Below are 71,148 nucleotides of genomic sequence, written 5' to 3' on the forward strand. Positions count from 1 at the left end.
GTACTCAGCCAGGCTGGGGATGGTGGGAGGGGAGGGCTTCAGCTTCATTCAGCAGCTTTGCGCTGTGCATGTGGATCCGGGCAACAGAGGGGGTGCTCGGTGGGACACAGGCAAAGGAGACAACTGAGCATTTCTGCTTGGGGACCACCCTGTTAGGAACGACTTCATGCTACAAAATTGCCTTTGCAGCTCTGTGGGAGTTATTGGCAGCGAAGAAACCACTAACCTGCCTCACGGTCCTGCCTGGTGTCTGCTCTTACAGGGAGGGTGTTATAGTTCAAAGAAAACTTGCCTGCACCCTGTCTACAACTGAGACTTTCAGCGTAGAAGTTCAGGGAAGGTTTCCTGGTGCCCCAGTTTTCTATGTTTCTCCTTCCTTCTCATGTCTCTTCTTTCCTTTGAAGCTGGACATCAAAATACATTTGAATAAGCTTGTGCTGGAATTCTGAATTTCCCAGCCTGGTATTCCCTATCCAGCACTAACCTATCTGGTTAGTTGGGGGTGCTCAGGGGGCTGCTAATTGTTTTGGAAAGCACGAGGAGTTCCCCAGGTCCGGTTAAAGGGAATGGGTATGTCACTGTTGCTAAGCAGGCTCAGTCAAAACGACAAGACAAATTGGCCTTAAATACGCCAAATTCTATAGAGTAGTATTTGTGGAGAACAGCCATTATCTTTGTGTATTTGACAAAAGTTAATTGTCTCTTTGACAAAATCAGTGTAGCAGTCAGCCTGTCCCTGTATGGGGGGGGGGGGAAATCCTTCATTTATAAGTAAGTGATTCATTAAGTAGCATTAAAGCTGTCTCTGAAGACAAAATAATCTTTCTAAAGAGGACTCAAGGTACCGAGAAGGAAGATTAATGCCTCAGCTATTTTTCAATTATGCAAGCTTTCATTTATTATAGTATACCTGGATTAACTCTTACTAAGCTGCGTGCTTTGGTAGGTAGGGTCGGGAACGAGGGCCTTTCGTGCCACTGGACGAGTCCCGCGCTCAGCGAGGGGTGAGCGATTCTCTGCATGTGGCTGCTGCGATGGGCGAGAGCGGCACGACAGGAGGGTGCCAGGCGCTGCCCCTCTAAGCTTCACTGTTAGCAAAGCTATTACGTTTTTGCAAAAGGAGTGTTTGAAAAGCATTTATGGTGCTTGAATATTTTGCACTGATTGCATTCTGCTTGGTCTCCCCGTTTGTGTACATCTACATACGCTCCCCGGTGTGGTTTGGGTACTGAAGGGCTCTGGTTCCTGACCCTAATTCAGTTGCATTCTCCTGTGATCACGTTCATGGTCCTTGCACAATCAAATGAGCCTAAATACTTCTAACACACTGGGCGAATTTTTATTTCAGTATGATTTACGTCAGAGGTTCCAGTAAAGCATAATTAAAACGGTCTTATTGATACCTCTACCTTCATTTTTTTTTTCTTTGCCACTGCTTCCTAGAGTGCTAGCCTTTTCTTAATTGAAGCAGTGAAGAGTCCATTTAGCAGGAAGGTGGGAGGAAACAGTCTGAAAATCGTTCACCTAAATCACTCCACCGATGAAAACAGTTGCTCGCTACATCTATCATAATTTCTTCTAAGTGTCTTACGAGAGATTAGTTGCTATAACTATGCAGATGCACACATGCCTGGTAGAGCTATGCAGACCTTCCCATCTAGGGCAGTCGTACTGGGCCATGGAATAAGGCTGCTTTTTGCAAGTATAAATTATGCACCAAAAGAAGTTACCAGACGAAAAGCCCTTTTTGTGTTTTTCCTGTTGCAGCAGTTCCATAAAATGCGATACCCCCACTTCACATTGCTGTGCTAGAAAAGTTTTTTTTTTTTTTAAGTATAAGGGAGGCCAAAATCTTCATTGGGCAGCTTCGGTGCTCTTGTCCCGGACAGCACCAGCACAACCGCCCCTGCCCTGCAGCTGGTGTAGGATCAGTGGGGTTCAGCACAGTTTGCATTAATACTTTTCCCACTATTCAGCAGTCAACTACCATTCACTACCACTAGGCAAAACCAGTTCCCTGTGCGACATCCCAGCTTGGCGGCCTTCACGATGGAAGGGGCTGGAAGACAGCACTAGCAGGTTTGGTGCTAGCAGAAGATATTTTTTCTGGATGCAGGTTTGCTGGGGGTCTTGAAAGCCTCCAGAGCTGGGGGAGAAGCGATAGCACTGCACACATCTTTAAGCAAAGCACTCATTAAGGCAGCTTTTCCCTTGACTTCAAACATCACCTTCATTAACTTCAAACTGTGTTTCTACTAGCGAGTCCAAGCCACCTGCGTATGAAGTTCAGGTCCTCTGGAGCCACATCCCAGTTTTCCACATCTGAAATACATCTGAAAGCATCTTAAAAATGGTGCAAACAGGTGCCAGAGCAGAGCCGTGTGAAGGTGAAAGGTGCTGAAAGGATGCGTCCACGCGAGCTGCTCCTGTCCCTGCTCCTGTACCGCAGGTAGGTCCTGAACGTAGACCAGCCGAAAGTCCGTGGACAAAACTGTTTGGTTTACACAGAGAAAATATTTGCAAAACTATGCAGAATTCAGTGCAGGGTGTCAACCAAGAAGCCCAAGGAAACCAAACTTCAAGCCAAAACGCTCTCTTTGACAAATTGAAAATGCATGATTTTGATCATTGTTTTCAAAAGACCATTTTGTTTCAAAATTGAGTGCTCTCCAGTCACGGGGAAAGGGTAAAAAGCCGCTTAAAGCAGCTTGGCTCAGCCAAGGCCTGAGCGGAGATGTGGGGCTGGCTTTGACCCCGGGCCGGGGCAGCCCCTGCTTGCTGCTCTTTTCGGCTGTGCCTCGCTGCTGCAAAGCATTTGCTTTTTGCTTTGTTCTTGACTCGCTCAACCGGGCAGTTGTAAAACCCCCGGGGTCGGGTTGTGACACAGCCTTTACGTTCGCTCGGGCACTTCGACCCGCACACGGAGAAGTGGCTTTGGGCTGAAGGTGGCGGAGATGCCACGGGGAGGAGGGCAGCCTTGGTGCCCCTGCCCTCACCCAGGCCCTAGCACAGCACCACGGCTGGTCTCCCCAGCCCATAAAACCTATTTTCTGGGTTTGTTTTTTCTAAATAAAGCTAAGAATTCGTGTGGTTGCTGTATTGCGGCTGGGACCTGACCACAGGGGCTCGGTCTCTTCTTGCTCATGCCGGCGTGGGGTAAAGCAGACAGGGCGCCGGGCCGGGGGAGGTGGAAATCCCTGCCGAGCGCCGCTTTCCTGCGGCTGAGAAGCGTGCCAGCGGGCTGCCGGAGTTGAAATTATTGCGGGGGCTTCTGCGTCGCACCCGCCAGAACGGCTAAAGAGCCCCGCAACGAAAGCCGAGTGGTTTTGTTCTGACATAACTGGTTGAAAAAGTTCTGGTGAGGAGGGGTTTGGCTCGAGGGTGGGACCGCCAACGCGAAGGCGACGCAAACCCTCGAGCGACACGGCAAACGGGCAAAGCGTCGCCTCTCCGGTCCCCCGCTCCGAGGGGGTAGGATCCCAGTGACACCCCCCCCCCCCCCGCCCCGGGCCGCCGGCCGGCCGCGGGGAAGAGGACGGTCCGCGTGTCACGGCGTGGCCGTGGGTGCGAGCCCCTCGCCCACCTGCGGCCCGGGGCTGCCCCCCGCCGCCGCCGCGCGGTGGCGCCATCGCACCGGAGAGCGCCGCGCCGGTGCCCCGCGCCGCGCACCGGGCAACCCCCGCCCCTCTCCCCGCCCCGGGCGGCGTGTCCGTGTCCGTGTCCGTGTCCGTGTCCCCCCCCGGGACGGGTGCCGAGGAGCGCTCGTCCCCGCGGGGGTCTGCCGTCGGGGCGGGAGGAGGAGGAGGAGGAGGAGGAGGAGGAGGAGGAGGAGGGACCCCGGCGGCAGCGGGTAGAGGCGCGCATGGAGCGAGCGGGGAGTAACGGGAGCTGCCCGGGCTGCCGGCTGGAGGAAGGTCCGTCGGTGCGGGCCGCTACCGCCCTGGCGGCCGTGCTTATCTTCACCATCGTGGTGGACGTGCTGGGCAACGCGCTCGTCATCCTCTCGGTGCTGAGGAATAAGAAGCTCCGGAACGCCGGTGAGCCCGGGGCGGGAGCGGGGAGGCGGGGCGGCCGCGCTGCCAACTTGCCGCCGCCGGCGGGCGGAGCGGCCCCGCACCGCACCGCACCGTACGGTACGGTACGGTACGGTACCGCACCGCGCCCGGGGCTCCGCCGGCCCCGCACGGCAGCGCTCCCCGCCCGCGGCCGGGCGGGAGCCTGCGGGGAGCCAGCGGCGGACGGGCCCGCAGCCCCTCCGCTTGGCACCGGAGCGGTAAAAGGGCGTCTCGGGAGCCCCGGGGGCCGCGCTGGCCCGGGTGGAGGGGCGGTGAGGCGCTCGTCTTTTCCCTCCGGTGACCCGAGTCACGGCGGGGGTTCCCGGCTCGCCGTCTGTCCGTCCCGTCCCGCTGCTTCTGTCCTCCAACTTCTCGGAACTTGTGTCTCCCAGAGGCAGCCGCAAATGGAGGAGCCCCGACTCACGTCGCGACTCAGGTAAAACCCGCATTCCTTCCACCAGCAGCGTGCGGGGAGAGAGCGGGGAGAGCAGGCGCTGGCGAGGAGGACTCCGAGTGCCGGGGGCAGGTGCAGAGGAAGACCGCTCCTGGGTCGAGACGAGCCCGTTACAACGCCGAGCGCTTGCTTTTACGTCCCAGCCTTGCGTGTGGTTTAGCGTTTTCGTCTCAAAGGTGCTGTGCTTTAGGTGACCAACTGGAAGCAGAGTGAAGATTTTCCGTGGTTTTTCCGTGGGTAATTTGAAAGTCTGCTTTGGCACCTTGCGTATTGACCTCCCTAGTAAATTAATCTAGGAAAATTCTTGATATTAACCATTTTTAAGAAGGTTGTGGGTTTTGAGCGTGTAGTTTGTTTCTTTTGGGTTTTTTTTTTTTTTTTTGCCTTTGCCGTTAGCAAAGAAATAGCACTGGATATAAATTTTAGTAAAGAAATAGCACTGGCTATAAATCGCTCTGGAAGGACTTTCAAGTAGTCTGTGTAGTGCTGCTTAAAACACACCGTAGAGTATGTTTTGCTAAGGACTACACCACTGTCCGCTTTTATAGTGAAAGACGTAAAATGACCTTTAGTTTTATAGCTTGTAAAATGGTTTTAATTAAATATCTTCCGTGTTTATAATGTGTAAGACAAAGTCGTAAGGATTTTGGAGATGCTGATCTCTCTCTGTCTCTCTCAACTTTCTGTAAATGTAGAGTAACTCAACAGAGTTCAGTAAAAGCAGCTGATGGCTAAGACTGATGGGACAATTTCACCCCAGTGCCTTTAACATTCGACTGATTTATTAATGATAGTACAAAAATGGCTGCTGGCTTAGGCAGGTGCTGGATGCAGTGACCTCGACCGGTGAGTTGCTCTCTAACCGGTACACGAAACGCAGCCCACAGTATCCACAATACATGAACATGCTGTACTGGGTTTATGAGAACTTTAATATAGTTGGGAAAGGTATTTTCCATTCTCTTCAGCTTTGCTTTAAAATGTGAGCGCTGTGAGCTTGTGATCGGTGGTTCTGGGAAAGAAAAATAGAGACACCCTCCCCTTCTACCCAAGATAATTAGTGGTTTATGTTATCTGGCTGGTGGGGCAGCAAGCAGATTTGAAACTATTTAGCTGCTTTTATCACCTTTCAAATTGTTAATGGCTTGAATGCATTTCATGTCTTAAGACTGCCTCTGTTATGAGTTGAGTTAAAGTTCCTGCAAAAGTGAAAAAGAACAGCTTTCCCTTGAAGTGACCACGGAGGTGTTTTCCAAATCTTAATCCTTGTCAGTAACCCGTTGTCTGCTCTGCATGCAAGCTATCGGGATGTACGAGTAAAACCAACGCAAGTGAAATCGTTGTTAACCTCCTTGACTTGCGGGGAGGTGCCTTTCATTGCACACAGAACTTGAGGGTGACTAGTGGGGAATTCAGTGTTACACGCTTCGAAGCGGTGGTAGGTATCGAGAGACCCGTCCTGCTTTGTTGACCTGAGCATCGTTCCTCCTTCAGTCAGCAGCCTAAACTGGGAATGCCTTTGCCAAGTCACTAGAGGGGTTCAGCAGCAGGAAAGCGAGGTTGTCAGACTGATGGTGATGGTCCAAAGTTCAGTAAGGTAAAACATCTAACCAGCATTTAACTGTTGTCATCTTGTTTGGCTGGAAAGATCATGTGTGTTTAGGATGTTCAGACAATGTTCTGCATCTGTCCATGTCGGGAAGCGAGCGGGCTGTCTGCCTCCCTGGATGCAGAATGAGAAGTCAGGGGTCTCAGCTCAGTTCATGGTCCTCCTGACATGTGAGCAACACCACGAATGAGAGGGGCTCAGCTGGAGCGCAGCTGAAGGCCTTTGGACAAAGTTTTTCTGCTCATGTTCAAACCTACCCTAAGTCAGTCCAGTAAATGAAAAGGACACCCGTTATGGATGTGTCAGCTCTTGCCAAATCCTGGAAGCCCCAAGCCCTCCATTTCTGGAGCAAGCTTACAGGGAAGCTAGCAAGAGCCCAGCTACAAGGTCGTCCAGCTGGAGCTAAAACTGCATCGCCGGGGTAGGCTGGATTCAGGCTGGGATGTGAAACTGGCACTGCTTCAGTAGCTGCGGTGGGTGATCACTCTCGTGGGGATGGGGTTTTTGGTCCATCCCCCTGGCCCTCTCTGCAGCACTTGGCACACTTCAGCGCCTCTGCGCAGCCTGTAGCTGCAACGGGCAGAGAGGAGGAGTGTGGCTGTCAAGCGGGGTCTCACGAGGGGTACCCTCACCGGTGTGGTCAGCTGCCTGGAGGACATCAGCAGCTGCCCGGAGCTGAACGAGCAGAAGGAGGTGAGTGGTGCCTGTGAGCAGAGGAAATCCAGATTCACTGAAAGCCCCAGGCTTCCTCCGTGGTGGACAGTTCACGTCCACGGTTGGTTGTTCGATCAGTCACGCTGGAGAACTGCTGGCATTAAGCTTTCCTACAGTAACGTCCAGCTACCCCGACACTCGGAGCTGCTTGTATGGTCTGAGGGGTCCAAACAAACCTCCAGGCTTTGGTCCATATGTCCGCAGCGCAGGACATTTAGATGGTTGAGGGCGTGGGGAATAACTCTGCTCCTCTGGCAGGAGAGATGTCTGTATGTCTCTATGGGAGGCAGGTGAGAAGGGGTGAACTTTTTTGGCAGCTGAAAGCCTTCAAAAACCTGGCCACCCTGCTATCCCTGCACTGGTGGAGTTTAAACGCAAAATACCTGACCTCTAAAACTTTCCAAGAGAAATCACTCCACTCCTTTTTCCCTCTGGGAAGGTGTAAGATATGTCGGGTCGGTGTTGGTGTGTCCTGTGTCGTTACTGGAAGGTGCTCAGAGTGCTGAGCACAGATTAGGACCCGTGTAGGAAATAATAGGAGGGAGCCGTGTGTTACGTGGCACGTGCAGGATCGTGTCTGGCCGAAGGCTGCTGGCATGGCTGAGTCTACAGCTTTTCGTTTGTGGGTCCCGCTAGCTTTACAAGGGTGAAAATCTGCACTAAAAACAGCCAATATTTTTCAATGAGCTGGCCCGCTTTTTGGGCAGAGGCTCTGGAAATACCCTTCTCTAGATCTCCTGCACTTGCTGCAGACTTAGGCACACAGCCAAAACGTGCATTCCCTGAAAACTCATGTCTCCCACCGGTGCTGCCGGGAGCTTCGTGTGCAGAGAGCCATTTCTGCCACCTCGTGGGCCCTTTTCCCTCGTGGAAACATCACCTCTCTGGGGAGCCGAAACCTCCGTGGGGGCAGGCGGCACAGGTATAACTCTAATGAGGTCACCGGGCTCAACCGGCTTTTAATCCTCTGATATACACTGTACACTGATGTTTGCATAGCACTGGGGATTTTGTTCTTACACTGTCACACCGGCCAAAGTCAAGCGTCACACACAAGTCTGCATGTATTATGTCAACACAGTTCCCTTTGTCAGCCAAATGTGTACTCTTAGAGGAAAGACTAGATCAGTTTGACAAGCCCTCCGACCAGAAAACTCTGTTGACTAGCACTAACGGTGTTTCCATCTCCGAATACTGGCCGTTCCCTGGCTCTGCCGGGGACTGCAGGCAGGGTAACCAGCCTGCGGTTCCCGGGTCAGGCCATTTGCCCTCTGAAAATATTGGCACGACGCTAAGTTTTTGTTTGCTTGAGTGGAGTTTTTTATTTATTGTTCCAAGACCTCTGGAACTTCCTGGCTGGCCTGGGACATGTTTCTGTTTGGCTTTTTTGGGTTTTTTTTTAAGTCAATGTTAGGGATTTGGTGAGCTCCTTCATACACTTTGATGTGCAGGTTTTCTAGTTACAGATATGAAAAATGGTTGGCAGACGGTGTTGGGTATCTTCCCAACTTGCTTCTCAGAGAATTTTGTTATAGCTGAGATATACGTCATCCTTATCTGCAAAGATAAAAAGTAATGCTTATACTTTCTACATCTTCTGTATCAGGATAATTTCACTGTACTTTTTTAGCGTCAAGCCTGTTGTATTGATAGGTTGTTGCTTTTTTTCCTGATATACCTATTGCCATTAGTTTTTTTGTTGTCTTTTAGCTTTCTTTATAAAATGTGTTGATTTCCAGCTACTAATTTTATAGTGAATTTTCTGTTTGTTACATATTTTATTTATTTTTTAATTTGTCTCTTGTTTTAAAAAGAATTCTTATTTTAAACCAAATAAACTTTTTTTGAATATAGTATTGATTTTTTGGGGGGAAAGGAGAGCTCTACTAAGGCATCTTTAAACGTTTCCCAATAAGCATTGTGTTTTCTCTCAGTTATTTTTGTGTCTGATTGTTTCTAGTTTTGGGAAACTGACCTTTTAGAGATGTGTTGGACCATGTTCTGCTTCCTTATCTCAGATGCAACTGAGAGCTGTGATTGGTTTTCTTCCAGCTACTGCAGGATTTCCTTGTCCTAGAAAGCTATCTATTATATGTAACTGTGTTGAGATTACTTCTTTTTAAAATTTTTTTAATTTCTTTTTTTAGCACCACAAACCCTCCAGCACCTGCCACAAGCCTGAAATTACATCTTTTCTTTCTGTACATTGTGGGTAGATGCTTCAGGAGCTGCTCATCTGTTCTGCTGATTCATTTGTCTATAGCAAACTCCCACCAGTGCTTCTGCAGCAGGCGTCTTCGCTTTCTGGTGGGCTCTGTTGAGGGCAACGTGCTGTTTGTCGATGAAACAGTGGGAAGGTTGCCGGGACTCTAGGGGACCCTGGAGTTGCACCCGCTTCCCCGCTCCCTGGGTCCTCTGATGTGGAAGGGTGACACCCGGCACCCTCTTGCTCTTCGACAGGGATGGGTGCCCGTGACATCGAACGGGTGAGCTGCTGACAAACGGTCTCGCTGTTGCTTCTCCGCTGTTGGCGGGGAGTAATCCACGACAGCGTTTGCTTTTAGCTTCATTACTGGACGGTGACGAATTTGCCGTATCACGCTGACTGCCAGTGATGCTTCCCGTGCCGTCCACCACGGGAACGTTAACTGCGGCGATAGGGCTGCTCCAGAGAAGCCCGGCTGGGGCCGGGGCTGGGGCTCGGCGCGGGGATCGCCTGGGCTATACGGTTGGTGCAGAGAAGTTGCTGGAAGCGGTCTGTGGGGTGAGCAGCGCGTACCCAGTGCACCCAGTGGGCTGTGGGAGCGGCGGAGCGGGCGTGCTGGTGGGCATGCATCGGTCCCTCCCCGCGCCCCGCCGCCGCGGCCCCCTGCCCTGCGGGTCTGCCGGTGGGCGCTGGAGCGGGGCCACCGAGGTGCTGCAGGAGGTGGGAGAAGGGGGAGAGACAGCGGGATAAAACCTGGGGGAAACTTACTGCGGATTAAGGTAGAGCCTGAGCTTTAAGCGTAATAGGAGCGTGAAGTGAAGAACAGTCTTAACCTGTTTTTTCCTAGAAGGTGATTTGCATAGCGAGACACGGAGGAACGGGACTTTGCTTGGTCTGTGTCGCAGGCGCAGGGCACAGCCCCGTGGCCGAGCTGATTTGGAGATGTCTCTGACAGCATCACCTTCATGCGCTCCAGCTTTGGTGGGGTTTCACGTCGCGTTCCCACCCCGACCCTTGCCCATCTCTCCTCCCAGCGGGGCTGCGCTGGGCTCCCCCCGGGCTGTGGGAGCAGCGGGGTGCCCAGAGCGTGGAGGAGGAGGCTCGGAGCCGCCGTCCTGCTCGGAGCAGCGTTCGCGGCCCCGTGCTGTGCCGCTCCCATGCTGTACTCTGGGAGCTCCGGAGGAAGCGGCAGCTCGCTCGGGTGTGAGCAGCTCCTAAGTTTTTTTGGAGTGCAGTAGCTTCAGAAGTATTTCTAAATTGGTCCTTCATACAGCTCCATAGGGGATCCCAAGGGGATTCCATCCCATCAAGTGTGAGAGGTCAAAGCCACCAATTTTTGGTTTTGCTTTTTTTAAAATTTTTTTTTCTAATTTTTTCTGGGAAAAAAACCCTCCTTACAATTCATGTAAATGGGAGTATTTTTAGGAGTGCTGGATCTCAGGAGCCCTTTGTGAAACTTTGCAGAACTACCAGCAGAAATATCTACTTCCCTGTCGTGGTTTAACCCCAGCCAGCAACTAAGTCCCACGCAGCCGCTCGCTCACTCCCCCCTGGTGGGACGGGGGAGAGAATCAGCAGGGTAAAAGTGAGAAAACTTGTGGGTTGAGATAAAGACAGTTTAACAGGTAAAGCAAAAGCCACACACCAAAGCAAAGCAAACCAAGGAATTCATTCACTGCTTCCCATGGGCAGGCAGGTGTTCAGCCATCCCCAGGAAAGCAGGGCTCCATCGCGCCTAACGGTTACTTGGGAAGACAAAATGCCATCACTCCAAACATCCCCCCCTTCCTTTTTCTCCCCCCAGGTTTTTATTGCTGAGCATGACGTCCTATGGTCTGGAATATCCCTCTGGTCAGTCGGGGTCAGCTGTCCTGGCTGTGTCCCCCCCCAAGGTGGGGTGAGGAGCAGAAAAGCCCTTGGCTCTGTGTAAGCGCTGCTCAGCAATAACGAAAACATCCCTGTATTATCAACACTGTTTTCAGCACAAATCCAAAACATAGCCACATACAAGCTAATATGGAAAAAATTAACTCTATCCCAGCCAAAACCAGCACATGCCCCCACTCCAACATGTTGGTTTTTCAGGAAAACCCCTGTTTGGACGAGGACTTGAACACAGCCCCCTCAGTTGTGGATGTGCAGCTGGGGAACAGAGTTAAAATACTGTCAGTCACTCAGTAAGTCAGCAGTGCTCAGCATGCACTTCAGGTGTTCTGGTGGTTTGATAGCCAGGTGATATGTGGTCAAGCAAGTGATTATATTATAAATACACGATTTGAGAGAAATTAAGCAGGTTTCCACTAGAAACAGTAATTCTAGCATTTCTGAACTGGGGAATATTTCTCTTTGCCAAGCGTTCGACAAAGGTTTTGTTACATGTTGGGGCAGGTCTCTATGCACTTACCCTCAAATTAGTTGAAACAAAAATCCTCTGATTAGGAAGATCTGCGTCTTGTATCACGGAAAATAAGACCCTGCCTCCCTGGGAGGGCCACCCTATGGGCCTTGCAACAAGAGTTAGCAAGCCAGGTTGAGCCAAGTGCTGAGCTCCCTTTCTCCCTCTCTGAATCCTTCCAACCCCTTTGCCCTTCCTTGCCTCTAGCAAAGGCTTTTCTTTTATTCCTTTCAGCCCCAAAGAGCATTACTGCCCCAGGACTTGGTGTTCCTGAAAGATCTGGAGAGCCGAGTACTGGCTTAGATAATAGCAAATAATTAATTACCTTGCAGACGGCCCTTCAACACAAGCTGGAATATGTTTTGGGAAGAGGGAAGGTGGGCATACGTGCTCAAAGTAGCTGCTCTCTGTGTGACTTCTGGAGTGATTAATTAAAAGGCTTAAAAAGACAACTGTCACGTGATGGCCTATAAATAAAATGGAAATTAATTCAGAGATGGTCTTTGTTTGCTTTTTTTTTCCTTTTTTGCATTTTCATTGCATTTTGTTTGCTTTTCTTTCTCTGTGCAGAATGTTTAATCCCTTCCAAGTCCGTCCCACAGCAGAGAGCAGGGGCAGAGGAGGACAGGACCGTCCTTTGGGCTGGTTGGCAAGGAGAAGGCTGTGCCACAGTCCCAGGACACTCCAGTCCCTGACAGCCCCGGTCTGATGGGACTGCTCTTTGTGGAAGATGTAGAAGGAAAGCCGTGGCGTAGCTTTCTCATGTTTAACTACTCCCATTCCCAAAAGTTGGAGGGAGGACCAGTGAATCCCTGTGTTCTGAGACCGTTCACTTGATGTCTTCTGTTGAGAGACCTCAGATCTTGCTTTGTTGAACAATCCCCAGCATCACCTTCAGATGTGGTCTTGACAAACGCTGCGATGGCTGCGGGGGACTGAGGTCCAGCAGCCCGGGGTCCGACCTGCCCTGAATCCCTGCTTGTCCTTGGACTTAGATGCAACACTCGTGGGCCTGGGCTTGGTCCTGGATGAATTTCAGGCACAACTGAGCTGGATGCCGGAGCTGCTGGGGAATGAGTGTGTCACAGCCGTGGATCCCGAGCCAGCATAAAAGGATCCAGGTAGAGACGGGTTCGGCGAGGCCTGGGGCAGGAGGATGCGCAGAAGGTGGGGAAGGAGGGGGATAAGTGGGAATGCTGATGGAGTGGTGAGAATTCGGCCACAGCAGGATTTGGCAGGATGTGCCAAACGCAGCCAGAGCGAACGAGGGCGGGCAGTAGGATGCTTAGACTAACCGAGCATCTTCCCCATCCCGAGGGGAAAGGTGGGGAGAACTGGCAGCTCTGCCTGTTGCAGACATTTGTGTTTGATGGTAAGAGTAGGTGGGCTCAAGAGACCCTGATGTCTTCTGGGAGGGAACGTAGCTGGCCCCGTGGGTGCCGAGCAGGCGGTTCCCGTGGGCTCTACGAGCCATAAGTTAAATGGAGTCTAACTTATTTCATCTTACTCCTGGCCCTGTGTCTGGCCTTCAGGTCTGAGCTGTGAGTTTTATTTCTGTAGATATTGCAGTAGAAAGTAGAGCAAATTGAATCTTAATGGGGTGGGTGAAATCCACAGCGGAGTCACATTCGGATGCGTTAGGAACTGGAGCCCTGGCCCGTGCTGCCAGAGGGAAGCACTGCCTGACAGCCAGGCGGGAGGGAGCAGCCCACAGCACGGATCCTGCAAGGCGCGGGCCAAAATGGGCGACACGGGGCTCTCCTGTGGCTTTAGCTCTGTCCTACTTGTGGGGAGATTCACAAGGAGGGATTTAGGAAAAGGAGATGTTCTGCAGGTGGTCCAGGATTTTCCAAGGACTCGTGCAGGGTGACTAATTTGTTTTCCTGCACGCTGCGGGGTGAGGAGACCCTATTGACTGAGGTCACCACGGCAGCTTAAGCCAGCCCTGGGACCTGCATACGAACATGGCGTAGGAGGGTTTGTGGAGTGGGCAGCAGGCAGAGAAGGTAAGAGGGAGTGAAAGGCTGGGGTCCTGGTGCATGGGAATGGGTTTGGGCTCTGCTTTTAGGGTGGAACTGCTGGAGACGGGGAGGAGATGATCTGTGCTCAGGACTGGTTCTTCTGTATCTACCCAGTCTACCTACTTATTCTCCTGCTTGCGTCTGCTGGCCAGTTTCAGTGGCAGGAGCCATCCCGCTCTCACTGTCTTCCCACTTTTTTGGTCCCAAGTCCCATCTGCAGGCTGCTGAAATACTCCTGCCTGGCCTTTTTAGTGTTGTACATTTGTCCTCCCAACACATCCGTCAGCACTCAGTTTTGGGGCTTCCTTGGGCCAACGGAGAGTCCCTGGCTCCGAGGAGAGCAGAGTCACACCTCCCATCAGAGGGATTGGGGCTCGCCCGTGTGGTGGGCAAGGGAAGAGGTGACGGGACCTGTGTTTCGAGGCATGCTGACAGAGACGGGAAGGGTTGGGGACGTCGGGGGAGGCGCGTGGGGCTCCCACTCATGTCCCCCGGGGAACAGGGAAGCAGGGATGGCAGCGCGGTGGCACTTCCCCCGTGCTGCTGTTGGTTTCCAAGCAAAACTCAGTGTTGTTCTTGGCTGGTTCCTAGGAAAATGGATTATACCATATTCAAAATATTCACTCCTGGATTTAATAATATCGCAAAAATAACTTAAACATATTTCTTTCAGAATCTTATGGTATTCCATGGAAATGCTGTCTGTTTTTCTGCCGGGGTTGCCAAGCATGTACTCCAAAGCCAACATTCATGCAAGTCATCGCTCTTTTAAATAGAAGGGGAGAACAATAGCCTGCGTTGGTAGCTTTGGCCCCGTGCTGTCTGAGGACAATGGCTGTACATTGTACCATTCACTACCTTCAGCTTTTCATCAAAGTTTCCTGGGTCATAGCTCTGCGTTGACATCGCTAGAGAGGTGCCTTGGGGAGCAGAGCCAGGGCTGAGCGGATGGGTAGCCTTCCTCTACGACTACACCTTTTCCAGGTTCAATTGTTCTTCAGTCTCTGCACCTATAGAGACTGTTCTTCAGTCTCTACACGTCAAGGTCCTCCCTCCTCATCTTTTACTTTGAGATGCTCTAGAACTTTTTGGCAGTTGCCTCAGTTGTGGAGGAGCTGGGAAGGCGGTGGAGGCCTCTCGACTCACTGGCCTGGTGTCTTATCCGCAGAGCTGGCATGAGCCAGCCCAAAGAAAAGCAAACCCCAGCCCCTGCGATTGATTGCCCAGCCAAGTGAAGTAGCCCAGCCTTACAGCACCTCCAGGCCAAGCCTGCGGCTTTTCTGTGTGGTCGGGGAGGAGGTCAGAGCTGAAATTCAGGAATAGTCTGGCCAACGGTGCCGTGAGGACATGGGCATAAGGTATGTTAACTTTATCTCGAGCATAGTAAGCACCCTTTCCAGTTCCTGGTACAGAGACTAAAAGCATGGCATGACGATGTAAAATGTCCCTGGAAGAGGCTTCCAGGAGCATTTGGAGTAGTCTGGAGTTGGCAAAATTCATATTCCTGCTTTTCTCTCACTCTCCATCATCCTCTCTCACGCTCCCCTCCCACCTCCACTCTTCTGACTCCTGGTGGAGGGCAGATCATGCTCACACTAACAGTACCTGTTAATATCTGACTGAAAATATATCTGTCTCTTCTGAGGTTTGCACCATTAGCTTATTTACAAATGGCCAGTATGATCTCAGCATCTCAATAAACAGTAGAAGCAAAGATGAAGATGAGTTAAAAAGTTAGCTCTTCTCTGCTTTCCATCACTAGTTCTGCCTGTTTTCTTTCTGGCCTTTCAAAAAATATTGGCACCGTCTCTGGACTTTTCAGTGCTCTCCTTTGCAGGGAGAAATTAAGCTAGAATAAAGTATGCTGGTCCCTTTTATGTGGAAGTAGATGTTGTCAAGTCAGAGATTATATCTTGGCTTTTCCAAGGGAAGACTAGAAATGAAAGAGACCTTTTCCACTATACCCAAGATGTGAGTGTTAAGTCAGCGGCAAGCTCTGCCTTTCTGTCTTAGGTCTTATGTCTCAAACGGTCTTTCTACGAATCAAAACTGATTAGGCAAAACTAATTGGACTAAGTAGAAAGCTTGCTGACAAAACCCTTGAAGAGTAGGTGTAGTTGACAGGCACTGAAATGATCAGATATTGCAGTATGGATTGCAAGCTCTGCCTCTCTTATGCTCGTCCTTGGGAGTTTCTGTAGGGAAGGCAGAAGTGCGGTGCGAGGGCTTGCAGAAAAAAGCACGTGCGGTGGGAGAAGGAAGGACTTGTTCAGTGGGAGGCTGTCAAGCTAATCTCTGCCTTCAAACAGGCAGTCCTGCCTGCCGAGAGCTCTCACGGCCAGCGGTTTGAGCAAAGAGGAGCAGCAGGAGTCGCGGCTCTGTGCTGTTCTAGACGAGACGCAAGCCGGCAGCTCCCGCAGGTGATCTCCTCGCATGTCTTGCCGTGATGCATCTGGGTGCCCGGGGCGCAGAGCGGTGCCTTTCTGCACGTGCCAGCTGTGCCCTTGCACGGCGCCCTGTGTTTTTAAGGGATCGACAAGGCCAGGCTGTTGCAAAGTGCCCTCTTTCAGGGCACTTCTCGCCCAGGTTAGGAGTGGACCGAACATCTAGGCGTATGCAGTAGTCTTCTGGTCCTTCAGAGATACACCAGCTTTATCCTCGTAGGAAAACAGAGAACTTTTTAGGCAATGTGCTCGTGTTGTTCCTCACAGATGCTGACCGGCCAATTCTTAATGACCCAAGACCTCACCGGGGACTTCAGAGGGCTCTGCTTTCAGGAGGACAGCTGCAGTGAACAAAACATTCCCCGCCTGGTCTAGATGAGCGTTGAAAGGTGAGGTGATGCTGTCTGCCACCGCCTAGCTAAGCCCTTCAAAAAGGCAAGTCAGGACAGAGGAGCTGGGAACTGACTTGAGGGAAAACCTAGGTGGGAAAACCGGGGTTTCCCGTGCAAGGCAATGAGGGAGTAAAATTGGCTTGCTTTGCCTAATTAGGACAATAGACTAATTAGCTAACGAGAGAAGCCTTCCCAGTGTAGATGTAACATCGGAAGCCATTAATTAAAAGTCTTGCTAAATCCCAGGCTAGACAAAGCCTTTGGGATTAGTGTGGGAGCAAGAAATAACCACTGGATGAACACCAGCATTGTGTCCCTTAGCAGACACAGAGCCTTCTCCGCCTTCTCCGTGGAGTCTTTAAAATAATAAATTTGCTTTGGAATAAATTATACAGATATGGAAACAGAGCAGTGGGCAAGCAACAAACAGGGCTTACAAGGAGCTAGACTGTTTCAGCCTTCCTGTGGTAGCATCTGTTTTTCCTTACTGGTATTTTGACTGCAGTTCTCTCTTTTGTTATTTCTTTTTTTGAGACAAATTTCCCCCAGGAGAGGCTGGATTTCTTCTGATTGATCGTTAGCTTTACAAAAACAGTTGCTGCTGCTGGACCGTTCCCATTGCTTTGATGAACCAGTCTTTCACAGTTTTTTCTTACCTTTGAAAGTGATTCTTTTGCCCATTTACAACAAATGTGGAAAGATACCCACTTTTCCTCCCATGTGGAATGAAGACAAATGATCAAACTCTGACACTTTTTTCCTGGAATGGGGTCCTGGTTTGTAATCAACACTTGTATTTTCCTCTCCCCTGTTTTAAAATGAGTTTCAATTCCTAGCAATCAACAAAACTGTGCTCTGAAGAGGTGACTCAGATGGCAAATTGTTATCCCCCTCTTCCAGCTCCTATAGTGTTCATAATGTGGGCAGAAGCTTCTCCTGTGAGGGTGCTGCTGAAGGGCATGCCGCCACTGCCCTGGCTCCCGCAGAGGTGGCATGAGCGTGTCAGGTCTCTGCTTACACTGGCTTATGGTAGGTGCTACTTTGTAATGGACCCTCCGCCCGAGGAGATTTTACCCTATGGTTTAATATGCATTACCCTACAGTGGGATACTCAGTTAATGGGCAGGCACCCGTGTATGTATCTCGCTGGTGAGGTTTGCTTGTGAGGTTTTAATGGTTTGTACTCCCAGAAGATAAAAGTTGGCAGAGAGGTGGCTAGCATGAAGGTAGTTTTGGGTGTTAAGGGGAGGGTGGTTGTGCTGCAAAGTTGTTGTGCACTGTGGTCCCGTTCTTGTTGCTGTATGGCTGTAGGACTTGGCTGATACCCCTGTGTTGTAAGCGTCCTTACTGCAAAGCTGGTGAGTTGTTGGGCCGAGCCCTTAGCCACAAGCTGTCCTTAGCTGTGGTAAAATGCCCCCCAAACTGGAGCTGAAGGATACAGCACGTCAATGAAGAGGAATTGCTGAGCAGCCCTTTGTCTGGTTTAGCTTTCTGCTATGGACATCTAAGACAAGTTCATTTTGAAATAGAAATCTGACTGGTTATTCTGCACCGTGTCACCCAAGAAAAGCACTTATTTTTTTAAAGAAGAAGAGACAGAGAAGCCAATTCCTGAAAGGATTAATTTTGTGCACGTCCTTCCACACACCCTTGCTTCTCTAATTCTGCTGAGACTGCTGTTTTACGGGGGAAACCAGGAAGGGAGAGGAAAGGTGCTGTGTCCAGGGCATCTAAACGCGTTTGGTTGCTGACTGCAGGATGAGCATGCCAGCGTGGATGGGCTCCTGGCTTTGTATTGCACTTCTATCTTTGGAAACCCAGTGGCCCTTTTTGTTCTGATGGGTCTGTTTTAAACTCTTGGACTTTCCTCAAAGCAGGGTTCTCAGTGTGTGCTGAATCCACTTTAAAGTAATCGGGTGGGATTTGAATTGGCAGCCACAAGTAACTGGTGGTGCAGCTGCGTTTGTTGGGGCACCCTGGCTGCAATGCCTTTAGCAGAGCATAAATGTGTTCCTAGTAACGCTGTTAGAGTGGGTGCTGGTCCCAGGACACGTCCGTCCCTGCTGTATCGTTTGTACTGGTCTTGCGGAGAGAGGACGGTCCCGGTCACGCGTGCTGCCGGAGGCTGCCAGCCCCCCTACAACCCGTGCTGTGCTGGAGCGCTGATGTACGAGCTGCCACACCGACGGGGACTGCAGAGCTCGGCACGTCGCTCTCGGGACCAAAAGGCGATCCCCGCAAGGCGTGCGATGTCCGTGGGTAGGGTATTGAGCGGCTGGCCTGTTCTCCTGCTGTGCTGTGCGTTCCTGGGGGGGGGGAGAGCGGGGGGAAAACAGGGTGGATTCAAGAGAGAGAATGACTCCCTCCCTCCCAGGCATCCTAGAGCTCCAAATACTTGAACATCTCTGCCGTAATGGGAAGATAGATACTTTGCAATCACGCTAAAAAGATACTGTATAAAAGACTTCTGATTTGGCACCTTTTGTCCTTCTGACTGGTGCTGACTTTAAAGCAGGCACGGTATCTGCTGGAGTGGCCTTGAAGTGGCACAGGAATAGCAACAGGGGAAACTGGAGTGGAAGTTCCCTACAAAGTTAGTAAAAGGACAGCCTGAAGCTGAAATGTCATTCAGTTGCAAAAGAGATGAAAGTAGCTTTTGCTTGAATACAGCCCCTTTCTTATACCTCCGCCTGTGATCTTTGTGACTATGTATTTGTCAAAAATGCTTTTCAGTTTCCTGTTGTGGAGGGTGTGAAAGTCAAAGAGTTTGAAAGCTCTTGTGCTGGCTTTCTGGGCAGCTGGGAACAAAACCCAATGCTATTGATATCCCTGCCACCAAACTTTTATTCTTATCCTTTGCACTTAGGAAAGTAAGACAGAAGATGTGATTTCTTTAGCATGGTGATGAGCTGTGGACTGTAACAGGAGCGTCCTTTCCAGGGGACTGCTGCTGGATGAATATATTTCAGACCCACTATGTGCTGCTTTCTCTGTCCAAGACAAGGAGATTTAGAGCTGTAGTACCTGGAAGAAGCTAAGATGTGTTTGTGTCCATCCCATCGCCACGTTTACTTTATTCCTGTCAGAAATGCCTAGTTTGCATTTTAACAGATGCATCAGGGGTAACGCTTCTTCCCCCTGAGTACTGCTGGTGGTAGGATGAGACCTATAGATCAGCTGCCTGTGCAGCTGCGGTTTCACCTCACATTGTGTTAGTTTCTCCACCTCATTCCTTCTCCCCCCATTTAAAATTATTTTTGCTTTTAAGTGCTTTTCCAAGCTGTGGAAAGCTACTGACATTCCGAAACTCTCAACCTCTACCACAGAGAACACAATTCTTCTGCATTCTCTATCAACTGTTTTATAATTCATTATTCCAGTAACACCTAAGCTTTCAAACATTTGTGGGTTGTTTAAACTTATTAACTCTATGAATTCTGAATGTACGTGTCTGCTAATGCATCAGAGCTGTTCCTCGTGCCTCTTGTATTTCTCTGTCTTCCTCAAAATCATGCTGTATTAATTCCTTCAGTGATTAACAGTGTCTGCTTACAATTGTGTTGGAATTATCTTGAGAAGTAAGAAGCCAGCTAAAATTCAATGCAGGACAAGGCAATCTCGATACGGAATTTGAAAGTGCTGCAAAATTATACCTAAAAGAGATCAAGCACCTCTGTTTCAAAAGCTACTCTGTCCTTTTCCCTTCCTTCTGAGTAGTAAATGACCTGCATTAAAACAGTTTAGGTGAGCAACGAAACGCATCTATATGTAAGCAGCAAAAAGACAGAAACAGAGCGAGATGAATCCAAAATTATTTTCTGAAGCAACTTGGAGCCTTCTAACTTAAGATCTGCGTTCTGAATCACTGTGCAGAAAAATAACCCTTTGTCCACGTGAATAGATTTAGATAGGCTTTAAAAGGAAAGGGTGATACGAAGTGTGGTGCTTGGGTTGGCCTTGTGATGAGGATGCTGTCTTTTGGGGTCACCTCTACTGCCATCCTCTCAGTCTCCCCTTTCCCGTGACAATCCCTTGGAATTGGGCCAAGACAGTTTCACACTGGGAAGCGATGTAAAGCTAATGAGTAGGGTTTCACGGCATGGAAAATATTTGCTCTCTTCTGCGAATCTTCTTCCTTTTCCTTAATCTCTGAACATCTCCATGCATAATCTCGCCTATAATTAAACCCACGTTGGAACCAAGAGTGTGGCACCTAGTAATTACTTTATTAATGAATATTGTTCATATGACTTTCATTATCTTTCACTTATGTTAAAAATGGATTTTTACTTGCCATTGGTCGAAGTCAAGAACGTAGCGTGTATTTAAAAAACACACACAAACTCAACCCTTTTTCTGTTGGGGGTGGAAAAAAAAAAATCCCACCCACAACCCGTGTTCCAGGCTTCCCAAGTATTTAAGCAAAATTAGTAATTGTCTTTAAGGAGTTAAACTTGTGGAGCTTTAACTGAGAACTACACAACCTTTTTTGGTAGTTGTGGAAAGATCTGGTGTGTGTGTCCAGTTTGCAGTCCAGCTCCGGGACGTCTGTTTTGCAAAGCTGTACCCGGGGAGGTTTAAGTGGCTGGAAAGATATATATATATAACACGAGCGACTTTGCACTGCGTCCTTCCCCTGCCCCTTCGCTGGTCCCGTGTGCTCAGGCTGTGGGCAGGGGCTGTGCCTGGCCCGCCAGAGCGGAGCCTGCGTGCTGAGCTCCTGTATTGCTTTGCCTGGGCACTCATACACCAACACGAGTGACTCACATGCTTTCCATCTTACCAAAAGTTGCAACTTCTATTAAAAAAACAAATCATTCTATCCGTGTCTCTGGCAGCCCAGGGATTTTTATGAACAGCTTCCTTAAAGGCTAAAGGGACTGAACAGGGATGCACATTTTGACGCTGTTGTTCTGAGAGAATGGAGATGAGCCTTCAGAGCTGGCTTGTGCTGGCAGACCCAGCCAACAAGATGTTGAAGCTGAAGAGTGGGCTTTTTGCATGCTAACTGATATCCAGAAGTTTTCTTGAAATGTGCTGGTTAAAGAAAAAAAATTATTGCAACCGTAGGATACCAATTCTTCATCCAGTTCATGGCTTTATCTAATTCAACTTTTGATTTAGATTCTAATTTTTCACGCCATTCAGAAAAATTCCCTGAACAAGGAGCAGGAAAGACTATGGAAACTGAGCACTTGTTGACTCTAGCGGCCCAGTCCTCTACAATCTTATTCCTCATCTAATTAGCAAAGCAAGAAAACCAGAAGGTAGCATTTTGTGTAAACTCATAGGTGCAACCTGCTGTCTTGCAGGGTTGCGCAGAGCGGTTGTAAATCAGGTAATGCCTTTTATCTTACAAGTGGCTTCATCTCCTGCTCTGAGTAGATAAAAGGAGTATAATAGGGAGCAAGTATTACTCATGCCAACTTTACGCATACTTGGCTATGATGCTCCTTTTAGGAATGTTTCCTACTCCAAAGCGCCAAATAAGAAGTGTCATCCTGAAAATGATGACCGATTAACAAACTGCAACATGGAAATACTAGGGGAGGGAACAGCATGTGGCCCGTGTAAAGCCCTGTAGCAACTGTGGAGAGCAAAATAACTGGACTTGATTCATGGGTATATCTTTAAAAATTCAAACATGAAATAACCCAAGAGGAGCTGGTTGTACAGCTGTGTACATCATCAATGGTGTAGTCCGGGTTTGCTCAGCATCCAACACTTTCAAGCCGAAACTTTGGGGGAGTTTCAGTAAGAAAAGTACATCGTAATTACACAGGGGTTAAAAATGTATCATTTCTTATTAGAAGTGTATCTGGCCGAATTGTAAGGCTTTTTTCTCTTCTTCCATGGCTAGTTTTGTTTAAGACCAGCTTTGCAACAAAGCTGGTAAAGCCAGGCTTTTTTACTTTAGGAAGTGGAGGAAGTACTGCAGGTTAACCTACAGGCAAGGCTAGAGGTATTTTATTAAGACCACCACGGGGGAAGCCTGATTCTGATTTATTTGTAGAAATTTCACAATTTGGCAGTACCGTCTGGCAGACTTCCTCTTGATTTTTAAATGACTGGATATTAGGATTGGTCCGAGTAGAAAGCTTTGTTTGAATGTGAACTTCAACTAGAGATTAACTGAACTTTCTTGAGATCCTAATGGTCCCGTGCCCAATTAGAAGAAACCAGTGGTTACTGATCATTGTAGTTAGTGTTTTCATTCACATATCTGTTCTAAATAGAACTTTTCCAAAAGCTTCTGTCGAAATTTAAATGGACTGTTTATAGCAACCAGCCAGTAATACAATATACTGAGCAAAATGTGCTGAGCATATGAAACAAGCAGGGTTATTAAGCCATGAATAAATCATTGGTTCAAATCAACTTGCACTAACGATAGTGCCCATTTAAAGAAAATGTACCATGTAATTCAAAGTGTTTCAGAATTAATAACAATAATTATATTCTTAATCACCAGGAGGCAATGTTTCTTTCCCTTGCAGCAGAGGAAACCTTAGTAATGCAGGATTTATACTTCTCTAGATGTAAGCCCTAATTTCTCCATAGCAATCGTATCAGACATGTGCCATTGTATGGGATTATTCCCCTCTGCTGAATGGGGAAAGTCAAAGAAAGATTACAAATTTGGCCTTGTATGTTGTTTTAGGAAAAGAATGGCTTTGACTCTTAATTTCTCTTTATGGGGAATTGCCATGTCCAGATTTTGGTTTTGGTGTTTGGAATTGGAACAAAAAGTCAAAATTTCCTGCAGACTGAAGAAGTTTGATTCTAGCTTGTCAAAACACTTTTTTACTGCTGAAACATGGAGCCATTTAAATGTGCATATAAGGTAAAACTGAATATTTGCATTCAGATAAGTTGAGATGAAGTAAGCTGAAGCATGTTTGCCCACCAAGCTAATTCATTTAGTCATTTGCTACTGAAAACTCTGTCCAAATATCAGCATGTTTCCCATGAAGCTTTTGGATTTCGGTGCAGCAATGTTTTCTCTACTTGACAGAGAACACTGCCTTGGAAAACAAGTGTTCCTAACAGCTCCGCACAGTTGGGAAGAGGACCCGGGCCCCCGGGCGTTCAGCCCCCAGCTCTGTCCGCGGGGCCGCAGCTCCTTCGGCCCGCAGGCAGCCGTGCCTCGGGGATGCAAAGCTCACCCGTGGGAGCAGCGGCCAGCTGGGGTTTGGCAGGAAACACCGAGGCGACCTTTTTTTCTTGTATAACGTCTTGTACAATGAATCGTTCCGTAAATTGTGGAGGCTTTACTTATAAGAAGTACGTGTCATTTGGGTAACCAGGTCGTCTTCAGGTATGGGTGGCTTCTTCCACCAGTTGTGCTGTTTGTCACCTCTGGGAGCTTCGTGCCCGGTGCAGCTCTCACCCAGATGGCACGGTTATGGCTTTCTCGGAGATCGCTGGGCTAACTGGGAAGTTAGGCTTAAATGATGCAGGCTTATCTTGGAGGACACTTGTAAAGATCTGTCAGATTTGCAAGCATGCATTTTCTGTGAATACGTCCTAAAACTTTTCTGGCCATTTTTCAACCGTGGGCTCCTATAGCATCAGCTCGTGCCAGGCACAGCATCTTTCCTCCCTGCTTAGCCTTAGCCATTGCTTTCTGGCACGTTTTCTTCTCCAGTTAGGTAACTTGTTAAGTGAAAGCTTTGTGCATCAACTGTCTTGTAAGATTTTCTTACAGATTCACTGTAGTAGTGTTTAAAAATGAACTCTCTTATTAGAAAAACTGGTGTTTTATTAATATTATATACAACTCTGGTGTGCTTGGCTGTGTGTCAAGGAGGAGCGCTCTCTTAAGGCACATTATCTCCCTGTTGCCCAATATGTATTTCCTTGAACTTTTCTGTGAGGCATCTCCTTCTGGCAGCTGTTGGCAATGGGGCACGGGACCAGATGACCCTCAGATCTGCTTTGATGTGGCTGTTCTCATGCTGAGATCCTTCATCAACCCTTTGGTCTCCATGAGGTATGAGAAAGTGTTACCATAACAGACCTCTGCGGAATAATTCAATATGTGATAAATATTGATCTTATTTACCTGGCTTTCTAAACTGGTTTTCTGCTTCTAGTGGCACTAAAAAGTCCAAGACATTATTTACATAGAGAGCTGAAAACATGCGGAAATGAAGCAAAAGAAAACCAATCAAAATCTAAGCTTTCTGCAGTTTGCCCAAGACACCATGTATGGCAACCCCTTGCCTTAGTGCTCTATGTAATTTCTGGGGAAGCCTGTTATTTATTATATTGGAAATAACTATTTGAATTCATCCATTGTAGATGTATACAAGTATGTTCCCAATCAAGAGGAAGAATTTAAAGTTACTTTTTGAGCAAGTACTTTCTGCAGGGTTTTTTTTAATGGTGCTTGATGCTCTTTAGCCTCCTAAAACTTGAAAACAGGACAGTTCGTGCCTTGGGATGGGATGAGGTGGAGTTTGAAGAATAGAAAAGCACCAGAAACAACTTCTTAACTTGTAACGTTACCTACAAACCCGTTAAATACGTCTTTCAAAACCATTTTTTAAAGTGATGCTCCTGATGTTGTTGCCACAGAAGCAGTGAGAGCATTCACGCTCACTTCAGTACACCAGGATCAGCCCTGTTGGGAATGTCCCAAGTAGCAAAAAAAGGTGAAAGAGAGGTTTTACCCTTGAGACTTGTCAGTACTGAGAAGAGAAGTACCAAGCGGGTGGGTTTGCCTACAGCAGTATCAGGTGTGCCACCACACTTGCTTTTCCTTGTCCTTTGCTGAAAAATAGAAGAAAGCACCAACGGAGTGGGATAGAAATGAGAGAAGAATGGTAAGGACATGGAGAGATGAACCCCTAGGCTGTGGGATGTAGATTTATGGGTCTCATAACAGGACTTGTGTTTGCAAATGTTTTTCTGCTTTTCCTGGTGAGAGGCAGTAGTCCAATTCTGTTCTCTTTAAGAGAAGGATCATTTATGCTCTCAGCATGGATGCTATTTCCAATTTTCCACATCCTTTCAGTGCCTCAACAATCTCTTGTGAAGATAAAGTGTGTTTATTGGGTTTTTTTTTTCCAGATGAGGTTCTGTGGTGTCCTTCATTAAGGCCTCTGTGACTGTGTATCTCTGGGAAATGAGTGCAGATAGGTAATCATTCGCATGATATCATGTGCCAGAGTCGAAATCTGTGTAATTATCTAAAAGACTGCATACCCCGTGAGCTACAGAGTTGAAGAAATTTGTGGCTTCTGACCTGGACTTTATCTAATATCTAGTTTTGTCTTGGATATTATGTGGGTAATTCACATTATGTCATTCAAATTTCCAAAATACATCTCCAGAGTATTGGTAAATTCTGATTTCTATTTTGCCCTGTATTAGGGATTGGAAGAGTTCTTGGATGATTTGTAATGAATATTAATCATAATTATAGGCATGTCATTTTTGGAGCTTTTGAATTTGTGTCCTCTCAGTGTTTGTGTGACTGTTGCAGCAGGTGCAAATATTGATGTAAACACAAGACCACATCCATGAAAAGAAATCTGTAAATGGTCAGAAGACTGATGCATACTGAAGTAGGGCTTTCCTTCCCTGGGCTTTAAATAGCATCAGCAGAACCGTTACCTTCCCAACGTGTTTTCACTTTTGTTCATAATACAGAGAAGAGCCAGCTTTGCTTCTTTTACAACAAAAACCTGTACATGGATAATAATCCCACTAAATCCCGATATCATCTTTTTAAACCATTTGCACATTGCAGGAGATTGTGTAAGTGAGGGAGGGTAAATATTTAGAGAAGAAAAAGGTACTCTCATAGCCTGAAGCTAGTGGGTGTGTGATATGGACACATCACCCACAAACGTGTTGTAGGATGCACCGTGGTGAGGTAAGGCATAAAACATCTTTCTCATCGTGTGCCCAAGGGCGCTGGACCTGACACTTCCAAGAAACAGCAAACTCGAGTTTGTTTTCGGACGGCTTGTTCCCACGCAGTCTCTAGCATGCTACACTGGCTCAGGGCTGTGTGTTGTGAACAGAACATTTTAATTTCCAGCTTGGCCTATGGGGAAATGAAGTAGCCTATGTTTTAAGACCTGCTACTTCTCCTTGCAGAGGTCACACTGATTCAGTGAGAACTGGCTTTGGCTTCCTATGACACTGCAATCTGAGGGGAAAAAAATCTGTGAATCCTGGCTTAAATGGATAAAGTGAAATGCAGATGTGTCATTCTGCCTTGCCCTGATGTTCACAGGGGCAGGGCTGAGCCTTCTGCTGCTGCTGACATGCATCTTGCATTGTTCCTTGAAAATATCAACAGTGGGAAGCAAGCTGCACTTTTTGGGTCCCTAGAGACAGTGTGCAGTGCCTCACCCCCCCCGACTTCCCCAGCGTTCCCTCCGTCTTTGTTCCCTTCCTCACTCACAACCTGTCTCCTGGTTTTGCTCTTCCTTCAGCCCAATCCTACATGCAAACAACGGGGAGAGAAATGGGAGGGGGTATCGTTTTCCTTCTTCCAGCTCTGCAGGCTGGAGCCATCCCAGTAGGGTGGGAGCACCATGCTCCTGCTGTCATGTCCATCACAGAATGAATTTGAGGGTGGCTTCTGAATTTAAAATGAACTAGCAGCAGTTCTAAGCATTGTCCTGCACGTCCTGCTCTTGCTCCTGATTTTTCTCTATTCGTTGAACGCAACCTCATGTCAGAGAGGGAACTGTCTTGCTGGCTCTGCAGCAGGAAGGCAGTACAGTAGGAGGGGACGCTTTACTCATCAGCTCCCATTGCTTTCATCTGTGATGCCAGCCTTTGCAGTCACATCTGAGTACCGCAAGAGAGTAGGAAATCCACTCAGACAGTTGTATTGCTGTAGGTGTGTAGTGCATCCTAGGAGTAGTGTTTTCCTCAGGCTTTTTCTCACTTAAACCCCTTATGTCGTCTTCCTGTTATTCTTGAACGTGTTTCCTCCTGCCCTACTTCATCTCCCAAGAATGAAAAAGTTAAAATCAGCAATAAGTGTTACAGATAACTGCTTATTTCTACTATTTCCTGCAGGCAGAGCTCAAAGGTTGAGAGGAAAGATGCACCAAACCGCAGTTCTGCCTGAGAGGGCTTCCTTCTTGATGGAGCATTCTGGCTCCAGCCAATTCTTTAGCCGAATTTTCTTTCTCAGCCTTAATTTCAGAATATGAGCAATTAATACTGGAAGAAATTATGGCCTTCAGTTCTTACTCTTAGGTTTTCCCCTCTTGGCTTTTAAACCGGTGTTTTCCCCTCTTGGCTTTTAAACCGGTGAGTCTTGTGAAATGTTAGATGCAGGTGTTTATGTGTTTCCTTCCAGGGAGTGGGCAATGGCAGGACTGCACGTCCTCAAATGAGCACAAGCCAGTAATGTTTTACAGTAGAAACCCTTGTCGGTGAAAAGTGAAGTCATCCATTTCCTAGATTAGTTTTGCAAAAAACAATTCTTTTGTGTTTAAGGAAGAATAAAATAGTGGTTTTGATATCTTCAGAAAAGAAGGTTTCCATGTAAAACTTTCTTGGAAAATAAACCACTTCAGTTTTATCAAGAAAGTAAAAGAGCTTGAAATCACAGTGAAATATTCCGCTCTCATTTTGTACATTCAGAAATTTCTTCTTGGTTGATGCCCTGGAAGTTACATTTTCTGAAGTACTGAAGAACAAATTGTGTTGTAGCAGGAGCCAAATGCTCTTGTTCCAAACAAAAGGTTGTTTGTACAACCTGTGTACTGGAGTGTGCCGAGCAGCCAGAAAGCATGTGAGAAAAGAGCAGTGAGACTCCAGACGCAACACTTTGCCAATCCCCCCATTTTCAGTTTTTTTTAAATTACAAAGTTTCTCTTGTTTCTTGGATGGAATAACACAGATCCAGATCCAACAAGCAGTCTGCCTTCAGTGGCCTGATAAATTGTTCTTAATTTTCTGGAATAGGTTAATTTCATTTAGGTAAGTGAAGGCAAAAAACCCAGGCTTTTCGGGGCACTGCCAAATAAGAAGATTAAGTCAGCATCAAATCCATTAGTGAACCAATTTATCTATGTTGGTGAACAGCATTTCAGCCTCTTTGTCTTGCCTTTTTTTTTTTCTTGGGTGGCAATTTATGTAACCACCAATCTCGCTGCTTTACATGTATTGCAGCATTACATGGTGGTTGCTCTGCTTAAAACTAGGTTTACTGCCTTCTTAAGCAGATTTAGTTTAGTTTTATTTTTTTCATGGCAACTTTTTGTTTTTCTGTGAATGTACCATTTCTTTGAAAACTCATGGGACTTCACTTCTGGGAATATGCAGTCCTAATTGTTGTAGGCTACTGCAGAACATGCCTGCAATGAAGAAGTTGCCTCTCTTAATTGCACATGTATATGTGTCCATTATTATTCAGTGTCAGTTCTGAGCTTTCTTTCAGGAGACCTGTTCCTGGTCTCCATGGCGGGCCTGCTTATAGTTGTCTTGCCAGTCTTTTTCTTCCTCATTTTAGTTTCTTACTGATTGGAGGATTGGAGCCTCATGGACAGAGGTTCTGGTATCAGTTGAAGTCTAGCCTCTGATGGAGACTTTTTCCACCATTGGGATATTTATAACATGTCTGTCTTTTGTGGATTCTTTTCTAATTTCTTGGTCTTGGATTTTGCAGATTCTACCAAGAAACATGTATGCCAACTATTATCCCTGCCTTTGTTAGTCTTGCTGAAGCAGTCAGGACTTCAGGGAAAAGTCTTGGTTTAGAGGAGACTTCTGCTAATAACTCCTTGCTCACAATGAGATATTCAGTTTTCCTCTTCTAGGCTGAGACATGGAAGATGAATTAGTTTGACTTGAAGCCAGCAGCAACCTCTCAATGGTATTGTGATGTTACCTCTGATTTTCTTGGTCTTTAGCATCATTCGTACAGAAGATGAGTTAAATGTTGAGCATCAAAATGAAGGCAATTTTCCCATAGGCTGGTGCTGCGTTGTGTGAGTATGAACTCGACTGAAACCAGTCCTGGTCTGTGGTTTTGTAACAACTGAATTACCTGGTTTCCTGGAAAACTTGAGGTCACCCTATACCTTTTTTTAATAAGTGCCATCACTCACAATACCTCTGTTCTGCTGGGGACCAGTTTCCATTGTGTAGAAACTTTATTTTTTCAAATGAGTCATCCAGTCTTCTATAAAATGTGAATGAAGTTGGCCTTTGGGAACAAAAATTACTGGGGAAAGGAAGGCAGTGTGATCAGACACACTTCATTTCTGCAGGAAACCAGGGTAAAAAACCAGAGATGAGCAGCACTGATATTCCGGGGTTTATACCTATGAGGGAAGAGTGCATTCATGTCCAGCTGTTGTTGGTAGGTCCTTTTACTGTGAAAGCCATCTTCATGTGTTGGGAATATTTGTAATTTATGGTTTATATAGTAATGATGTAGGAGCAACTTCATGTCTACCTCAACACCGGGCCTTTTGGGGGACAGTCAGGGTGGTTTTTTGGAGGTTCGGGATAGTTCACTCCTTGAGCCCATGAGAACAGCTTGTTGGTGCCTGGAGTCTCCAAGGCATGCATCTTTGTTCTTGATATTTCCCTGTTTCCCAAGGAGGAAGGCAACAGCCCTGTTTTATGTGATTCTGTGATTACCAGAATTGACTTGCGGGAGGCTGATGTTGTTGTAAATGCTGCCATTATCCCAAAGTAGCCTCTGCATATGCTTCAGCCCGTGCCTGTCTTTCAGGCAGTCTGAGAAACTTGTAGCATTTACCATAACGATGATTCGCAGTGCCCCGTCTTCCATAATTACCAGACCATCTGAGGATCGTGCAGGAAGATAAAGAAACCCAAATAATAAAGTGGAGTGAAGAGAATAGGTGTGTTCCTGTCAAAGAACACTCCAAGGTCCATAGTACAGCAGCTGCTCCTGGTGCAAAGGCTTCTTCACAGACGCTTCAGTAGGTATTGCTTCCGTGCACCCACATCACTTTTGAATCTCTGTCGCATGTGCTTAAATATTTCCACGCTGGGCCCAGGGAATGGGGTCCTGCAGTGCGTTGTGCTGTGCATGTGTATCAGGAGGCACAGGGGCATTTTGTTCTTTTAATGAAATTTTCATTGCTTTTGCCTTAGTACTTCAGTGTCCTTTGCGTGTTCCTTTCCTGAGTAGATGCTGCAGTCATATAGCAACGTATTGTACAGTTGCCGAAGTTTTAGCTGCTTCAGTCTTCTTGGCTATTACGTAGTGCTATTGTTATGGCCAGGGTTACAAAGCCGTGCTGTTGTACATAAACGGCAAAGCTCTTTTTCCTGGCACGTGAGCAAGTGTTCGGTTTTGGGAAGCCAAGAGGTATGTGTGAGCTTTTTGTTAAGTGAGACCCACTGGGAGATGTGCAAGCAGCAGGAGCCTGAAGGGGAAACCAAGGCTGGACCTCAGTTCCTGAGGCCGTGGTCTCTGGGAACAAGGAATTGGCTTTGGGCTCCAGTTACAAAGAGGGAATTGTCTGCAAGCTGTGTGTGACCACCTCTGTTCCAAAACAGGCATAAATTAAACAAGCAACACTCATAGTTGACCCATGAGCCGCATCACTGCTTTCTCGGATGCTGACCTGCGAGGCCATAGGCAGCTTCTACACTGTGCCAGAAGGACAACAGTGTGTTTGTTCTCATGCAGCGTGATTTACAATGGACCTTTCCAATTATCCCCTAGAAATCAGCTGGTGAAGTTTCTCTGGAAGAGATCTTCAGCCACTTTGCAAACGGACACAGGCTGCAAGCATGGAAGCGTTGACAGACCAGGAATGGACCATGACAGTATTCAGTTGCATCCTGCTTAGAGCATGAAAGATTTCCAAGTCAAGTGGAAGCTGCAGGATAACTGCTGGATGCAGCAGACCAAGTTAGGAGTTAGTCAAGGGCTCTTCTGATTCAGACCGCTATTGTTATGAATCCTCAGCGATGTTTGTTAACCCAGCTAGCTCTGTCGTTTTCCAGGGCCAGCAGCTCCAGTCACAGCACCTCTAGCAGCAAAATGTGCTTCTGGTATTATGGTGGGGTAACCACCCCATCTAGTTGCATGGGAAGAGTGTTGCCTACTGAATTGACAGTTGCATGTGCTGCAGCTCAGCATTTCTCATCTAACCCCCTCCTGATTTGGGGGATTGAGGGGAATGCCAGGACAGGTAAACAGAGCTGTGCTTCTGCTGGTTTTATCCTGTTTGTTTCAGTTGTTCTTGCATATTGCAGGCTCCTGAGACTGGTCTGCACAGGGCTGTTCAAAATGAAGTGTTCAGTTTGGGAGAACTGCCCAAGAACCAAAAGGTGAGCACGTCAGAAATATTTTAATTTCTACTTCTATTCTGCCTTCCACTGAACGACAACCTTGTACTTTTAAACATCAGTGAATGCAAGGAAGGCAGATCTTCTGCTGGCAGAGCAGGAAGCTGAAACACGCAGACACAGTGGTTTGCTCAAGGCTACATGACAATTAACTGGGAAAGTCCTTGCTCGAAACAAGAATGGGTCTCTTGTTTGTCTTTACAGTCGGTCCTCCAATATGAGACTAGCTCTGACTAATTAAATGCAGAATTACACAGTGCGATCACCTCCTGCCCTCTAAAGAAATACAGAACAAAACCTGCCAGCGCTGCACCCTCACGCTGTGGGATCATCTGGGGCTGGCTGGCTGGTTACATACTTAATTTATTTGGTTTTTCAATGTTTATTTTGGGCCTGATTGAAGCAGAATCATCCCATCCCCTCTGGAAATCAGCATCCTTCAGGCAAAATGTATAGCCTGGCTTGCAGGATACTTTTCAGTCCCGAGCATTTTTCGGTGGCTGCTGTGGTACTTCTACAAAATCGACTTTGGGTGTGACTTGTGTAAGCCTTCTGCACTCCTGTTCCCCCCTGGCAATCCCAGCAGCCTTCATGGGTGAAACCAGTGTCTGGTGGTGTAGAGAATTTGGGAGTGCTGATACTCGAGGACAGGCATGGCCGCGACCTATCTGGGAAGAAGGAAACATGTGGTCTGGTCCAGGATGGCATTGGTATTGATGCTACAGACCCATCAGCATCCTTCATGTTGAATGCTTGCATGTTTTTAAGGACTATTGTTAACACCAAGTGAGTAACAGTAAAATTCAGTCTGGTAAGATTTATTACTTTAATATTGGAGGGTTCCAGCTGATGCCAGATTAACATATTCATAGGGTTTTAGGAACCGCTCGGGTATTAACAGTTACCTTTTAATCTGAAATCTTTGCAAGAGTCTTGTGTCACTTCTGCGCTAATGATTCAGCCTGTCTTTATAAGAGGTTGAATTTCTTTACATGGTGTTTTGAGACTAAATATGAAAGAGGGAAAATGGCCCTTAATTTTAACAAGTTCCCATTTGGTTTAACAGCTGCTGTGAGTTCTGTCTTGTCTTTTCGGCTGAATTTGCCACTTTGGCAGTGTGTTTCTGGCTGTCAGAGTCTTACAGAGTTCTAATGAAGTACGACACTTTTTTCTTTTCCCCACAGCTGTTATTTGTCATTTGATATAAATCTGCCTTGTTAGAGTTTTATTCCTGAATAAATGATAAAAGGACAGTTAGTATCAGAAGGCGGTGTTGGCATGAGAGTTTCTGCTTTGTTGCTAATGTAGAAGAAGCCATCGCTCTCCTTTTAAAGGATGTGTTATGTAGCTGAATTTGGGAAAGACTTTGAAGTCCCGCAGGAAGCAAAGCCGGCCTCTTCCCCTGTTCTGCCCTTTGCTACTGCCTTGTCCTAATTAGCAGTTAAACTCCATGCCCTGCACTCCTGGTGCTGAGATGCTGGCTTCTGGCGATCGCTCCGGGTCTGTTTTTCATTGTGGTGCAGTCAACACTGTGTGTTTCCCCGCCGTGCTCCCAGATGAAGGCTGCTACATCTGCTGAGTTAGCAGAGGTGGGCCCATGCTCCTTGGGGCGCATCTTCCCCACCCTGGAGCCGGGGAGATGTGACGGCCGGTGCTGGGTGATGTGACAGCCTGGGCACGGCGTGTCCCTGGGGAGGTTCTTGGTGCCGCAGCCCGGAGAGTTTGCTGCGAGAGCTGGTCTCTGTTATTTTGTGTAACTCTGTTACTGAAGCTGCAAATCCTGGTTCCTTCTACCTCTGACGTTACAAATAACTCCCTGGATTCCTTAGAATATGTACAGATACTTGACTGAGCTATTCGAGTCTGTTAAAAACTTCACGTGGTTGTGCAAGGGCGGTCCTGCTGGACTGAAGATTACCTCCTTGCTCTCAGAGGTGTTTCTTGAGCTGCCTAAATGAATGTACAGCCAATGTTGATGCGTTCACATGCCTGACAGGGAAATGTACACCGTATCACGCCGTGCTGCCAGCTCTGCTCAGAAAGCAGAGAGCATTTGCTGGACTCCGCTCAATTTCTCGTTAATGCGCAAAGCTCTCATCCATTTCCGGCAATGCGCCAAGCAAATCTTTTGACAGAATTTCTGCAAAGCTTTTTGTAGCGCACGCTAAGCTCGCCTTAGATCTCCCTGTCCTGTCTGTGTTTCTAACAGCTTGCCTTCGGGGCTCCCTATGAAGAAGGAGGTGGGCAACATGCTGTGAGTTTTTGTTGCCTCCCTTGATACGCCTGTGTTACACTCCTGCTGAGGACTAGAAATTCTCGTCCTTTCTAACCCTGTCAAATCAACCCCCTCTCAGGAAGGTATTTTTAATGATATGTGATATTGCAAATACCCTTAAGGTTTCATGATGAATGTATGACATTGGTGTTTGCATTTGGACACAAGGACTTCTCACTACAAGACTCTGTATTAAGCACATGCTTCATTTCATTCTTAAATCTTCTGTTACTTTGGAGTTTGTTGATAAACCAAAATACTTCATTGGGGACAGATAACAACATGGGATTTCAGCAATTAAATGAAAAATATCAGTGAATCCTACTAAGGAGAGGAAATGGAGGGTCACAAATGGTTCTGAAGAGACTGGGAGGCAGGAAGTAATATCTTATGCTTAATGAATGACAGCTCTTTAAAAAATGCTGCTGTTAGATAAAGAAAGTCTAGGAGTGGAGAAGAGGGCTTTTCAGAAATTGCATAGAGTGAGGTTTTTCTTGTAGAAATTTAGGAATCTTGACCATTTCTCTTGACTTTGGAGAGGATGGCAAATGAAAGCGTGTCCTCTAATACTGATAGAAATTCCAGCACTTCAGGAGCAAAAGGCAGTGTGAAAAGCTGTAGCTCTTCCTCTATTTTGCCCCTGCCTGGGGGGAGGTCATGCTGACTTAAAAGTGCTGCTGAGTTATTCCTTTGTTTCTGAGCTTGCTCAACCAGCACATGCCCAAAACCTTCGTTTTTAGCAAGCAGGGTGGAGGGCAGCTTGGATTTGACTAAGGGCAATGTCGATCTCGAAATGCTCCTTCTTGTCAGTAATTTTTAGGAGGAGACGCTGTGCCTGAGGGGGATGGTCAACTGACCTCCCAGGGTCCCTTCCAGCCCTATTGTCGCTGATGGATTTCATAGTCATACCCTTGGCCATACAAACACTGAAGGGGGAGCAGAGTCTCCTTTACCAACCACCAACTGGCTTAAAATGTCCACTCGGGGTTAGCGTTTAAAGGGTTGCGTGCAGCCCTTGCGAAGCCTCCCTGGCTCGGAATGGGAGTCATAAGGCTCAAGTTACACGTTACCACTTTGAAGTATCCTGGTATGGATGTTAAGTAGCTTCAGAGAGAAGAAATCTCTGTGATTTATTTCTTGCTGAGAAAAGTTCAATAGAGATAGAAAGGGAAAGGGGGGAAAAGTTTAAGGGGACACTAAAAGCACCATCATTTGATGGTGATTATACAACTCTAAAAGTAGGCTTGCCTTTATCACTACACATGAGAAAGTAGGACTCGGGGGTATTTCAGGATTAGGCAATTGAACTAAGTAACTCAGGGTTTCTTTGGCTTACGTGGATGGCCTTTTTTTCAGCATCTTTTATTCTTTCTTGTGGTTTTTTGCTGAGGGCAAAACATTGTGTAAGAGCAGAATCCAGTGATGCTCTTGTACTGGAAGCTGTCGATGGCAGAGGTGTCTGCCAGCATTGTCAGTTATGACCCACAAGTGCAAGATCTCCCTCTTAATGCGTGTATTGCTGCCTACAAGTATGGCTACTTACTTCAGGAGGTTCCTCCAGTAATTTAGGTGTCAGTCCCATGAAATCTTATTCTCCTTCAAGCCAGTTGGATAGTAGCCACCATTAGACTCCCTCTTGAGATCAGTGTTAGAGCACACCCATTTGAACCATTTGTTCACATGGGCTCGTGTTGGAACATGTTTACTGTGGACTTTACTGCAAAAACATCTTGTCTCTTTTAATATACCCACCCATTGCACCTCAAGGATGATTAAGTTTCATAAGTCATTAGGAAAAAAACAGAAGCAGATGCCTTCCAACAATACATTTGGGACTCCCTAGTCCAAGTTTCTCATATCATCCATCGTTTCTTGTTGCCCATCCTGTATTCAGCCTTGACATGAGTCCTGTAAACCCTGTGGAATATCTGGAGTGAAGCTTTTGCTGATGTTCTGGGAAACACTGTTTTTGGACTCATTTCTGGGAAAATGGAAAAGATCCTTTAGGGCATGCATTGTTTTTTTGAGGTAATTTTTTCCAGTATCATTACTATTCTTATTGAATCAACTTTAACTGTTTGCATTGGACTTTTGCCGATGCAGTTGTATCAGAGTCCCTGAAGCGTTCCCAGGTGAAAGAAACTCTCCATTTCCAATGGGATTAGTAAATAGTTGTGAATGAACCAGGTGGTCCAGAATAGATTTTCAGTTACAGTTCAGATAGTCTTGACGAAGCCATCAAACCTTGGGTCTCTTTCTTTCCCTGTCTGTAATGTAAGGAATATTACTCCTCTTCCTAGCAGATTGTGAAGGCTGGATGAACAGTTCAGGTATGAACTGGATGAAATTCAGGTAGCTCAACCTCTTTCCTTGCCATGGGGCTGGATGCTGGGTTTGGAGGACTGACTAAGCACAGGAATGTAAGTAGCTTCCCCCAGATATGCTGCTTTTCTGTCTCTCAGGGTACCATTTCTCTTCCAGCCTCATCCTCACTGCACACGTGTACTGTGGCAGTACCTGCTTCATTGCCAGGTCCAGTGCGAGGTCACAGGAGAAAACAGTGTGAGCTGGAAGGAATGTCCATGGAGTGGACTAAATCTACCCCATGGTTTTTTTTTTTTTGTAACTTGCTTTTATAACTTTGGCCACAAAATGTTTGGAAAAAGTGTATTAAGGTCATCAGAAGAAAAGCCAATCGGTTACAGTGCAGCACTGTAAGGCATACCAGGACCATGCTGTAGCCTACAATGAGGCTATCACCTTGGAGATAAATGGGATCCCAATTATGTTTCTTTTTCCTAACTAGTGGCAACTGCTGTGCAAAAGCAGAATAAAGATCCTACCCTGATTATCATCCTACTACTGCTTTAACACCTGAGCCTTCATTCAGGTAACCTCTATTCAGTTCAGTACTTAACTAGTAGACCCTCTCTTTTCAGTGCTAAAAAGATGAGCAGAAAGGAGCTGGTTTGTTACAGTGACTGGCGAAAACACCATTTAAGAGAAAACTGGTATGTGCTCAGCCTGTCACCATTGACAGCAGGGTGTGCTAGCCCGTGCCCATGAGCCATTGTCGGTGAGGTCCTTGCCTGGCCAGTGAATTCCTCTACCCCAAGCCCAAATCGAGGAGGGTCTTTAGAAGGCCAGCTTCGGTTTAGGAAGGCATCCAGCCTTTGACTGATCAGGTCATGGGGTGTCAGGGTACAATCCTGGTGCGTCAGACAGGAAGCCCCAAGTAGGTTAAGTCCAGAGAATATCTAAGAGCGCCAAGGGGAGAGTAAAGATGGAGAGAAACAGGCCTGCTTTCCCTCCATCTCCTGCCAGCCATGTTTTCAGCATGTTTACTCAACACGTTGTTTATAGCAAGAGGAGGAGGATGCTCTGTAATTACAGTGAGGACAGATTTAACAGCTAAGGCAAATTAAATGCAGCTCTGTTACAGTGGACTGCAGTGTTCATTTGCCTGTGAGCAAGTCTGCTTTCCCCCTGCAAGTTCTGCATCCTGCAGCTCCCTGCGTGATGGCTCTCTTCCTTACATCCCTGCGTTCCCCTCTCTTTGGACTTTGACACCTGCTTGCAGGATGGTTTTTCTTAATTAAGAAACCTAAGATTTGCCCTGTAATACTGTAAGAAAAGTGCAGGCTGGTACAACTTCAATTTCATGCTTTTCAAGACAGCTTGCAGAGGTAGCAGACTGATAAGCCCACTTGCACTGGGTTTGTTTCAGATTTGCCCTACCTATGTGAGATCAGATTCTGGTTCAAGGAATGGCAATTCTTTACCCTCTCCAAAACAGATGAGAAAGGAATTTCAGCTAAATAGTCTGTATGGCACAGACTAATCTGTCTTGGCAGTGGAGAACGGGAATTCATGAACTTCCTGAGGAGGCAAGATTTGCTGGGAAGGGAAACAGCCCTCCTTAGACCAACCCAGAATGGGAAAAGCAGATAAGTTTCCTCGGGGCACACAAGCCCATCTCACCATCCCTGAGCTGAGGACGCTCAGAGCACAGCTGCTCTATCTTAGCGTGTGTACCCAGCATCACTCTGTTCTGTTAGCTCAACTCTTCTATTACTCTTCCTCTAATTATTGATTTAGGCTTAGTTATTTCATATGTTGATTACTTTTTTTTCTAAAAATGGGCTCTATCTTTATATGGCAACTGCCTTTTTTTAATGTTAGTCTTGTTCTTGTTGGACAGGGTGCTGGAGGGGGTACTGATGCCAGGATCAGTATGTGTTAGAGGTCTGTCCTAAACCTCCATTAGAAAGTGAGGCTGGATTTGGGACAGCATTTTGTGTTGTGCTTGTCTGTGTCCAGACTGGCTATGGTCTGAGCTCACCTTGTTCTCTCCTGAAGCTAGGTACTGTACAATACTACTTTGTTTCAAGTCTGAATCTTTAAAAAGGATATTAAGGTCTATCTTGAACAGGGCATCTGAATTTGGTATTACAGCATCTAATGCAGCCCAGAAATGAACTTATATGTGTGCCCAAACAACCCTTATAAAAAGCATCTTTAAGTCTTCATAGGAAAGCTGGCTGCTTTGAGTCTCCACCTCTTTGCCTCGGAGAGTCCTCACCTCACACAACTTCTTTGGTCTGTCCTAAGGCTTAACCAACAGACCAGCCACAATCTGAAAAGGTGTTGCCTGTAGCAGACTTGGAGAAGATTTGGTCCAGAATGAGTTAAAGGATAAATGTCCTTCACTGATGGAAACATTTTTGTGTGGTGATTTTATTTTTTTTTTAATAGCTTCATCATTTCCATATACAACTCAAAAGAGTTACAAGGGAAAAAATTGCCTCCGATCCCCACCAACTAACCAGAAAGAGCTGGGACTGGAGAGAGACTCATCCCTGGGATTGCAAGGCTGGGAGGCCAAAATAAGCTGTTAGCTCTGGCAGGGTAATATCTGCTCCTTGCAGTGCAGGTCCATGAGTGTAGCGACTGGTGCTGTCACTAAGGTTTAGTCAACAAACTGTGCTGGTGAAGCACAAGGAGGAGCAGCAGCCAGCTCCTGGGCTCAGCTGTGTTGGTTCGGCAGGGCTCACCAGGGCAGTCAGACATGATTTTTATCGCTAAAATCAGCTGTGTGTTCAGATCTGACTATATGCTCTGCCTGACAGCTGCCTAGGAATCGGTTGCTTGCACATAGCTCCTTTCCAGGCCAGAAACTCACTTTGACCAGCACCAATAGCAAAAGAGCATTATTAAGTCTATTAAGCCTGAGTTCACAGATTTTATTTTAGAGTAGTAACAGATGGCAAATGGTGGCGATACAGCTGCTGGGACTGGGAGAGCATGGTTGCTGGTTTGTCATTTCAATGGATGCTGGCAATAATTCACATTTAAGTTTATACAGGGCCTTTCCTGTTTCAGAGCACTTTACAAACCAGTTGATAAATAATGGGCTTGGAATTAACGTGGGATGGTAGAGCTCGTCTCTGTGTTCGTGTGGCCAGTGTGTGAGGGTAAACACAAGGGCATCAGCCTTCACTCCCTACACAGCCTGGATGGGAATTAGGCAGCTGCTTAAAATCACATAGTACCACTCAGCAGGGATTTCAGGCAGAAAAGGCTGGTAAACAGCTGGAATTCAGAGGGTGGCACTGGTAGCCAGGGTGTCAAGTGGGAGTTTGGGTACCTGGACTCGCTCTGCTATGGCTGCAAGAGGTTTTGTTTAGACCCTTCCCAAAGACCTGCCGTCTCCCACAAGAAGCTGCCGTAGGGAATAGGTAGCCATCAGCCGTGCTGTCCTTGCAGAGTCAGACACCGCAGCCAGTGCCGCGCGGGCTCAGCTGGCACTGACGGAGGTGCTGAGGCTTCTTCTTGCTCGGCGCAAATTGGAGGGTGGCCCCAAGGACCTCCTGCCTCTGACACTGGCTCTCCATCAGCCTTGCTGGGATGTGCTGTGAAGGCAGGCGGTGTTTCCGAGCCCATCTTTAGCCCAAGGATTTGGAAGTGATACAGGGAGCAACTGAGTTTTTAAGTTGATCGGCTTGCTATCTCACAGCCTTACTGCAGGCTATGAGTTTCATGGTCGTAACAGTTAAATGACAGGAGTCCTGGGCACATAACCAGAAGGGGTAATTTTTTTAGCACTTTTTTTGTATATATTAAGAAAGAGCTAGATCAAGACCACCACTTATTCATCCTCCATTACTAGCAGATCCAGTTGCCGTAATTGGATCCAGGAGAAACATCACACTAACAAGAGCTAAGTTTAGAAATCCAGAAGAATTGCAGCATCGTGGTTTTCCCTCATGTGAAGGGTCAGAACTTCCAGGAAAACACAGGAAGAAGTCATTAAAAGGCACGTAAATGAACAGAAAATGGTATTTTTAAAAAGCTGAAAATTGTTGGAGGTAGGTAAAATGTCAACTTTACGTAGTTTCCCCTTTCTTTATAGTATCTTCAGATCATCTTTTCGGGAAGGTGTGCCTAAGCTGAGCAGGAGGTGTTAGGATTAGTGTGGAGTAACAGGGGGAAGCTCTCCAAACAGTGTTTCTCTGAGATGGTCTAAAACTTCTTTTTGTTTTTAAAATATCTGAAACTTTGAAAACGGGGAATTTGCTCTGCGCTGGTACCAAAAAAGGGCTGACCCCTTTTTAAAGGTCTAGAAGAAGACGTAATTAAAATCATTTTTATTCAGTCGAGTGAATGTCCACCAAGGGAAAAATCACCTCCTTACATTGTTTCCAATGTAATGGTAAGTGATATAAGGAAAGATATGAAATCATGTGAGCAGGGCTGGTCTCTAGTTTCCAGCCCATTTCAACAAACTTCTGAGCTCAGATATGACTGAATCTGGCTGGCCTTAGCCAAATGAAAGTTATGAATCTCTAGGGTGTAAATACTGCAAATGATTGCCCTTCGCTGCATTCAATTAGAGCAGCTGAAGGCATGGCTCAAATATGTTTTTGACAGCAATACAATTAAAAGGTCATGACCTAAAAGTAAGTCTAAAATCCCATAATCCAGTCCTCCACCTGGCAGTGTAAGAAATTCCTTTCTTTAACCATCAGCCAAAATAATATATGGCGCATAACAAAATAAATGTAATTGAAGTGCTGGGGAGCTGGTCCTTTCTACTTCAGTAAATACCGTGAGGTTTTTCTCCTCCTCCTGGAGGCAGGTCCAGAGGGAAAGGCAGCTTTCACGCAACCGTGGCGATATACTGATGAGATGGCTAATGAAGCTTGCAGTTGTGATACTGAAACGTCTGGCCGTGGAAGGGTGCAGGAGGAGGCTGAGAGTTCTTTTTGCAGACTGCCTCCTGCTCTGCCTTGGCCTTGCTCCTGTGCGGATGCAGGGCTGGCACAAGGCAGGGAGCAGCACTAAGTGCCCACAGTTTTCCCATAGGGAATGATGCCAGTAAACCAGGTAACGGTTGGTAGCCCAGAGCATACTGCTGGTCTCTGGCTGCACGATTGTGCTGAGAGATCTCAACAGACTTTTGCCAGGAAAAAGTTAAATTATCCTGGAGTTTTATGCTTTTGTCTAGGACCTTCATGGTGTCCTTAAATTGGATATTTCCACATTTTCTAACCTTACGCCCTAAGGATGCTGTGGGCTGGCAAAACCTCCTGTCCTGTCTGTTCATTACCCTCTGTATCGTTTTATGCAGCACAGTCAGAATTTGAGACCAGCTGGCAGCCCAACTGCATTGTCTGTTTAACTGCAGGAAACCAGGCTTTATCCCCCTCTGAATCCTGATGGAGTAATGATAACAGATAATTGATTGAATGCTTTTTCCTTTCTTTTGTTTATTCCTCTCTTTGAACAGATTCCCTACATACACAAATAAAATCCTCAATTAAAGTTTGTGGATTAATGAATTGAACAACAGATTTTTTTTTTTTTTTCCTTCTTGCTTGATTCTCAGGGAGAGTTTCTCTGATTTTCACTTGTGCTCCCCTGTCAAACATTTTCAGTTGTCAAAATGGTTAAGTACACGCTGGGCTGTTGTACAGGCATGTCAGATGCATCACTGCTTATCAGAATGCTGAAAAGAGATAACAATTAACAGTCTGGGATTTCTCATGTGCCATTTTGTTGCTGCGTGTGAGGTGTTCACAGTGCCCTGGAAGCCAAGCACTTGCATGGAGCAGTGACATGAGTCGTAGTCCCCTATAGAAGGATGGTTCTTAGTGCCCTTTGATGGGGTAAACACTGTCTTCCCAGGAGTGATCCTTTAGAGTTTGTGATGTAAGAAATGCCTGTCAGAGTGAGGGCTGCAAGATCAGGATCCCCAAACACCACAGTGTTATTATCTGTCTAAATTACAGCAGTATATGGTCAATATGATTGCACATGCTCAATGGTATCTTTATATTATAAAAAGAACAAAATTGGTCTGAAAGCGTTTTCCATGAACTATCACTTAGCTTGCAGAACCGAGCACGCACTTCATGTCTGCAGATTGGAGGTTAGTGAAATACAAGCGAACACACAGCGAGTGGCAGGTAAAAACAAACAAGAAAAGAAGGCTATCAAAGCTAATAAAGAGTCTTGTTGCATGCTGAATAAAGCTTTTATGACTTCATCCTTTTGCTTGGGGCAGACAGTACATTTTGTTTCTGTTTTGCAGTGAGCATAAGCTTTGGAAGGTTAAATAGAGAGTATTAGGTTATGGTAAGTGGTCATCAGAGGCTGGCTTTACAGTCATGGCCCGTTAAATTGTTTACTGAACCTTATTATATATATCCCTCTGAGGTTGATGTGAGTCTTCATTCCAGTTTATCTCCTTGTAGACATGAGTCTGTTGAGTTTTTCATAAAACCTGAAAGGACAAACATAAAGTTTAAGATGCTTTTTATTATAAGCCACAAATAGTAAGGTGTCACCACAAACATACCAGTCACCCCAATAAACTTTTAGCATTATGTCATTGTGTATCTTAGCACTTTTTTTCTCAACATAGGTTTTTATACCTGCTGTTCCACAACTGTCAGTTATTCTGGCTGCAGCCGGACAGATGCCAGGGTCTGACCTCACTGCTGGGAAGAGGTTGGGACAGCGTGGGGACTGGTCATGCAGTGAGCCCGCACGGCACTCATGTCCATCATCCTCATGGGTCAGCTTCTCACCTGCTGGCCTTGAGGCTGTTGTATGTAGTTTTGTTTGCCTCAAAATGCTGTGCTGGGCACCAGCTATTTGGGAGAAACTTGGATGCCTGCAAGGTGGCTGACAGGAAGGGGCAACCTGGATGACAAAGCCCTCTTTCCTCCTTAGTTGGAGCTGGACTCTGCCAGGTGAGCAGAAGTTGATCTGCACAACTGTCTCTTTGCTTTGGTACAACTCCTGTCACTCAGGACATTTCAATTTGAGCATTGGGTTTACAGATAACAGTGTTAACTTCAGGCTGCATTGAGCATCTGTATCTTGTTAACCTGAAGCAAACAGTTCTGTAATATTTCAGCAAGAGAGCTTTATAGGGATAACAGAGAACAAGAGTTTGGGGTGCTTGCTTTGGACGTTTTGAGATGTAGAAAAATAGCCAATTTTCAGAAAAATATTTTACCTCCTGTCCCCCCTTTTAACCTTGCTTCTAGGTTCAGGGTACCTAAAACACAGCCCATGTATGCTGAAGGCCAGCCCACAGCTGCTGTGTGGGAACAGCAGGGAGAGGCTAGATCTCTGCAACTGGAGCTTGTGCACCGAGGGATTTCCACCAGCCTCTTGAGGCAGGCAGGGCCAATGACCCTTGTATTTGTACAGCGATGCTCAGTTAATCTCTGTAGAAGAATGATGTCCTTTTGTATGAATGTCAGGTGCTGCTCGGGCAGCCTGCCACTGAAGACCTTTACAGATGTGCTTCATTGATTTGCAGAACTCATTGTGGTATTTCCACGTTTCCTAGCACCAGGACTTGACAGTAAGTCCTCGGATAACCTGTGTTGTCGGGCAATCCATGCAAAATGAAAGGCAGGGCAGGGAACTGCTGGAATACAGGAGCAGGCTGTTGGAGTGAGCAGAAACAGATTAGAGAAGTATGGGAGGGAGGAGGGCAGCTCAAAGGCAGCAGTACTAGGGCAGAAGATGTTCTGGGATAAATTGCCTTTTGTATTACTTGCACATGCTTATAATCTGCTCTGCTGCTGGGAGTCAGGTTGTTTTGTGGGTTTTTTTCCCAAACAATTTGTGTATCATACCTCTGTAATGTATAGCTTTGTGTTGGACCTCTGTAATGTAAAAAGATTTAGTTTCTCTGAAAAGGTGGCCGGGTCCGTATTACCAGTATGCTTGTGACAGACTTGCCTTTCTCCACCATTCATGCTTCTTCACGTACAACTCCATAACTGGGGGATAGAGCACAGTGGCACACAAACCAATTTATACTAAGTAGAAGTTAAAAGCAGGACGGAAAATGTGAAAGCTAATAAGGAAATATAGTCACATGCCAACAAAAAGAAAAAGATACATCTGAAAATAGTGTCACAGAAGCAGATAATTTTAAATTTGAGATAAAGTCCTGCTGGTATTATTTATGGGCAAGATTCCTTTGGTTTATAGTGGAAAAATGTAAAAAAAATACAGTAGTGAAGATCATTGGCAGGAGACTGTTCTTTACCTTCCCTAAAAGCCACACATTAGATGGCTTCCCATTCTGCAATGTTTTTGGGAGTGAAGGTCCGATCTCATCCTACAGAGGACAAGGACGTGAGCCTTTGGCCACTGGGCCCACTACACAGTGGTTTCATAGCAAACTAGGCTATGCGAGGCTGAAGCAATGTTTAACTCAAGTTACTCTTATTTTAATAATTAGCCAGCAGCCAGTTCCCATACTTTGAAGGGCATGTTCTGCTTTGGAGGCATGCAATGTGCCTCCTCTTTTCAGTATTCAGTTGTTAAAAATGCACTGATTTTCAGGACTGACTTGCAAGTGGCTGTTATATGGGTCTGACCTTCACGTTTGTCTCACCAGAAGAAAAATATGAAGTTGACCACATTGCCAAATAAAATGGAAGATGATAGGGTTTTTTTTCTGTGAAATAGTACCGAGTGAACTTTTCTGACCTTATTTTCAGGGACCCGACACCCTGCTGGGGTGATAGGCCTAGCTGATAGGAGAGCCAAGACTGCAAGGTGAAATCACAGAGCAAAGGATGGCAGGTTTGCTCTCCAAGTAAAGGGGGAGATTATTCTTGTCTTGATAAAACCATCTCATTTTCTCCCTGCTGGAGCAATATGCGATGAAATGGTGTCAAAATAATACACACAATACCGTGCTCTTGGATTGAATCTAAACCACTAAGTCCATCCTGTGAATATTATTTTTATAGATTTTTTTCTCCCTCTATTTTTACTTCCTCCCAACTATTCAAGTTAGTGAAGAAAGACTGACAGAGACTGCTCATTTCTCCCAGCAGCTGGCAGTGATGTGAGGCTAATAGTTTTCCCTATGATTTTGCTAAGCTTTGGATTAAATCCACTGATGTGCTGTCTTAAGTAGGGACTATCCAGCTTTGTTCTGCTTTGCCTGATTCGGAACTGGGTGTTGAATGTGGCTGTCTTTCATCCCCAGCAAATGCAGAGGCTTGCTCTCCAACCGCCTGTCTATATAAATGTGTATCCAAGCGGGACAGGTCCAGTGAAGAGGGAGGGTTGTAGTCCCATCAGTGGAGTCTGTCTCCAGCATCCTCTGGAAGTCTCCTAAATTGGGTTGCTGATACCTCTCTGTCTCTGTTTTGCTGTCTTGAAAATTGTTTTGGAAAACCTTTCCAAAAGGAAATTCTGGTGCTGGGGACACATGTTGGTTTTTGTTCAAGTGTGTATTTTTGATTGAATGAATAGAAGGTTTGCTGCAGAAGAGCATTCCCTCTCTAGGGTGCCTGCGTGCGCGCTAAGCCTGACCACGGGTGGTTCTGCCCTTGACAGTGGGCATAAATAGAGTTAATTATATGGGGACCAGGTTCAGTGAGTGCATTTTAAAATGCTCTAAGAAAGATATTAAATCAGCAAAAAAGCAGCACTGAAGCACTGCAGCCACAGAAGTTGTGTGCTGTGGTAAACCTGTGTATGTGAAATCTCTCTCTAAAAAGATTTCAGCACTTCACATGACCTTTACTAATACTTATTTTTAAATGACACTTTGTGTCAGCTCTCTCAGCTCCACACTGCCATGGGCTATTCTCAAGTCTGGACTGTTTTCCAGTCAGCGTGAAGTGGACTCTGTTGCCTGATACGAACTGTTGACTTGTCCTGATAGTTTTCTTTGGCAATAAGCATAGTGATGAGCCAACTGCAATGGCAATGCGGCCGTGATTTCTCCCAGCCCTTGGGTGTATTTTCCAAATACTGAAGCCGGTGACCTAGCTGAGATCTTGGAGGGTCCTTTCATGGATACTACAGAAAAAGACCTCTTTTTAGTGGTTTTTTTTCATATAATCTGGTAGACAGCAGGATATGAGGGTTTGAAGAGAAGGTGCAGGTGTGATCAGCTGGCTGGGATGTTGCCTGTAACACATAGGGGCATAGGTGTTAACACCTTAAACGTGTTAAGCATAGCCTCTACTGGTACTCTAGTAATATTGTCTTTCCTGACACTGCAGATATACCTGAAGGTAGTAGAGTTAGAAAAAACAACTACTTTTTCTAGAGTGCTGTCCTCTAACTGCAATGTTGAGTGCCTCCTGAAATGACAATTTGTCTAGTCATCAAAAAGCTGAATATTGACAGATGTCCTTTTCATCATTATAGCTGGTCCTGTAGTTACACCAGTTCCCAGAAGACCTCAAGGTCCTTTTCTTAATGCACTCCTCTACTCTGACTGGCAAACTGAACAGAAAGGCTTTTGCCTACCTGAAAATACACTACTCATAAAATGAGCAGTAACTGCTGTTAGGAAGTCACTGGTTGCTCAGGTCATTGGCGGCTTCTCCACACAGTGGAGTTGACAGGTGTTGTCCCACCCAATGTGCCATTTTCAATCCAGCAAGGCTTAAATTATTTTATATTTGCACAGATTCTCAACTCTCTTTGTTTTAGAGCCTAAATGAACAACCTGCGGCACATACTCTGCAGAGGTGGCTGACAGCAGCTTATTAATCATATTTCCTGCCTGGGCCCAGACAGTGTAGGAGTGACTGACCTTCCATATTGCATTGGACAACTTTAATATTAAAGGAGCAGGAAAACATACCAAATAAGACAAGCACATAAAGGCTGGCTGCACCATGGCTCCTGGAAGAACACATGCTCCTTAGCATGAACACTGCAGAGGAAGAACACACGCTCCTTAGCATGAACACTGCAGAAATTCTGGTGAAAATATACCTGTACACATGCAAAAGACCAAAAAAAGACCTTTCCCGTGCAACTGCTGTCAGTGCAATGAATAAACCACTGAAAACTTAACCTGCCTGCTCCAGTTCTTTGGCCCATGACGGACAGATCTTATGTAAAGTGTCACTATGTGATGTTATAGAAAGTATTGTGTCCTATAGAGTATTTAAAGTAGTGAAGTTCTCTGCAGGACAGCGAATCCTGGGTGGCTGCCTGGTGACTACAGTCGTGCTGGCTGATTAACAAGGAGCGCAAAATCCTTCTCTCCTACACAACTTAGAAGAATGCGGGAACCTTACCCACAGCTATAGCTGAGTTAAGGGTAGCACTTGAGTTTAGAAATTTCTTAAGAAGGAATATGCAGGTTAATCATGCCTAGTTACTCTCCATTGCTGTCACTAGTAGAGCAAAGTCTTATTTTCCAGTGTTTCAAATTCCAAACCGAGCGTAGAGTGAAGCCTGTGAGAAGAGTTAGGCCTAAAGAGGAGTTCTGAGTTGCAAGTTGTCTATCTGGACCTACGCTAACCTCTCACAGTCTCTTCTCCTTTTTTGTAGGCAACATCTTTGTCGTCAGTTTGTCTGTCGCAGACCTTGTAGTTGCGGTTTATCCATACCCTCTGATCCTGAGTGCCATTTTCCATAATGGATGGACCATGGGAAATGTTCATTGCCAGATAAGTGGGTTCCTGATGGGCTTAAGTGTCATCGGGTCCATTTTCAACATCACGGCGATTGCAATCAACCGCTACTGCTACATCTGCCACAGCCTTCGGTATGACAAGCTCTTCAACCTGAAGAACACCTGCTGCTATCTTTGCTTGACCTGGACACTCACAGTGGTGGCAATTGTGCCAAACTTCTTCGTTGGCTCCTTGCAGTACGACCCCCGGATTTACTCCTGCACCTTTGCCCAGACGGTGAGTACATCATACACCATCACAGTGGTGGTAGTTCACTTTATTGTCCCACTGTCCATCGTGACATTTTGCTACCTACGGATCTGGATTTTGGTGATTCAAGTCAAACAGCGGGTGAGACAAGACTGCAAGCAGAAGCTCAGAGCAGCCGACATTCGGAATTTCTTGACTATGTTTGTGGTTTTTGTCCTTTTTGCTGTGTGCTGGGGACCGTTAAACTTTATTGGCCTTGCTGTTTCAATTAATCCTTCAAAAGTGCAGCCACACATTCCAGAATGGCTTTTTGTCCTGAGCTATTTTATGGCCTATTTTAACAGCTGCCTCAATGCTGTGATCTATGGGCTTCTTAACCAGAATTTCCGGAAGGAGTACAAAAGGATACTGCTGACACTCCGGACTCCCAGGCTGCTGTTCATCGATGTGTCCAAGGGTGGGACAGAAGGGATGAAAAGCAAGCCATCCCCAGCTGTAACAAACAACAACAACCAAGCTGAAATACACTTATGAGTCAGAACAGTACTATTTATTCTGGATTACAGTTGTATATATAATATATAAGAGCCTTTCTATGTGTGCATTTCACAGCTGGTGTTGCTGGGCCCCTCACTGAAGGAAGGAGTCTGCTTCTCACGCAAGGAAGGAGTCTGCTACCTTTCATGCTTAGCTTATGGCTGCGACATCAAGGCTTTGAGTAAGGATTTTCAGAATGGAAATGACTGATCTTTATCCTTTTTTTTTTTTTCATATGCCATCTTTCACTGTGTGCCTAATTAATAGGTTTGGTTGCTTTTGCCACAAGCATGCCAATACCCTCAAAAAGGGAAGTGTTCAGAGTGCATGGAGAAATGCAGTGATGCTTGAAATGCAACCTCCAAGAGCTGGCAAAATCACCATGTATTACAAAAAAACCTTTCTACCCTCCCTCTGAATTCTATTTTTTTAGCATTAACATAACCCAAACTATAGCAAACGAAGTGTAAACTGCATGAATTTACCTTTTCAGTTAGGTAACAGTATTAGCCAGCAGGCATACATATGGGCATGATGACTTCCACTGTGTGTGCTTTCTTTTTTCTTTTCTCTTAAGGTTTAGAAGCTAGCCTGGGCTAGATGTGAGGCAGGCAAAAGCCAGACCTAGTGAGTGTCTGATGCACTCATTTTAATTGAATATCTACAGATATTAATATCCTTGCACTCTCCTTCCCAGGCCATGAGTAAGAGTACAACGTATGACATAATCTAATTGCAGGAAGATACTTGGAGCCTGATTCTAATTTAGGCAGTATCCTGTCATGGCCAGCATTCATTCCAAATGTCTTTCAGAAGTCCCTGCCACATGAACATCATAAAAAAGATGAACATAGCAGAGTCCCATCTGTTTAATGCAGATGCTGGGTTTTAAGTTCCAGTAATATTTACACTTGCAGACAAAGGGAGAAGGGGAAGGAAGTCTTTGTTCCAAGCACTTCTCCTTTTGCCCACCACATAACATGAATTTGTTGGGGGGTGCGGGGGAAGTGGAGAATTTTTTTCCATTTTGTTCCTGTACAAAGCTGTAATTAATTCATAGAGCTAGGAGAGGAGAGCTACTTAAGCATATTCATGCATCAGTTCTCAGTTAAAGCCTGAACTCTTGTTATCTGTGTCATTGGAAACAATGTCCTGAAGTGCTGGGAAGGCCAGGATCACAGTAGAAACAAGCACATGGGCAGTGATAAGGCTGTTCCTTTAATGGAGTGAGGGGGGAGCGTGACAGCAGCTGTCTGTAAATATGACTTCTTCTTTTTTTCCTTAGCTTCATTGTGAATTCATCTCCTTATGGTTTTAAATGTGCGGATCCTGCTTTGAAACAGTCCTATAAAATCAACAGGTAAAACTCCCCTGGTGCAACTCTACCTTCAAGCTAGCAAAGCTGGCTTGATGCTGGTGTACCGAGAGGCACAGCGGGAGCTGTATGGTGGAGAGGAGCAGGTCTGAGCCCCATGGGTCTAATCAGGACAGCAGTCAGCCCCACGCCTGATCAAAGAGTGCAGTCTTCTCTCTTTGGTCATAGCCAAAGCAGGACTAGTTCCCAGGGCTGAACCCTGAAACACTGAGAACCAGACTTTGCAATAGCATGTAGGTGCCCAGAGATGGAGGTACGTAGGATTTACAAAAACCCTGAGCAGGCTAAGTGCCTAACCCTTAGTGAAGTTAACAAGCCATTTGTGCATTGCTTGCTGAAAGCAACTTGTTGCTGAATGTCCCTTCTGCTGATTTTTGGGGAGAAGAGGAGCTGAGAGAAATTAAATCCCTTTATGAAGTGGGCCAAGAAACATTGCGTGGTGCATTGCTTCAGTGAAGACTGCAGTATGGGTGCTGCCACATGGTGAAGGTTGCTGCAATGCAAGGGCGGTCTCTGCATTTGTAGGGCACCCTGGCACTTCATGAAGTTTCAAACTTGAACATCTCAGCCACTTCAGATTATTATTGTTTTAAAATGCACCGCAGCCAGCCTCCCATAATAGGAATCAAACTGAGCTTTGTTTTGGCCTCTTGATCTGCCTGAGCATGGCCAAATAAAGGTATCTTGACCCTTAGAAGTAATGATGTGGTCCGTTTGCCTTCCAGCAAAACCAGTCTGGATGAATTCACACCATTCCATGCAAGCAAAATCATTTTGAGTGAAACTCGGATAAGAAAAGCACCAAGGAATCCATAACTGCAGGGAGTGTTTGTCCCGTCGCGCCAAGGAGATGTCCCGTGTTCTGTGACTAGTCTTCAAAGTCATTTGCAATTAGCCACAACAGTGTTAGAATCACATTAGCAAATAATTTTAAGCATCTACCGGCAAGCCAAATACAGTCTTTTAAGACAATCATGAAGAATCTTGTACAGGTTTGCCAAATATCTCAAATACCCCACAACTGGGGTTTTACCTTACGGATCCTTGTCTTTTTAACTGAATGTTCAGTGAAGGCAGTGTGGTATTTTTTTTCTTTAAGCTTGTATTTGCACTATTTCTTATTCAGGCTCCAAAGTAACAACCAGCGAGCATTTGAACCAAACCAAGTAAGCCAAAGAGGTCCTGAACAGGCAAGCTGTGGGAGTCTCTGCTAGCACCTGGTAGAAGGGGAGCAGCGGAAGCATGATAGGGCATCTCCCCGGGACTCGCAGAGAGCCACTGCTGAACCAAACTATGCAAAGTGATAGGGGGATCTGCTCGTTTTCTGCTGTAGGGTCTGAGCCCGACTCCTGCCCAGGACTTTGCAGGGAACAGGCTAAGTACCTGCTGCACGGAGGTGGGTCCTGAGCAGCTCCCTGCATGTGCAGACCCTGCCACCACCCCACAGAGTGGGGATGGGTCTGTGATCAGCACCGTCCATCTAACAGCAGAGAGCTTGCCCTAGCACGACCCGCTCCGAAGTGCTTTGGCTGTCCCAGTGTAAGTGAGGACTGCCCAAGAGTGAGCCTGGAGCTGGGCTGATTCAGCTGCCACGGTTGGAGTCCTGAGCTCAGTCTTGCTGGAGCTGAAGTCTGCCATATGAGACATGAAAAGCAGGGAACATGGCTTCAAACAGAAAACACTGTGCCATTTGCTAGCACTTTGATACAGAGATAGTACTTAGGATAGGATAGATTTTTATACTGACTTATTTTAAAACTACCCAAGCAGCTCTTATTTTTATGTTAAGAAATGGTTAACAGGGTACAGAAAGTTTATTTTATTAACACTTGTTTACAGAAAAAGGGAAGTGTATCTTAAACTGGGAATCCTGAGCAGTGTCAGAGTTTCCTTGTGGGAATCTAGCTTTAATCCAAATTCGAGCTTTCAAGGAGATCCCACAGCTTAAATCATGCTCTGCTGATTCCACCTATTGCATACCTGGCCTTAAGTCTCAGAAATGATATCGAGATCTCCTATAAACTAGCTTTAAATCACTTGCTCTGGATTTGATCTGGTGCTGTTGAATACCTATTCTAGCCCCAAACTCTAAAATTGTCATGGGGGACAGAAACTTATGGAGAGGCAGTATTGTCATGAAGGAAGGTGAATCTCCTGCCACAAAGAAATACTTTTGGATGTTGCTGATGAATGTTGTTTATTCTATTTAAGAAGAATGTAACCAATATATTTATATATAAATATATATTGCATATGCTGTTTCCATTTTATCATTTGATTAAGAATCCTTCAGTATCCTTTCCTATTGCTATTTTTGTTCATAAAGTAGATTCATTCCCTTTACCTGTTAAAACTGTAATAAATCTGCCATTGGACTGCTTATTCATTTTTTTTTCAACTTGCAGTTATTTTTTAATAAATATTTGGAACAACAGCTTGGGTTTTGTTGACTCCCAGAAAGCAGATTGAATTGACAAATGTAATTGAGTTCAGGCATACCTCAGCTGCCCAGCTCAGACCTGGAAGAGAGTGACCCAGTGCATCTGGGGCAGCTTGGATTCACGTGTTTTTCTTCCACCTGCCTGTGAGCCAGCTGCCTGGTGCACTGTGGCCTTCCTCACCAGGGAAGAAACTTTCTCCAGACTTCCATTGGTCTCATCGCTGTGTGTCCCTCGAAGGCCTTTCGCCTTTCTTGTGTCTATGTCTATTCATCACGTGCTATGGAAGCAAAGACTGTGCCACATCCATTTCCTTGCCCTACAAACTGCGTTGCAGCTGGGAAGGAAAGCACAGCCAAGCTGTGAATGGGAGGGCGCGGGAGCTGGGGTGGTCGCAAGTCGGGGCGCAAGGTGGCATTTGGGTTGTAGTGGAGGGCTGGGGACAGAAAGAGTCCCCCTGGGCTGGAGGCACAGTGAGGGCTGCCACACACTTGGTGTCCATCGAGGCGCTTTGTGAGGATGAGGACTGCTGTATCCAAGATTCCCCCCCCCACTACCACCCAACCTCTGTTTTGGAGCAGATTTTGCTGTATTCATGCAGTTCTTCAGACAATAGGTTCTGTCCATGGGCTGCAGCAATTATATTTCCATACTGGCTTGACTGGAGCTGTTTTCTGGGGAGTCTCAATGCCACTTCTGAAGCAGGGGTGATGGGAGTATGGAGGGTGGTCCAGTTGTAACTGCAACTTGAGCTCTCTATTTGATTTTTTACATGGACCAAGTGCCTTGTTCCTGTTTACTAACCAGATGCCATGTGTAATCACAGTGTTAAGGTAGTGAAAGCTGGGATTATCCATTAAAGCAAAAAATTGCTGAACAGCCATGGAGCAGACATGTTGAATGAACAACTGCTGTTCATTCAATGACATCCCAGAGCACTACTGCCACTTTTTTTGCTAATCTTTTCCAACAGGCAATGGAATTCATCTGCTGCTTCCACAGTAAAGCCTGCAATGCTCAGTGATGTGATGATGAAAACAGTGTTGATGATAGTCGTAGATTCCAAAATGTCTGTCCGAGTAGAGCTGCTAGAAAAGCCTTGCACGGACTCATACCTGCTATTTCCACCACGTGGAACTGAATGAATTGAACTGTCAGAAGTGAGGTGGTGTTATTTATTTACTTACTTGCCACAAGTATAGTAACTGGGAGATAAGATACAGCTATAAAAGACAAGAGGTGCGATAATTCAACATGAGGATAAAATCTCACTCATGGTGACTAGAAATCAATATTTGTCCTAATGTATTTACTTCCAAGCTTATAATTTATAACATGAAGCCAGTCAGTAAAGAGCTGCTGCATATGTATTTAGAATTTTATTAGAAAAATGTAAATTACTGGGCCTAATGCAGTATTTCTTACCATAAAAGCCCTGAGATAAGAAATGCGGAATGGGTTCTTGCAAGAAGTCCATGATGGGATATGCAAATTTTTTCATTGGTGATAAGAGCCATAAAATTTGTATCACTCATGAACTACATTTGTGAATGGAAACTCCATAATATTGTTAACCGAATTTTCATTTTGTAATGCTTGTTTATAATATCCATAATTCATATGCTATAAGTAATGCACTGTACAGCAGAGATAGAATTTACAGTATGGGGTCAGTTTCCAGGGGAAACAAGGTGGGGCTGAACCATTAACTGAAATATGTTTCCATGTTTTCTCCCAAGCTTGGTCTCCCGCTAAGGTTTTTAACTCAAATAATAGCTTCTAAGAAGCCAGGGAAACTTTAATGTCCTTTAGTTTAGTGGCAACGGCTGGGCAGTCATGGCCTGCTTAGATTACCTTTTAAGTAGACTGAGCCATCAAACCATTTTATAAATCTGTCCAGTTGAAGCACATAATTTGTTTTGTATGTAGAATATTTTATAGGTAACACATTTAATAAATTGTGATGTCTTTCCTTCTGCATTGTGCTCCTCCTGTGAGCAAAACTTCTGAATTTCCCTGGGAGTAGGATGCAAAATTGTTTCTTCAACTGTAAGCAGGTTGCTTTGCCTCAAGGCAGGTTTCTAGTGGTTTTGATAGGCGTGTAGGATAGAGGTATTAATGTGGCATCAAAATACAACCATCTCCTGGGTGAAAAGTGACAGCTGTTTTGCAGTTTATGAAAAAAAAAAAGCATGGAAAAAAGTGCAAAAGCATTTTCAGGAAAGAAATTGAAAAAGACATTTGTGGCTGAAATAAGAGAGGAATATTTGCAGGGATTGTACTTACTCAAACTGGGACCTGGCCAGGACAATGAAGTTAATGAACCTGTTAATATAAAAAGTGACCCAGGGATTTTTATGGCGCTGGGGTGCACAGCTGGAGTGGAGCCAGGTGTCTTGGTTGTGGGAGCCCCTGTGGCACAAGCAGAGAAAAAGGCAATACAGTAGGTAAAACTAAAGAAACCTAGAGAAAACCAGAATGCACTTCTGAAAATACTAAATGCACAAATGTATTGGTAGTTAATATAAAAGTTTAGTACGATTTTGCTCTTTGTTTTTTAATTTTTTTTTAAATGAAAACCCAACATTTCCCTTTCTAACATTTTTGAAATATTACAAAACGGTCAGTCAACTTGAACACTCGTTTTTTATTGGTATTTGTCCTGCCGTCGTTGCAGCACCCCGGCTCCCCGTGACATCGGCCTGGCACAGCTAGAGACAAGTAATTTCTTCCAAGCTTCTCCTGCAAGAGGAAATGGGTTGAAAAAAGCGTTTCAGGAGCCCGGGGCACGCACAGCACCACATCAGCTTGTGCTGGAGGCCGGGCCCAGGCCAGGCTCGTGCTGCTGGCCTGGCTCTTCACACAGGTGGGGGAGGCGGCCACCATCACAGGAGCCCCTTAGCACCTTGGTGGGATCACCTGAGGAGCCCATGCCTCGAGGAGACAGAGGCTCTGCCAGTAATTCACAGCCAGATCTCCAAGAAAATCTTTTCCCTCTTTCCCCCACAGCTGTGATTTAGTTGTAAATAAGACAAACCGGTTACTGTCACGCGCTCCCGAAGGACCGTTTTGGTTTGGTTCGGCGGTGGCTTTGGAGGGCCCTGAGCTGCCGGGATGGCGGCCTGGGCACAGCCGGGCCGGGGCAGGGCCGGGATGGGGCTGAAGAGCTGCCCCTGGGCAGGGCAGGGTCACACCAACCCCACAGGCTTAAACGGCCCAGGGGAGAGGCTCTCCCTTCCCTGGCAGAGTATGGCTGGAAGAGGAGGAAGGTGGTGTGCTGTGGGCACCATGTCTGCCCTCGCTGCCAGAGGGGCCGCTGGGCCACTGTGGAGCTTCAGCGCTCAGAGACGGTGCAAAGCTGGGCCCGCTTCCAGTTACAGTGGGGACTGGTGAGACTGAACCACGAGAGACGCCTCGCTGAGGTAGGTGGGGGCCATCCAGGAGCAGGGGGTGCTGAGGGAGGTGAGGCTTGCTTTCTTGGTGCAATGCTCTTTTTGCTGGAAAGTCAAAACGTGTTTTGGAAAGCAGGTGTCTCCTGTGGAAAAACAGAGCTGCTCTGTTCTGGTAGCTTATGGCTTTCCCCACCCTGCTGGTGGCAATGCAGGAATTAAGGCTACAACAAGGGGCTTTTTTCACTAGCAAAACCTGTCCTGCGTTGGCGGTGCCCACCACACAGCCTGCCTCCAGCCTGCGGGTATCTGGCCCTGCAGAGCTGCTGTGTTCGTGATTGTGCTAGTGATACCGAGCCCTAATGCACCCAGCTCAGCCTGAGAAACAATAAATACTTAGGCAATGAGCCAGGTTAAACCCAACTGGGGCCAGTCATAACCAAGCCATGCATGAAAGTGGTAGCAGGGCCAGAAGAAGCCCTTATCTGCAAACCTTGAGGGTAATTTCTTCTGTGAGACTCTCTCCTGCTATGTCCTAGACCAGAAATTAACCTCTTCCTTCCCTCTCCATTGCCACTGCTCTGTCTTCCAAGCAACACTGAGGACTCATCCATAGTAGCCCTGGTCAGCAGACCCTTGCCTGCAGGCCAATGCTGAAACAGAAGAACACAGACGTGAGGGGAAAAAGAGCTGCACCTTGGCCTGAAGCCCTTTGGATTCCACAATATATCTTATTTATACCACTCTCCTCATTGTATAGAAACATATATATATATATATATATATACACACACACACAGCCTGGGTTTTCCTGAAGGAATCAATACCAATCATAACTTACAAAGTATTGACTATATGAAAGTTCTGATTTTTCTCCTGGGTACTTCAGAGCAGATGGAAAATGCAGCAGGTGCTGATAATGTTTTTCTGCCCTTGGGAAAACTTGTCACAGTTACCCGTTTATCTTGTTTATTTTGACATTTTACTGCCTGAAACTGCTCTGTAACATAAAAGCACGTGCAGGGCAGTTAGAGGTGAAGTCCTACAGATTCACTTATACTTGAACAACTGAAAATTAATAAGCTACAACCAACAAAGAAAAATGTCTTTTTTTGTGCATGCAGAGGAAGGCTGGTATTTTTATTTTTACTGAGGAAATATCAGGGAATGCAGGGGTTTGCACTTTGTGTATTAGTGACTGGAGAGTGTAAAATGAGCTTTGCTTTAGCTGCCACGTATGCGCTTTTCCTTTGCTTTTTCAATAGGCGATGGAAACCACAGTTTATTTTTGGCATGTTCTTAGGACTGCACAGAAAAAGAATTTGAGGGTTGGTAGTACAGACACTGAAGGGTTCCTGTGCTCAGCATGTTTAAAAAGTGAAGTTTGTAGAAGATGAAAAGCAAGGCAAGTCCTGCTGGCTGGTCTGCATGAGTCCAGCTCTGCAGCAGGAATAGGCACTGCTCAGCGCCTTTGTACGCCTGGCTCTGTAAGAGCTCAAAAATGGGGACGCTTCTGCCCTGATGATCCCATCTGTAGACTTGAGAGATTTGGGCAGGCTTTATTCCAAGAAGGAAATAAAGAGTTTGTTTGTAACTGTGGGTCCTCGGGCTGACAGACCATGTTGTTCCACATGCCAGACCCTTCCCGTGCTCTGTTCTCTGATGCTGAAATTTTGGAAAGCAAAGAGTAGTTTTTACTGTTCCCGCCCTAAGAGGCGGCATCTTGCAAGTGCTTGTAGCTGGTTGCTTGCCTTGGAGCATGTTCATGGGTATTGTTGTTTGAGGAATTACTGTTACATACAAGTGACCTCTTTGAAAGGGCACTGAGCTGGGTTCGAACAGCATAGTCGGTGATAATAGCTGGGATGGTAATTGCACAATCTCTCAATCTTCATGCTTTGTGGAGTATGGTAATCAGGCTTTTGGGTAAGGAACGAATTGCACCTCTCAAACTGCACTGTCAACTGGTGCTGCAGCATAGAGTACTTATTATAGATTGGGATGGACATGGGATGGCCTTCTTGTAGCAATTTCTATAGGTCTTTTCAGTTCTGAATGTTTGTCTCGATTTGGTCACAACTCGGACTTCGTCACTGCATAGTTTCATCTGAAATTCACCTTTGAGCCTTTGAAGTAAAATGAATCCCAGACAACTCTCTGAATTCAGAGCTTTCAGCTGAGAGAGGTATGGCTCGCTGTTTAACAGAAATTAATATTAGCCATTAAACCTCTTAGAAATAATCCATTTAATTAGCAGCTATGTTATGTGTAAATCCATCCATATTTTCACTTTGCAGCCAGATAGAATTTCGTTAAGGTACTTAAGTAGCTGTAAAGGGATAGCAGCAGCTAGCATTTTGGGGTATTTAGGGTTTAGTGAATTGTATCACTATCTTGTACTGATTACTAAATACTTTAATGACACGCCTAGTAGAATTTATTTTTGTTTTGGCAAGCACATTAGGATGATAAATAGCTCAGCAAAGAAGAGTAAATTACAGCTGAGCTCAGAGGTGGTGCTTGAATCTTTAAGTCCATAGTTGCTGTAGTTATTACAAGGATATGTAAAAAGAGCTAGATAACTTTGTAGACAAGTCTATTTGTCAAACTTATTGCATATCAAACACCGATTTAAACTGCAGTTCCTTTATACGATCAATGCGGAAAGGCTCCCTTTTCCTAGCCTCTGTTCTCATAGCTTTTTAGTTAGTAGCTGGCATTGACTTTGGTCTTCTGTGTTTTGTGTCAACTTGAAGAGTGGATGCTACCTAGTGGTTGAAGCCGGGGACTGTGTAGAGGTGACAAGTCGGGAGATCTTGTCTCTTCTTGCCTCTTTCTCACTTGTTTTGCGACCTTGAAATAAAGCATGCTACAGTTTTTACCTTTGGTACAGAGATATAGTGAATTACACTGCAAAGCACTGAGGATGGGACAATTAACATTTATCTAAGGGAACTGCACAATGATTAAGCTTTAATTTGCTATATGATTTTTTTCTTTCTCATTAACTGTGCTGAAGCAGGACCTTTGAAAAGAAAATCAAGGGTGAACATCATTCTTAGAAGTGTTAGAGGACTAAGCCAGCTGCAACAAGGCTTTGCAGACCCCTTTGGTTTATATTGGCCTGGGACAAAACCCAGGACTTGTTTACTGGGTAAGAAGTTATTACACTGCTGTACTCCCCTGATTTTTTTTTTTTTTTTTTTTTTTTTCTTTTTTTTTTTTTTTTTCACTGATGTGCTTCTGTGTGTGTGTGTATGAGGGGGAGAGAGAAGAAAAAGAAAAAATCAAACCCAAACAGCATGTGGCAGAAAACCACTGACAACAAAGAAACAAAGCCAGCTGAGTTTTGATCTGGCCTTCTAGCTCATGATTTCCCCGCGAGCGTGGTGTATGAAAGGCAGGAACATGTGCACTTTGCTGTTGGTGCTTCATGTGTAGGTTGGATATGGGTTTTCTTAGGAGGATAACAACTTGTCAACAGCAGCTGTGACAACAGGGGGAAGTTATCTTAGCAGGACACTTGGATGTCAAACACTGTGGCCAGAAACGTCCCCAAGTACCCAGATGGGCTTGTGATCTGCTCAGCCTTGAAAAGAGTAGGATTCTTTTGTCTGTAGCAGAGCCAGTGTTGTGAGAACAGTCAAAAACAGTGGGGGAAAGACAGACCAGATCTGCACGCCATGTTTAATTTGATTAAATGTGTAATTATCAGTGACACATTAGAGTCCAGTCAAGCTAATTCCTAATTTGCCTTGTGCTATTTGTTGAGTTGTTTTAATGCAGACATAGGAGTGATTTTATTTTGGTTTATTTGGTGTTCATACTGATGTGTACTGTCTAATTCTGGTGTATGCAGGTCTTGTGATATCTTAAATGAGCCAGTTTTCTTGGTGAAAATGATTAGCAGTAATGAAACACTATCAGATTTGCTGCAGTACTATTTAGCCATTACTAACTAATTCTCCCTCCAGAGCTTGGGTCATGCATATGTATTTGGGGATTAAACTTCTACTCTAAGTGTAGTAGGGAGAAAACAGTAGGACTGACCTTTTTTCTTTGTTTCCCAGTGGATCGAACAAGATTAATTTCACTGAAAGCTGTGGTTATGCTAATGTAACACTAGTGTAGGAGGAGAACTGGGCCCAACCCAGTATGATATTTTTTTTGTAATCAGGAGTTTTTCTAAGTTATATTAATGGCAACAAAAAATGAAAGTGAGAAGTGATTTAATTATACAAGTATAAATAGATTTAAAAAAACAATCTTAGATTGCTCCAGGAGTTCATGTGCAGGCAAAATTAACAATATCCATGATGTTTGGGGGGGAAAAAAGTAACATGTTCAGCTGGCATGGGGCTAGGGATTTAGCTGGAGTTGGCATGCAGAAGCAGCAGCCTTTTAAGAAAGCAATGCAGGAGTTGTAGTCTGTGTGAGGCTGGAGGTCAGTCTGTCTCACTATACTGATTCCTTCTGGTATTAAAAATTCATTTCTGTCCTCTACAAAACTACATAATGTCTGAATTGAATATCCTTAAATCTAATAGATTACTATTAGGAGAGAGAAAGCAGATACTGCATTAATATATGTAAACACACGCAGGTAATATTGTTACCATTGGAGTCTTTCAATTTGAAGAAATGTACCAGATTGTTGTGTGAAATAGTGGTACATTCATGTAGAAAATATGCATTTTAAGCTAGAGTGTAAGCCTGTCAAAAGTGAGGCATAATAACTTGTGTTCTCCACAAGAATATTTTATCACTTAGAATAGAATCATTTAGGTTGGAAAAGACCTTTAAGATCATTAAGTCCAACTGTTAACCTAGGACTGCCAAGCCCACCACTAAACCATGTCCTTAAGTGCCACATCTACATGTGTTTTAAATACCTCCAGGGATGGTGACACAACCGCTTCCCTGGGCAACCTGTTCCAGTGCTTGGCAACCCTTTCAGTGAAAAAATTTTTCCTAATATCCAATCTAAACCTCCCCTGGTGCAACTTGAGGCCACTTCCTCTTATCCTATCACTTCTAACTTGGGAGAAGAGACTGACATGCACCTCGCTACAACCTCCTTTCAGGTAGTTGTAGAGAGCGATAAGGTCTCCTCTCAACCTCCTTTTCTCCAGGCTAAACAACCCCGGTTCCCTCAGCCGCTCCTCATAAGACTTGTGCTCTAGACCCTTCACCAGCTCCATTGCCCTTCTCTGGACACACTCCAGCTCCTCCATGTCTTTCCTGTAGTGAGGGGCCCAAAACCGAACACAGCACTCGAGGTGCAGCCTCACCAGTGCTGAGTACAGGGGTACAATCACTGCCCTGCTCCTGCTGGCCACACTATTTCTGATACAAGCCAGGATTCTATTGGCCTTCTTCGCGAACTGGGCACCCTGCTGGCTCATATTCAGCCGGCTGTTTACCAACCCCCCCAGGGCCTTTTCCGCCGGGCAGCTTTCCAGCCACTCTTCCCCAAGCCTGTAGTGCTGCGTGGGGTTGCTGTGACCCAAGTGCAGGACCCAGCACTTGGCCTTGTTGAACCTCACACAGCTGGCTTCAGCCTATTGATCCAGCCTGTCCAGATCCCTCTGTGTTGCAGATGGAGTCATGAAGTTCACTTTAAGAGAAGCAACAATATACTTTATTGATATAAAGTAGTGAGTTAACAAAGTTCAATGGTAAACGCAACAGTGGTTTAAGATTCGATGGCAAGGTACACTTGATTATTTACTGCATAGAGGACAGGGTCAGACAAAACTGTTAGGGAGACCCTCCTGTTGAGTAACGAGGTTCAGAAAGGACCCCCTTGTGTTCTAAACTCCTTCTCAGAGAGGAGTCTAGCTGCGGCTGGATCCAGACTAAGTCCCAGACTTGGTCAATGGTTCATGTCTAAAGGATTACATATGCACAATCAATCCTTTATATGTCTTAGCTAAGATTTCAGAGTTTAGCATGCTATTAATCACTTCCTTGCTGCAATAGATTCTCAGTAATCTCTCAGGCTCAAGGAGTAACCTTGAAAGGCATCCCTACTGAAGGGGAGATCCTAGCATGCAGCCCACTGCCACGCAGGAGAGTTCAAGGGGCCCTGGGCTGTCCACTATTTACAAAGTAAGATGATTGACTTGCATTTGCATGCCAGCAAGATGTCTGGGTCACTGTTCCAGACAGCCCTTGGCTACCGTGTTGCCATCCGTCCCCCAAAGTCCAGAGTAAGATGGATGCAGCTGTCACAACCCCCACTGGTGGTTATGGCTAAAGTGGGGTGGGGGGGAGCATGCTGCCCCACTCTGTAGAGCCTTCCTACCCTCGAGCAGATCAATGCTCCCACCCAACTCAGTGTTGCTTCCTTCCCAACTTAGTGTTGCCTGCAAACTTACTGAGCGTGCGCTTGATCCCCTCATCCAGATCATTGATAAAGATATTAAACAGAACTGGCCCCAACAGGATTTGTCACAATTAATTGTAAAATCGGATCCACTTCTCCAGTTTGTCAGCTAGACCAAGTTCCTACTGCCTGTAATTCTCTTGGGATGGATTTTGTGATAATGGGACAGGACGCATGAGGGGTAAATGTTTTGCAGACTAGTTCACAGCTACTGTGAAATTAAAAATCATATTACCTGTTGGGTTTCATTATTGAGAAAGCTACCTAGAGCATTTGTAACCATCCTTTCTTAAATGATTTAACTGCTTTTAGGACCATAGCCAGCTGTGTGAAATTCTACCTAAATCTCTGTGCCTGGTCTTTATTAGTGCCAGGTTCAGGCAAGCAGCTCGTACAGTGACTTCCCTGGTTCTTTGCCATGTGCCTTAGATACCTGCTTCTCTCCATTGCTGTTACAGGGGCATGGGTGATTTCAGTGCTCAAATATGGTCCTAAAAGGATATATTCCAATGGTGTTAGGAAAGAATCCTGAGAAACATGGGTCTGAGTTAAGAGACCACCTCAGCACTGGGCTAGGCTGGGCATATGGGGATCTTTGAGCACCTGCCTGGCTCCCACTGGACTGCCTTTGGCTCTAGCTGTGGGATATCAGTATGTTACTGTTATGCCAGTAAACAATAATTAACATCATGATATTTCTGTGAAGGGAAGTGCAATCACTTGTTCATTTGACTTATTTCTAATAACAAGCTGGTTAAATCGGCTATTAAATCAGGTGAAATGAAGGTATTCCATTTTATGCCCTCTATTCTGTTAACAGTGGAGGGTATAAGTCAAAAGGGAAAAGTAACACCAATAATGTCTGCAAAGCTGAAGATGAACAATGATTGCTCTGAGGGCTCCCTGGTCATGGAATCTATGTGCTCGGTCAGTCCAGAGCTCTGCAGTTGTTTATTCCAGGAGCACCATCACCCTGGCTTGGGACTGATGGCTTGGCCTGAGGGATGCACTTCTGCCACAGAGTCCTTCGCAGTGCACAGCACTGCTTGGGAAAGTCTGTGGAAGAGGCTTTGGTAGTCAGCCAAACCCTGGTCAGTGCTCATCCAATGTTTATTTTTAGGTCTTTTCTTGTCAGGGAAAAATATGCTTGGGAGTCTAGTGATAGGAAATAGGGACTAAGGAGTCTGGAGGGAAGACTGAAACGTGCCAGGATTACTGCTGCAGTCTTTCCTCATCTCCACTTCTGTCCCATTGGCTGTATCTGGCCCGTTCCAGACTGAGGGGGTACCTGGAGCATCAGTGACCAGGTGGCTCACTGTCGTGGGACTCGAGCAAAGCTGAGTGCAAGAAAAGTTAAGAAATACCAAGCAGGTATTTGCAGTGAGGAGGTGAAAAATTGCATTTATTGATTACTTTTCAGGGTGAATCGATCTTAAAAATAAGAGCCAAAAAGACTGTTTTTATTATAACATTATTAAGACTTAACTTGGGCAGACTGCCATTATAGCAATTACTGTACTTTGGTGTTCTTAAGGCTGCCTATTAGACAGGGTTAAGAGGTGAAACCATTTGTTATTTCCTCTACTATCCAAATAATATAAATTATATGTCCTGTAACATTCAGTAAGGCTAGACTCTTCAAAGAGATCAGAAGCTCAATTATTCATGCTCTATTTTAACATCAATATTTCATGGTGAAGAAGAAGCATTTATGTGAGCCTGGTGAGATTTTTTTAAGCCTCCTTTATTTTGTGTTGATTTAGGGAAAGAATTTAACTCTGGAAACGGGCCTATAGACTGATAGCATGGACTTGATGCGTGAGGAAGTTATTCTGAACAGTTGGAGCTTTAAAACAAGATGATGGGACCATGCTGTGCTTGATCCTCATCATGGTGCAGATTCCTCTTGTAAATATGACATGGGACATGGAGCTCTTGAGACATGATGGGAAGTCTTGCTGTTAACTTAGCAGGAAGCTGGAGCAGATCCCATGCTGGGTGATATTCAACTCGGCACCTCAGTTTTGAGGTATTTGTGCACACAACTACAAATATTGTAGGTGCCCAGAGGCAAGCTTCACTGAAATACAGGTCACAGAGCTCAGCAGTGTTATTCAGAGGCCTTGCCTTGTTCATCTTTTTGCGGTCTAATCTTGGAGGGTCGCAGGATCCCATCTGACAAATAAGATGGAGGTGGTTGCTCTGGCCGTGTGCAAAAGATGCTTAATGGTCCCCATCTTGGCTCTACTCTGTTCAAGCTTATAAGCCTATGTTTGAATTTAAGTAGTTAATTCTAGCTCTGGGGAGGAGAGGTTTAAATCCCTGGAGCAGCTTGAATTCCTCTGTTGGTGAGCACCGTAATCAAATCTAGATAAAGGGAAAGAGCATTTCAGAAAAGGCAGGAGATGTAAAATCTGGTGAGTTCTATGGGGCAAGGTCCATTGAGGTAGGCAGAGAGCTTTCACTGAAGGAATTGTGGTGTTTTAGCCCTGCAATGTCATTGAGTATGGCTTCCCTCTGGCATGCCCTGGTCCTAGCACAGTGGGATGTTGAGGGGAGAGGCTGTGGAAGAAGAGGAAGATGCACCAAAACACTTTGTCTCTTCCACTGAAACACTCTAGCCTTTCTATTAAGCCAAATACATCCATTTTTTGTGTTACCTTTCTTGTCTGCACTCTTCTTCCTGTTGTATTAAGAAAAAAAAAATTGCTTTTTGGTTAATCTGAGTCTGATCAGGTCACAGGTATTCAAAAAACAAAACCCAAACAAAACAAATCCCCTTTCTGAAATCTTCTCTTCACGGCATGGTTCAGCTTTGATTTTGGTGATTTATTAGAGCAGCAGTGTTCACACTGCTGTGATCAAAGGACAGTTGGTACTTCAATACAAACCTTTATTCCCAAAAGTCTTGTAACTTGCCTGTAAAACAAGTAAATAGCTGTTGTCCTGTTAAACTGAGGAATTGTCTCAAAAATATTTGTGCCTTCTCCTCCCTCTTCCTCTCCCTTCCCCCAAGCCCTCCCCCAACACTCCTTCCAAAATTTATGCATACTGCAGGCAAGCAAACAGTTGATGTTGGCAGGAGGAATGTACAAGAAGCCACCCTTGCCATGGAGGATCCTGTCTGTGTCCCCACCACTCATAATTGCAGCCAGCCATGTCACACAAACTATCACAATCAGAACAAATTCTATCTTAAAACCAGAAAGGATGTTGTTCCCTTTTCAGCTCCTAGAAGGCTGTTCTACTGCCTCACTAGTTTCCAGTCAAAATGGAAATTTGCCTGTGAACGTCAATGTTTTTGTTGCACTGTTCTTCATCTTAGGTAGCTTTTTGCCGTCTTCAATGTGTTTATCTCACTGTTGAATTTCAATAAAGTTGCTATGTCTATCCTTTTTCATGCCTTGGTTAATGCTGCCAGGTTCTGTTTCCAGGCCAGGTAATGCCAGAGGGATAAAATAGGAGACCTGAAGCTCTTGTGCTGTGTGCAGCTCTGCTTCTCTGCGGCTGTGGGAAGCCTTGCTTGGAGCAGTGTCTCTTCCTCCCTTTGGGAACAGGTGAGGGAGCAGAGGGGAATACACGCTGCTGGGAATGTGGCCTGTTTCTGTTGTGCAGAGCTGCCCTGTGTGCGTTTCATCCACTTTTAAAAGCATCAGTGACACCTAAACAAATTACGGTCAGTGGAAAACCAATCAAACCCAACTGTAACCTTGAATATTGCTCTAGGACTGAAGATGGCTCCTACCTTTTGGGTCTTTTCCTGCTTTAAGAGCTAAGAGGCTTCTCAAAGGGTTGGAGAAATCCTGTGAAGAACCTCCAAGTGTGCATTGACAGTGACTCTTCCAGTAATGCTCCTTGATGCTGTGCATCATTCATGCTTCCAGCAATGCTCTGCAGTGCCAGAAATGGCACTAAACATTAAACAAAATAATTGGCACTTGCATATGTTTGCCCTGGCTGCACACTTTGCCTGTAAGTTTGGTCAAGTTAGATGCTTCAAAAAAAGGAAAAAACCTGATGTCAGCTTGCTTCAGGTCAATTGAAATGTCTAATAACTCTGATAACTTTTAAAAAAATGATGCTTATATTTCTATTGGTGTCCCTGGAGGTGTATCTGTATGTAATACTGACTGACTACAGCAGGAGATATGAACCAAATATGCTCTGGAGAATTTGTACTTTTGTATCCATTTTCCATTTGTTGGCTGCTGCTGATAATGCTTTCTTTGCATGTATGTCTTGAGTCACTATGTTCTGTTATTTGAAAGAGGGATTGATTCTTGCTGTGTTCTTGCAAGAATATCCAGTATTATTAGGCTTGAACTTAGTTGCAAGTCTTGAGCTCTGTTCCACTGCTAATACTAATTGATGTCAGTTTTCATTTTGTGGATCCCTGACTATTTGGGTGTGTTTGTATATATACAAATGCACAGAATGCCTGTCTAAAGCATCATGTCACTGGTGTCTGTGGGAAGTGCTGGGATCTCCTACGAAGCATCTTAATTAGTTTTGCCTTTCATGTTGACATCCTAAATTCTAGGCTTGAGTTATGTACTAGACTTTTTTTTCCCCTTGTTTGTCAAAACAGAACAACTTCTTCAGAGCAGAACTTAATGCAAATACTAATTAAAACTGACAAGTCAAATTGATGTCACCTATTTCAATAGGAAGAAAAAAACTGACGAAGAAAAATCCATTCTGCCCTTGTTGAAGTTGACAAACTTGATTACTGCAATCTATAGGCACGGAGTGAAGACCCCTGTTCTGCTTTTGCTGTGTCTTGAGGCAGGAGGCAGCCATCCTATGACTTCAGAAAGCAGAGGTGTTGCCCATGGGGAAAGGACAGCAATCCCACCCTTCCAGCTTGCTTTCAAAGCTGCTGTGCTGCACTTGGCAAGAGGTGGCTTGGAGGTGTTTGCTGGCAGACTGTCTTTGGCCAGATGCGATCCCATAAGCTGATCTCTGCAGATTGCACATGTAAGTGTTGAGACTGGTAGTCATCAGCTGTCTCTCCAAAGTGCTCTAGGGATTGCTCAGAAAGAGCTCCTTGGCTTGAGCCTCACAGTTTGGAATCTATATGAGTGTTATCCATGCCAGTACAGGCAGACTGGTGAAACCAGCCTCTTTCAGTTACTGTTTGGCAGCGGAATAAAACAGGTGCTGCCCACAAAGTACTGGCTGTTGTCATAGCTGACAGGAGTGTGGGAGCCCTCTTTGTGTAGCAGAGAGTTTGGATGGATGATAATTACTTCTTTTCCCTCCTTTTCTGAGAGGCAGAAGGTGGTGCAGGCACCTAATTATCATAAAAACCTAAGGAGTTTTTCAGTTTGGATCTGGTTTTCTTCCATCACAGCGCACTGCATCATTTCCAGCGCATCCTGGTGTTGTGCTGATGGTGTACTCCTGCTGAATGGCCTGATAAGAAGTAAATGCCTACACTTACTTGATGAGGTGCATTTACTGGATGGTGAGACGTGGATGCTAAGAAGAAAATTATTTCTTATGTGGCTAGACATCTTGTGTTCAGTGCAACCCTAGCATGCATCTACCTTTATAAATATGAGGATATATTAGATATACTCTGATCATATCTTAATTTGTGGTATGATTATTAGTGCCTTGTATTCCCTTTCAGTCTGTATGCACTGCTAATGATAGCTACTATTTATGTATTTCTTTTTTTTCCATGTCTTGGGAAGATTCTTCCACTGCTCTCCACTGCTTGGTTCTTTCTCATGGCCATCACTCTTTAAGCTACCCCTGGGACCCATCACTGTGTCAGCTGCAGTGTCCAGCAAGTTGCTGAGTGCTGGAATGGTCCCTAGGTCACTGGGGGTTTTTTTCTCATTCTACTCCCAGCCCTGTTTGCCTGGGAAGTAAAGGCTGCTAGGAAAGAAAACTGTTGCCTTTTACTTCCTCCAAATCAAAGCCTGTTGTCTTATTGGCATGATGCAGTATTACTCAGGAAAAACTCATTGCTCTTCTTTGGCTTTTGTTTTTTTTATGGCTTAAAAAAAAATTAAAAATAAAAATCCTTCTTTCTTCCTGAACCCTTGTAGCTTATTGTGGTGGCTGAAATGGGTTGGCTGGCTGTAGCTTGAGAATGAACTTCAGACAAATATCTGAGTAACTTTTTAAACAGAATTCATACTTGTTGGCTAAAAGTAAAGCACTTGTAAACAAGCCTTTCAAAACACACAGTACTTGAGAGAAGCTCCATGACACTCCAGGGAAGCAGGCTGGTATAATCCATTTTGATGGATGAGACTCGGAGGGCATTACTGTGGCAATCTGTTGAAGGCAAATAATGGCTCCTGGTTTCTTGGTGTCTGGGCTTCTGTGGTGTGAACAGAATATCCGCATTTTAAAAATGAGGAATGAAGGCCAGATGCAGGGCTGGGCCGGGGCCAGTTGCAGTTCCTAAAGTTTAGGTCTGGAACAGTGAAATGTGCTGCAGTGAGGTGCGTGGAAAATCGGATGTCTCGAAAGGCAAAGTGATGATCAGGAAGCTGACTGAAGTGAGACTGTGGGAGGCACTGGGGACACTGCAATCTTCAGTCTTCTCTCTGTGGAAGTCAACTCCCCACTCTGGAGTTGCAGAAAGAGCCCTCTGCCCAGGACATGAAGCCTGTCTAGTTGTGCGCCAGGCACTATAGTTGCCACCCAGAGCAGATCTAGGCTGTGCTGGTGGGTCACTGCTGTTGCTACCACCTAAACTACCTGTGTGGGACACTGCCAGGGCTGTAAAAAAGCAGAACTGAAGTATTTGAACTCATCCAGCATGAATCCACCTCTTGTCTCTTGAGATGCAGCAGTGAAATTCAGAAAGAGGTGGCTAGGTGCTTAATAACACGTCCTTTAGAACATAACCATGATGCTACAACTGAGCCTTATGGGGTAAGGTATTTTGGTAAGAGGCACTGGAGAGCAGGGAGACTGCTCCAGCAGCAGTAGGAGATTATTGTTGAATAGAGAGATGAGGAGAAAAGAATCCTGCTGAAAATGTAGTCTTTGTAACCCTTAGGGAGCTGATTCAGTCCTAAGTGAAGGCACCTGTGACTTGGACCCATTTCCAGGGAATCGCAGTAGTACAACAAATGTCCTAGACTTTGTGCTGCTGATCATCTTTGGTGATATCAATCTGTAATCATTGATAAAGACCTGATCCTTACTTAGTGCAAAACCTTTTCTGGTGACAGTGCAGCCTTGCTGCTTTACATTTTTGAAACAGGTGAGCACAGAGCTGAGGGAGTTATCTGGGCACTTCCAACTTTCCATTCATATTTTCACAGTTTCAGCAATGGGAAATAAAAACTTTTCACTCTTTGGCAGCAGTTAAGAGTGTGATGTGAGCCTGCACCACTATAACAACACTTAATATCAAATTAAAACCAACTGGCAAGAAACTTGTTTTGAGTAAGAGTGAAATCTCAGGTGAAAAATTCTGTCCTTTCAATATCATCTGGGTTGGAGCTGGGATAAGGGACACAGTAGGGACTGGTTTCCCACATGTGACACAAGGTTGGGCTCTATCTGATCTGAGCAAGCAAATGATGAGTGGAGCTCTTGCCAAGGACAGTCAGTGGGGTCGACAGAGGGAGATGCTGCTGTGTCAGAGGCAGAGCAGGCTGGGGTCAGGCTGTTGCAAGGTCTGGCTGGTTTTCCCACAAGCTGCTTGTCCCTGCTGACTGCCTCCAGCCCAACTGTGACCTGTGGGGAGATGAATGCTTCTGCACCAAAAGCATAGTAATGTAAAATCTGGATTTTAATCACAGTAATGGCTTGTCAGCTGCAGGTTTCTGTGAGCATGCAGCTCTTCCTGGGGTTGCAGTGCATTTCTGGAGAATAACTGAATAACATTGCTCAGCAGCAAGAGGGCAGCTTTAATGCAAAGAGGGCTTCATAGCTGAGGGCAGCATAGGCTGTCAAGGGGCCTGGATGCCTTTAGCTCTGTGACTGCTGGTGCTAGTGTCTGGGCTTGGTGGTAGCGCAATCCAGTTGACAAGTCACACTAGGATGCAGACAGATATGTCTGAAGCTGCATTTGCCGACTGCTTTATTCTGAATGAGTACTGACAAGCATCCCATGGGCTGTAACATGACCAGCTAACAGCATGCTCGATGTGTATCTTAGCTTGCTCATTTAAGCAGCCTCAGTAAAAGTAACTGGAGGATGCTCCTAGGACATACATAGGAGAAACTGTCCTTTTTTGCATGGAATTGCAGATAAGAGCGTTATTCCTTGACTCAGTTTCCTAATCTACGAAATTCTGAATTATTGTTGTTCCTGAAAACTGCATACAATTCCTGATGATCTACTTTCTGCTGAGAGGAGCTCAGCCCACCTACTATCGGCCCTCTTTTTTGCCAAAGTAGTACTGGCACTTTGGTTAAGACCTTGGTTCATGTCTGGGTGAAGCAGGGAATCCATCTACCCCATGCAGAAAAGATCTGTTGTAACATCTGTCCAGCATGCCAGTCCCACAAAGCAGATGGAAGTCATATAGCTTGTTTAACTGCATTGAGTAAAGTGCAGTTAAATTGCCAAAATACATGCCCAGTTTTGCACTTCATGCAATTTTCAAGGTTAATATTACTGCTGGTGTTGCATTTGATTATTAAAGGTAGCGAAGCAAAGACTGACAGATTATTAAAACAGAAGATGCTGCAGGTTTAGATAATTTGCAAGTAATACTGGAGATCTGAGACTATTGAAATGCTGCTGGTTTAAATCATTGTTTTATAAACAGCTTTGCCCATGTAACCCTGCTAATAGCCAAGATACTAAAAATTTTGTGTAGTGATGTCTTCTAGAGGTGGTGGTATGTAGTTATAGTGTGGGTTGGATGCTGTTATTTTCTAGCTACTGTTCAATTCCAAACTTTCTGATTACGCTAGCTACTGCTTTTCTTGCTCTCTGGTGTTTTTCCTGGCAGATATCTCAACCTTTCATTCTGTAAC

The 71,148-nt window shown here is 45.6% G+C and overlaps 1 protein-coding gene across 3 annotated transcripts; it reads left to right on the forward strand.

Annotated features, from left to right (window-relative positions):
- Positions 1–3,849: 3,849 nt before the first annotated feature.
- Positions 3,850–52,352, forward strand: GPR50 (G protein-coupled receptor 50). Of its 3 annotated transcripts, XR_005931052.1 has the most exons (5): positions 3,852–4,037; positions 47,726–48,087; positions 48,673–48,778; positions 49,883–49,957; positions 50,698–52,352. XR_005931052.1 is itself a non-coding variant. In XM_041119083.1 (4 exons), exons 1-4 carry the CDS (start codon positions 3,863–3,865, stop codon positions 49,891–49,893), a joined length of 654 nt encoding a protein of 217 aa, XP_040975017.1. In that variant the 5' UTR covers positions 3,852–3,862; the 3' UTR covers positions 49,894–52,352. The 3 variants fall into 3 exon arrangements, 2 of the variants coding, with proteins under 2 accessions (XP_029852820.1, XP_040975017.1); XM_041119083.1 differs by having other exon boundaries at positions 49,883–52,352; XM_029996960.2 differs by lacking the exons at positions 49,883–49,957; positions 50,698–52,352 and having other exon boundaries at positions 3,850–4,037; positions 47,726–48,841.
- The last annotated feature ends 18,796 nt before the right edge of the window (positions 52,353–71,148 follow it).

This window comes from Aquila chrysaetos, chromosome 21 (genome assembly GCF_900496995.4).
Source record: "Aquila chrysaetos chrysaetos chromosome 21, bAquChr1.4, whole genome shotgun sequence".
NCBI lineage: Eukaryota > Metazoa > Chordata > Aves > Accipitriformes > Accipitridae > Aquila > Aquila chrysaetos.

Coding starts and splice junctions, on each gene's coding strand:
- GPR50 (XM_029996960.2), top strand. CDS start 3,863: ATGGAGCGAGCGGGGAGTAACGGGAGCTGCCCGGGCTGCCGGCTGGAG. Junction 4,038..47,725: donor TAAGAAGCTCCGGAACGCCG/GTGAGCCCGGGG, acceptor CCTTTTTTGTAG/GCAACATCTTTGTCGTCAGT.